General features: G+C 38.1%; 2 protein-coding genes across 3 annotated transcripts; both read right to left on the reverse strand.

Moving 5' to 3' along the window:
- Positions 1-4,347: 4,347 nt before the first annotated feature.
- On the reverse strand, positions 4,348-8,962 carry LOC105856306 (prorelaxin). The gene is made up of 2 exons (XM_012737884.2): positions 8,752-8,962; positions 4,348-4,855 (listed from the first exon to the last, which is right to left on the reverse strand). Exons 1-2 carry the CDS (start codon positions 8,960-8,962, stop codon positions 4,509-4,511), a joined length of 558 nt encoding a protein of 185 aa, XP_012593338.1. The 3' UTR covers positions 4,348-4,508.
- An 18,668-nt stretch (positions 8,963-27,630) lies between these two features.
- PLGRKT (plasminogen receptor with a C-terminal lysine) lies at positions 27,631-59,651 on the reverse strand. 2 transcript variants are annotated; one of them, XM_012737909.2, is made up of 6 exons: positions 59,505-59,651; positions 58,332-58,458; positions 56,356-56,442; positions 31,152-31,282; positions 30,455-30,564; positions 27,631-28,021 (listed from the first exon to the last, which is right to left on the reverse strand). In XM_012737909.2, the coding sequence occupies exons 3-6, from the start codon at positions 56,434-56,436 to the stop codon at positions 27,900-27,902; spliced, it is 444 nt and encodes a 147-aa protein (XP_012593363.1). In that variant the 5' UTR covers positions 56,437-56,442; positions 58,332-58,458; positions 59,505-59,651; the 3' UTR covers positions 27,631-27,899. The 2 variants fall into 2 exon arrangements, with proteins under 2 accessions (XP_012593363.1, XP_012593368.1); XM_012737914.3 differs by lacking the exon at positions 59,505-59,651 and adding an exon at positions 59,352-59,454.
- Between the last annotated feature and the right edge of the window lie 7,096 nt (positions 59,652-66,747).

Raw genomic sequence — 66,747 nt, forward strand, 5'->3', positions numbered from 1 at the left:
TCATGATAACTAATGGGAGGATGGGGCTTAGATGTGCAGCCACGGGGGGTTCTGAATACTTCATCCCAGATCAGACACTCCCCACACAGTTGTAAGCAGAGGGGACAGATGCTTGACACATGTCTTAGGAGCAGGCTGCTTACTGCAGAGATGACAGCAGACCTGAATTCATGTCACTGAGGGCAGACACATCTTTGCAAAGAAGAGAGGCAGCGCTCAAGCAAGCACACTCCATGTGCTTTGGGCAAGCTCACCCATTAGGTGAATCTTCCCTCCTCTCAAGGGGAAGGTCGAGACAGTGCAAGTCCTCACTTGGAAACTTAAGGCCTGGGAAATGAAGGTTCTCCTATCACTTTCTGCCTGGATTTAAATTATAGTTGAAATGAAGCCCGTGTCTCTGTCCTGTACTAACTAATGATGAAAATTAGACAGAAGCACTCCAGATGACAAAGAGAATTCTGCTTTGTGTTTTCCATGTTGCTAGAAATAACCCACGACATGGATAACTCATTTGTTGATTGATTTTGGTAAACCAAGTTTTATTTGGTGAAATGAATCATCCTTTTAAGGAAGAATTTTATTTTAGCTTGCTTGGCTCAATGAAAGATTTTCTCCTTAAAGTTACCTGTTCTGCGGTTTAAAAAATTGGTTCTGGGTTATTGACTGCTAGTAACTGAAGATATGATATCAGTTGCTGTTCCTTACAGATAAAAGTGGAGCTGTTTGGCTAAAGGAGGGCTGGGGGCTCTGAAGCCGTGACTTCCTTATCCCTTAGGGACATCGTTTGAAAAGCTTCCAGTTATGAGAGAATGCTTCTAATTAGCTAAAATTCACTGGCACATTGTTCTCCTGTGTAAAATGTCCTCCACTTCTTATATTTAAAAGAGGAAAAGTATAAATGAAGCTTCAGATATGCTGCCTTTATTAATATTAGACTTCAAGCTGCTTCCACCATCTAAAACATAATCTCCATCTGCAAATAGAAAGGAAAAGCATTTTTATTAAAATGCTTTATTTTATGTATTTTATTCCATAAGGAGCTGGTATAGCTTTTGATTTAGTGTTATGCATAAAATGGAGTTTAGCAGGTTATGAAGATTTTCTATTTCCTCTGGCAGTGTTCAGTTTCTCCTAAGCTACTGCTCTACACTCTTCAAAAGCCATTGATGGCACCCTCTTCTAACTGAATAGGACAATAATCACTGTCACTAAGACTTTTTTTCCCTCCTTTTTCCATCCATTATCTGCAGTCATTCAACTGAGGACAATTGTGAATTTCTACTAAAGGAAATATGAGGCAAATGTATGATTTATGGGAAAGTAAGAATGAAATGAAGGGGACTTTTAAAACATCATTTAATATGTGCCAGTTTTCACTTGTCAATACTGACAAAACCATGCCAGCCTCCTGCCAGCCAGAACAAAACTGGAGCCATCAACACTCCAGACCCTTTTCCTCAGCTTTTGGGCACCTCTCCCAGGACAGCTCCCTCCTTGTGTTCTGGGTCTGTCCCTTTTCCCTCTGAGCTTTAATGTCTGTCCTGGTGTCTCTTTCCCCAAGACAGCTACTGTCAGCTGTCATATATGTGGTGGAACATTCGAGGGGCAGTGAAAGGCTGGAAGACGATTGGTGCAGGGGGAGGCCACTCCACGGTTGGAATAGAGGCACCAGCTTCTACCATGTGCTCTTTCAGAGTTAGGAGAAGAAATGACTTGTACTTAAAATTTGTGATACAAAAAAGTATTCTCTATGTAGACAATTAAGATTTCTTCAGTACAAAAGTAAGCAACCTGTCAAGAACAGTATTTCATATTTAAGTACAATTTATGTATTATGAAAGTACTTGTGATTGGGGTATAAAGAAGTAATAAAATATGTTACCCATGGGAATTAAATATTTAGGAGAAGTGCTTTTTGGGGAAAAGATAATAGCAGTACATCAGCATTTTCTTAATTCAAGTCAGGTTACAATGGAAACTTACATAGTGTTTATTAGTGGTAATATAAAATTATTTCTTTATTATTATTTCTTTATTTTTCACCTAATCTACTGTTGAGTTACTGCTTTTACAAGACCTGGCTAGTAATGCTATAGAAACATTACTTATTTTATAAGGCTGGCCTATAATGTTACTATCACAAATGGTAAGTAAGAAATGGTATGGAAAATAGTCTCTCAAAATATCAGAAAACCTGTTAGTCAAAAATTTGTAAAGGGATTGGATATTATATTATCACCAAAAAGTATTTATTAGGGTTAGTTTACTGTTTTAGGTCCTGTTCTGTGCATTGTGGGGGAGAATATCTTTTATACAAAAAATTTAAATAAGAACCCTTTAGATGGGGACCCTTGCAATATAGTTTGAAATATTTCCACACATTTCTTAATTAAGTGGATAACTAGAACTATAATTAGATGCTTCAAAAAAGTGCTACTAATTTTTGAAAAGAAATCAAAGTTACAATTAAAGAGCTATATTTTGTTTTCCCTGTGTCTATTCCTAGAACATCATGAACCACAGAAACTAAGTTTGAAAACTGACTCTAACCTGTAGTTATTCTTTCTTGTTGTGATAATGTTCTGAAATCTTTGTGTCCATATAAATAAGGGAATGCAAGTCATAATACAGATAGCATAATAGATATTTTATTTATTTATTTATTTTCAGCATATTGTAGGGGTACAAATGTTAAGGTTACGTATATTGCCCTTCCTCCCCTCCCCCCTCTAGTCAGAGCTGCAAGCGTGTCCATCCCTCAGTTGGTGCACATCGCACTCATTATGTATGTATATACCCATCCCCTCCCCCCCACCTGCCCGACACCCGATAAATGTTATTCCTATATGTCCACTTAGGTGTTGATCAGTGAAACCAATTTGCTGGTGAATACATGTGGTGCTTATTTTTCCATTTTGGGGCTACTTCACTTAGTAGAATGGGTTCCAGCTCTATCCAGGAAAACACAAGAGGTGCTATATCACCATTGTTTCTTATAGCTGAAGAGTACTCTATGGCATACATATACATTTTATTAATCCACTCATGTATTCATGAGAACTTGGGTGGTTTCCACATCTTTGCAATTGTGAATTGTGCTGCTATAAACATTTGAATGCAGATGTCTTTTTTATAGAATGTCTTTTGTTCTTTTAGATAGATGCCCAGTAATGGAATTGCTGGATCAAATGGTAGATCTACTTATACCTCTTTAAGGTATTTCCATATTGCTTTCCACAGAGGTTGCACTAGTTTGCAGTCCCACCAGCAGTGTATGAGTGTTCCTATCTCTCCACATCCATGCCAACATTTATTGTTTTGGGATTTTTTGATAAAGGCCATTCTCACTGGAGATAAGTGATATCTCATTGTGGTTTTGATTTGCATTTCTTTGACGATTAGAGATGTTGAGCATTTTTTCATGTTTGCCCACTCTTTGCCCACTTTTTGATAGGATTGTTTGACTTTTTTCAGACAGCATTTTTCCTGGCTCTATCCAAGTGACTTACATTCTCTGAGGATTTGCAATCATTTATGAGGTCTTGATGATGACTTAGTAGGCCCTAAAAGTTTGGTTATGATTAGTGGTATATAGGAATTTGAAATGATGGAATTGCTATCATAATCCCTTAAAATTCTGTTTACAGACATTTGATGGAGAAAAGTTGCCATTTAAATGCATTCTTCTAGTAATATAAATGCTGGTGAAAATGCATGGGTATATAAGTTGAAGACACTAGCTAAATACTAAGTTGATAGATACGTCTGTTTAATTTTTTAACAAGTTTTTACACCATTTCAGTTATTTTTCTTACAGAAATGGTTTGTAAATTCTAAAATAGTGAACATAAAGTATGTTTCCTTACTAAACTAGTTCTATATTCTATGACACTGAATTGTTTGTTTTCTTCTATATAGGTCTACTCAATTTTCTCCTTAAAAACACAATTGATTTTTAGTTTCTTAGAAGCTAGAGGTAAGAGTAGAACACTAGTTTGAAAAATAATGGAGTTTATATGGCTTCAACTAAATTAAATTGATTTAGTTTCCAATCAAATTGTTTGCAATAAGTAGTACAGTATGACATAAAAATCTAAACTCTTTTAGGAAAGTCCAAGTTTTATGGCTTTCTGATATCCTATGCAAGAGTTAATTTAAATAAAAACATTTTGGTTCATTTAATTTAACTGATGTTAGGCATCATATTGTTATTATGTGTGGTTAAAGTGATACATATTTTGCTATAATTTTAAGTTAACAGCATTAAAAAGCAATAATGTATTCATACTGTTAATAAAAAAGACAAAAAGACTTTTCAGCATAAAAAGTGTTATTAAGAGAAACTACAATAATACAGGAATATTTTCTTATCCACCAAATGAAAAATCCAAATATAAATAAAAATTTATCCTATTCAAAGGCTCAGTGGGATCTGACAGAGGCATCAGTAAAAATGTCATAAAGAATACACGTGAACATTAGATGAGATATACACAAGTAGCTTCATTTCAGCATAATCGAGAAAGAGATTTTCCAGTACAACCAATTTGGCAACATTTCTCAAATAGTGACATAGAGGAATCTCTCTTTTTTCGGGAATGAGTATCCAAGGCTAAGTATTTTAATTCTGAAGGACTATCATCATCTGCTTCACTTTCTCTATTATGAATAATTTTCTTAAATTCATCAAAACCAATATTTGAATCCTTTAATGTAGGTAGATATTGTTGTAGCTCTGGTAATGATGGCTGCCTCTCAGAAGGTGTTGCCTTCAGCTCCTGTGGCAAATTAGCAATGAATTCTGACATCATATTTACAGTTCCTGCATCATCGTGGATGAAGAATGGCACAATTTCTGTTAGGTTAAAAAAAAAAAAAGGTGTGAGGGAAACATTCATGTCAAGGAGCATTCAAAAAAACTATAAATGTTTGCAGAGGCAAAAAGGAAAGCATTTTCCCAATATAATTAAACACCAAAACAAAACCAGCAAGTATCTTAATATTTAAACAACTTAGCTTACTTACAGTTGGACAAGTTAAGGTACTGCAATATTATGAAGGTTATGCTTTACTCCATTAGCCCCTCATCATCTCTCTTCTTGATCCCCTTATTGTTTTTATCCTAGTCCTTTTGACTCTCCCCGACATTAATTAATCTCTTGTCTTTCTAAAGTCATGTTGGTCACTGAAACACTCGGTTTGACCACAGATGAATTTTTCTTACCTGACAAATTTTCTTCCATTGCTAAGCAACTTATAAGTTATGATAGTAACCCCCGAAAATGACATTAATTATTTTAAGCTATCAAATTTTTCATAGTGGCAGGTTACTGCTTCAGGATAAAGTTAAAAAAGCAGAATTTCCAATAGCCCTGATCTAATCAGCAGGAAGTACAGGCCTCTGACATCCTTCAAACATCTATTTAAAAAGTTCTCTTCCCTGGAGTATTTACCTCAAAACAATATACCTTTATTAAAGACAGAAATGGCTAAAAGAACACCAACAAAACATCACTAACTTTAAGAAGAGATTAGTATGTGCCATGATGTGTATGTATTGACTAATGTACTCTGTATATCGTTTGTTCCGATGCTGTGGATCACACACTATGCAAGATCTGTGTGTCCCCCAGGAAGAGAACCTGTTCTTACACACAGCAAGCAAGGCTGGTCAAATGTGAAGGTTAGAACTTGGGCTGGGAACCTGCTGAAGCCAGCTGATGTTTTCCTTCTTTACACTCATTCAGTTCAGTTGAACATTCATTAACTGTTTCCATGTTTCTGGCATGGCCACTCAGGAGTTATAAATAAAAACAAAACAAGTTTTCTGCTCTCAAAAAACTTTCAGTCACACAAACTCTCTCCTAACCTTAACTATCCCATTTATACAACTTGAGCATTTTAGCACACACAAAGAAGTTAGAAACATTGATGAATTTTAAATTATAGCGTAAAGCTGGATCAGTCCTTGATACTCTTCTTCGTGGGTAGCAAAACTGTTCTTCAGCTTATTAATAAGGCATTACTCTTGAAATAATGGAAGGAAAGAGGCCAAGAGATATAAATCTAAGTGTGGATGCCTGGTTAACCACCAATACCTACTGATGAGAGAAAATCATGGAGTTCAGTTTCACCCAGGCAGAGGTGGTCCTGGGGCTAATCCACTTCCTGAGAGTTCTGTAGTAAGAATCTCAGTTGTTCTCTTTTTAGCCAACAACAAATATCAACAGTTGGAGTTACACAGAGGTAAAAAGAAAAACTAATACTGTACCATTTTGTCTTTCCTCCCATTGTTCCCCCTCCATTGAGTTCTAAACTGGCAATGACAGATGAGAATTTATATCATTTTTAGGTATGTCAGCAGTTTCGGCATTTTCCTTGGCTAAGACATCCTATGTTTAACTCAACATCCACATAAAAACCTCTCCTTGCTCTAACTTAAACTTTCTTTGGTTGGGGCCTTACTGAATGCTGGGAAAAGCTGATGGTAATTTTCTATACACTAAAAGCCAATTAGTGAATTAGCCAAAACAGTTATAGTTTGTATTAAGTTTATCTGTAGGCTGTGCATTTTGGAGTCTTTTTATTAAAATTAATTTTTTCAAACTTGTTTTGAAATATTTCATGATTCATAACACTTTTAGCTTATGGAGCCTAGGCTCAAGAAAATATTCTAATCTATCTGAATTCATACAAATAACCCTTAATCACTGTATTTTGGACTGAAATTTCACTAACCTAGGCTTCTTCTAGTTAAAAGTATATCTATTTTTAAAAGGGATGCAGTGAGTGTTATTTGGACATACATTGTGAAGTAAAATGTTGCAAATAGCAACTACCTAAGAGTAAGGGTCTAAAAATTCATGCAAATCACAAAATACTAGCATGTATTGCCAAAATGTTTCCTACCTAGTAATGTGAAATCTCCCTTAATCCCCACCTGCAGGCAATATTAGGTCATTAGGTGACTTCTGGCTAAATTATGAACTGTAATGTACGTAGCAGTAAGAAATTTTTTTTCCAAATACTTTAAAAGTATTAGAGTCTCCTCTAAGGAAATAGAAATTTGGCCCAATATCTCTATAAGAATGTTTTCAGCAAACTATTTTCAGGAACAATTTAGAAATAATCAAAATGTTCAGCAAAGAATGTTTAAATATATATGCTAGATTTATGACATCAAATATGATACAGAAATTTTAAATTATGTTTCTGAAGAATAAGAATGTGAGAAACTGCTCACAGTATAATGTTGAGTGAAAATGCAGTAGGTATACATATACTTCTTCCAACAGCATTTCTTCCCAGAAACTTGTCATTTTCTCATTAGATTCACATTTTTTCAAAATCTTTAATATCTTATGAGTGCTTTTCATTTTTCTCTCTGTATTAATCAAAATTTTTTTCTTTAGTATGAGTATTAGTACCTACATATTCAGAAAAGGAGAAATAAAAAGCAAATGCAATGCAGTATGGTCTTTAGTTTGAATCAGTAAACTCCTAGACTCTGTGGTACTGAGTCTGACACAAAATAATATAAAACACATTAATGTGACACAATATAAAAACTGGCATTAAAGTTATCTCTAACAGTGTAGAAAAGTAAAGCAAATCACATGACAATCATAATTTAAATCTCATGAAAGAGAAGTAAATGTATTTAGTGTGCACACTGATTTTATACAAGAGTCATTTATATATAACATATGTATATATGCTATACAATTGAGTTGTCGTTTATCATAAATTGCGTATGTGATATGAAATATAAAACACTTAATTGTTAATAATTGAGCTTGCCTTCTGTGAATTTAATATGGCCCATTACACATCAGAGCAGTCTATAACTCTGTAAGTGCCCACTGCTACTTTAACCTAGCTTCCAATTTATCTTTCCAAAAATATATTTTGTAAAGTATTCCAGATTTGAGCTGTGTAATCAATTCTGAGATCTCCCTTTTAAAGCAAATCCACTGCAGCTTCCAAATGCTTGAAAGCCTCAACAGGGTCTTCAGCTATGAGGGTCAGAAGGGCGATCCTTCCTTGTCTGTGGTTCCCTTCAGTTTCTCTTAACGGCGATCAGTCTTTTCTTTCTCTTCCACCCCCTCCATTACAAACGAACTTCAAGATCCGGCTCCAAGAGATGAGAGGCTAGACTCTCCCCCTTGGAGCAGTGGTTTTTTGTTTGTTTGTTTGTTTCTTAATACGTTTCCGATGGCATAGGCCACAGACAAAGGAGGAGAGTCATAAAATCTAAAGCCCTTCCTGTCTCCCATTCCAGGACCCCGACAGAGGTCTCTGAGGCCCTCCCCTCTCCTCCCAATTCGAGCCGCAGGGTCCAGTCACCGGTCGCCGGATGTCCGTCCCGCCCCGTTTTCCCGCCGCGCCCAGGAGAGCGCCGCCTCCTGAGGGACTCCCGGCAGCGCCTCCTTCTCTGGGGCTTCCCCCTCCTCCCTTTCCTGTCGCCCCAGCTGCCAGGTAGCCACGGCACCAGGTCCTCTAGGTGAGGCTGTTTGCTACTCTCGCAGTTTCCTCTCCCTGTGTTGAGATTCCTGTGAGACCCTTTCAATCAAAGCACGTTACACAGGAAGGGCCCAAACTTCAAGTGCCAGGCACCGCGGAGAAGGGCTGAGCACGGGCAGCCAATGAGATCTCGAGCCGGGCTGGGGCCGCTCCAATTGGTCGGGAGTCCGAGGGCAACCAATGGGGAGCGTGGAAAGGCTAGGGGGCGGGTGTGGCGGGAGCTCTCACCTGCCTTTGATGCAGATCCCGGGGGAGGCTCTTTCTGGCTCAGAGCCATTCTTCTGGAGAGGCTCATGCCGCAAACGGCTATCAGGCGGCGGACTAATTCGCGGCCGCATGATTTAATATTTGGGTCCATCCGCTCGGTCCGGTTTGCCCTGGAAAGTTGGCTGAGTAACAGCCAGACTCCTAGCAGGTGGAACAAGAACAGGCGAGGCATCCTGGACTTAGTCTCTCCAGCTGTGGGCCTTTCAGACTTGCTCTAGGGACTGAGCTGTTGCCTACTGACCTGTGCCTGTGTACCTATCCCGGGCTTTAGGCTGCTTTCCCTACCTGTCTCAACCAGGCTTTTATATCCCTTGAGCTATCACTCAGCTCTTAAGTGGGTGATCCCAGCTCCACCCCTTTCCCACCCGCCTCCACAGAATTTTCTCCCTGGGCCCTTGTTCTTCACCTTTTCTCCATTTGTCCATCCTTCTGTCCTTGGCCCCTTTACAGTTATGTGTCTCTTTTCTTACCCTCAAACCATTTTGTATACTTACATAAAGGTATTTACATATATGAAGGCTTCCCTTTTTTACACAGCAAGCCATGGCCATTACATTAAATGGCATAAACAAAAACAAAGTTGATATCACCCATTTTCTTACAATCCCGTTTGCCAGTGTGAACATTTGCTGCATAGCCTTCTAACCTAAATAAAATTAAGTTAGATTAATTTGTATAGTGTCTAGTATATCAAGCCATAAAAATATAATGGATGAAGGAACAAATTGTTGGTGAGAGAAAACTGATGACTTTTAATCTGAATCCTGCTATAAACATAGAAATTCCCAGTAACATCACTTTAAGCCTGTACAATAATGTCTTAAATGTACAACACACTTTCTCCATTAAACTTTTCTTCCACTTCTCTGGGAGATGGTTTGATTGTAACCAGTTATCTGAATGTTTTAACTCAAAATTATACTCTATATTTCTAGCAAGTGAAGAAAACACACACACAAAGAAAAAAGCAAAAAAGAATAGAGAAAAAAACAGTTGAATCCCACAATCCCAGAAAGAATATTTTGTACCATGTTACAAAAATTATATAAATATACACTTTTTACTGTGTTCTATGATTGCTGTAGGAGGTGATATTCAACATCTTTTAATTTAACTTTGAAAAAATCCAACTTCTAAATGTACAGTAAACTTTTAGGTACAAATAGGTTTATTTTTCAATAATTTGTTTGCTTTTGTTCATTGTCTACTCAGATTAGTTCAGCTCAACCAGGTAAACTGGAGACGTACAGAAAGTTAGGGTAGCTTTGAAGTAAAGTAATAACTCAACAATCTCTTAGTTATAGATAATAGCTATGGAATAAAATAATTCTAGTTTCTAGATCCCTGCTAATTTCAATAGGGTCCACCTCAGTACAGGTCAAATGCTAAGCATTGTGTAATTTTTCAAAAAGATCCTAACTAAAGCTATGAGATCAGAGGCAGCATTATTAAGTGGATTTTCATTAAGATATGAAGCTTGGGAGAGGCTTCTCAAAACTGAGGTTTGAAGGTACTTTTGTGGGTTGACAATCCTTGCAAAAATAACCCATGCTCAAGGCTACCCTGCAATGTAGTTGCTCTATTAAAATTATAAATTTCCAGAGACATTTTAAATTTTTATTTTGCCTAGGTGACTTTATGGAGTCCTCACATCTATGTAGTGAAGTGGCCACTTTCCCATTTTACAGAGAGAAGAAACAAATTGAGAGTGATCATGTGTATTTCCAGTGCAATATGGCCAGCACATGAGCCAGATGTGGGCTTACCCTACTGCTAAGAGTCACAAGCAAATGCAGAATTCACACCCTTTACAGGCACGACTAAAAGGCATTTCATGTCCTTAAAAAAAAGAAAGAAACCATTTTAAAGAGAAAAAATAAGTGTGTCCATGCATATAGCTGACAAGTACTAGAGGCGGGATTCCACCCAATGTCTACTGGATTCCAAAGCCCCCTTTCTTTGGTTCCACTGTATCCCATGTATCCATTCTCAGTTGGAGTTAATCTTAATGGTGAAGGTTAATAAGTAGAGATTACTATCTTTGAAATAGTCATTGCAGGTACAAGAGCAGCAACTCTTGAGGATGTAAGTGCTGGACATGATTTCCCCGTGCCTCTTACAGGTAGCAGTGTCCATGTGACACAGTTTTGGCCAATACAACCTAAAAGCACAAGTGTAGAGGTTTCTGGCAAAGCTTTTGCTTTTCTGGTTCAAGCTTTAAGCTTTCTTGTTTCTCCTTCCTTTCTTGCCTGAACAAACTCTGAGAATGGGAGGTGTGGCAGCCATCTTTGGACCATGAGGTGTGGAGCATAAAGAGAAAGGCCTATGTGTGGGCACAGCTGCCTGGCAGAGCAGCCTGCTGGCATCATTCAGAGGCTAAACAGGGTTGAATGGCTATTCCCTAGGCTCTTATGAGTTACTGTTTATAAGGGTTTTCTGTTGTTTATGGAGGACACAATCCTGAGATGTGTGTGTGTGGTGTGTGTGTATATATAGATATATGTATTTCTCTCTTTCTCTCTCCATATATACATATATACATACATATACATATATACATATGTATGTATACACATACATATATGTATACATATATACATATATGTATATATATGCAGAGTACATTTTTTATTTGAGAAATAAATTAAACTTACAATGATTTATTTCTTATGAGAGCTTTAGGTATACTTTAGTAACACTAGACTTAGATGTTCTGAAGACTGAAGAAATTATTTAAGTGTTTATACTAGATGGTTTACCACAGAAAATCTTTGTGCCACTGAAAAACCAGTTATATAATAAGAAGTTGGAACCAGAAGCCCTGCCTTCAAGGATTTTGTGCAGGAGAGGATGAGGGATATGGGCCAAGGCAGGTCTGGAGAGCTGCTTTCTGTGTTTGGTGGTGCCTTCTTGTCCTGTCCGAGTTATAAGTTTCCTGAGAGTTACCCTCATTCTGCTGGTTGGAACCTCCATGTCATACAGTAGCCTTCCTGGCTTTGTCCCAGATGGCAGATGGCCTCTGAGGTTGTGCAGCCCTTTATTGAATACCGTTGCTCATGGCCTTCTACCTACACCACCTTCCAGCCTCCACTGCGCCCAGAAGGGGTTGCCTAGCCATTCTACGAGAAACTCACTTTTCTAAAGATATGAAACTCTGCTTCTTTATGTTTCAACACTAATCTCTTTCCCTAGCTTTATATTTTCTACCAAATTCTCATTGTTTTCTCTCATCTGTCAACAACAGGTGATCCTTACCTGATCCCAATGACAATCAGTGCCGTGTTGGATCTCTTTTTGTGCTTATATTTTCCATTATTTCACTGGAATTTGGGGAAGCAGGAGAGGTAAACACTTGTATTTTTTTCAAGCATCCTGAGTCAGAAATCAGTGCTGAGTCTCTATCTGATAGGTCCCTTTGGAACCAATCCAGGTTCTTGTGTTTTCCCCTTCAGATTATTGTGCTGTTTTATCCAGAAAAATCAAACAAAAAACAAAGGGAAATTGTGATCTTCAAAAAGTCTGCTTGTCAGCAAACCATTGGAAATCTCTTGGTTAAGAGATAAGGAAAGATAAATAACCTCATTGGTTTTTTTTCTCACTTTCTAATTCTACTCAAATAATAGGATATGTGCTGAGGAAAAGTTCAGAAAGAATCACCTCCAGCCAAACCCAGTAGCCCCAGTAATCCTCCTACGAAGAAATACGATGTCACTGTTTGCCTTTCTTGTGGTTTGTGGCTTTACCGTTGTGCTGGGCATTGGCTCTCATGTGTGACCCCCAGTTTCTGACTACACAATCCAGCTATTTCCACAACCGCACTTGGAATACCACGAGGCCCCCGTGTGGTCACTGAGCCTGGCTCCCACATCTAAATTTAGGTTTAAATTGATGTCAAGGAATCAAGTGATCACACACAAATTACTTCAATCTTAGAATAATGGAACATGTGAAATATTAGTACAAAGATGTTCAGTCATGAACAGAGTTCCCAAACAATCATATTTTATATCCTCCTACTTGACTTTCAACATGTACCTTTTATTTTGTAAAGACAATGAGTGTTGAGTGCTTACTATCTGCCAAATGATTTGTATGTATTGTCTCATTATCATCCCTCTCAGCATTTCTCTGAGCTAAGTGCTATTCATATCACCAAGCTAACCACATGTGTGGTGATGGAGGAACACAAATGTCGGTTACATGTTCAGGGTTGGTAAGTGGTGAACTGAGGGTTCAATCCAAGTCTGCCTGTGTGCAGAGCTCAGGCTCTGAACACTTGTACATCGACCACAGTTTCTTGAGAAATTTTACAAACATCATTTCATTTTGCCCAGACAGCTATCGTGTAAGACAGGTGTTTATCCCATTGTACAGGTAAGGTTCTGAGTTGACTTGCCAGAGATCATGCAGGGTCTGTAGGGGGAGCAAAGACTTCAGCCATCAAGTTCAGCCCTTTTTCTACCACACTGAAGTTTTGACTCCCTTAGTGCCTACTAAAAGCCAACGCTAAGCAATAACACATTGATTTGATTTTTTACATTAGCTGTAGTTTGGGTTTTTTAAAATAGATTTTATTTTTTAGAGCAGTTTAGGTTCACAACAAAATTGAGCAAAAGATACAGGGATTTCCCATTACCCCCTGCCCTCAAAGATGCATAACCTCCTTCATCATCAACATTTCCCAGCGTAGTGAACCCTTCGTTGAAATCAATAAACAGACATTGCCACATCTGTATCCCCAGAGGTCAAGGTTTACATTAGGGTTCACTCTTGTTGGTGCATATTTTATGGGTTTGGACAAGTGTATAATGACATGTATCCCCCACTATTGTACCATGCAGAGTATTTTCATTGCCCTATAAACCCTCTGTGCTCCATCTATTCATCCCCTCCCTCACAACCCCTGGAAAACACTGACCTTTTTACTGTCTTTATAGTTTTGCCTTTCTAGAATGTCATGTAGTTGTAATCACATGTTATGTAGCCTTTTCAAACTGGCTTCTTTCACTTAGTAATATGTATTTACATATTTAGTAATATGTATTTTCTTCATATCTTCTCATGGCTTGATAGGGACTTTCCTCCTAGTGCTGAATACTATTCCATTGTCTGGATGCACCACAGTTTTTGTATCCATCCACCTATTGAAGGACATCTTGGTTGCTTCCAAGTTTTGGCAATAAGGACTCTCTTTTGGATAGTCCATTGTTAATGAGCAGAAATGCTGCTGATTTTCATACGTTGATGTTGTTTCTTGAAACTCTAATTCATTTGTTTCTCAGCTCCAACAGTTTTTAGGTGGATTATTTAGGATTTTATACATATAATATCATATCACCTACAATCAGAGACAAATTAACTTCTTTCTTTCCAATTTGTGTACTTTTTATTTCTTTCTCTTGTCTAATTACTTTGGCTAGGACTTCCAGTACTATGTTGAAAAGAAGTGGTGGAAGTGGGCATCCTTGAGTTGTTCCTGATCTTAGAGGAAAAAGTTTCTGCTTTTCACCATTGTGTAGGATGTTAGCTATGGGATTGTCATGCATGGCCTTTATTGTATCAAACTACATTCCTTTCATTTGTTAAGAGTTTTTATCATGAAAATATGTTGAATTTTGTTGAATGTTTTTCTTGCATCTACGGAGATGATCATATGGTTTTTGTCTTATATTCTGTTAATGTATGTATCATGTTTATTGATTGGCATGCATTGAATGATCCCAGGGATAAAACCCACTTGATCATGATGAATTATCCTTTTAATGTGCTGTTGAATTTGGTTTGCTAGTATTTTATTGAGGATTTTTGTATATATGTTCATCAAGGATATTGGTCTGTAATTTTTTTTTTCTAGTGTCCTTGTCTGGCTTTGGGATCAGGGGAATACTTTATAAAATTAATTTTAAAATGTTCCATCCTCTTTAATTTTTTGGAAGAGAAGGATTCTCAATCCTTTGAGAAGGATTGACATTAGTTCTTCTTTAAATGTTAGCTATTATAGAAGTCAACAGTGAAGCCATCTAGAGCTTTTCTTTGATGAGAGATTTCTTTATTTTTGCTACTGATTCAATCTTATTATTCATTATTGGTCTGTTCAGATATTCTATTTCTTCATGATTAAGTCTTGGTATGGTTGTAATGTACCTTGCTATTTTCCCATTTCTTCTAGGTTATACAGTTTGTTCACATATAATTGTTCATAGTAGTCTCTTATGATCCTTTGTATTTCTGTGCTATTAGTTGTAATGTCTCCTCTTTAATTTTAATTTTATTTATTTGTGTCTTCTTCTTTTATTCTTGCTGTAGCTAAAAGTTTGTCAGTTTTGTTTATCTTTTCAAAAAACCAACTCTCAGTTTCTTTGATCTTTTCTATTGTTTTATAGTCTCTATTTCATTTATTTTTGCTCTTATCTTTATTATTTTACTCCTGCTGCTCACTTTTGGCTTAGTTTGTTCTTTTTTTTCTAGTTCCTTGTGATGTAAAGTTAGGTTGTTTATTTGAGATCTTCTTTTTCAATGTAGACATTTAATGTTATAAATTTTATTCTTAGGACTTCTTTTTCTGCATCTCATAAGTTTTGGTATGTTGTGTTTCTATTTTTGTTTGTCTCAAGATATTTTTAAATTTTCTTTTTAACTTCTTTGACCCATTGGTTGTTTAGTAACAGGGTGCCTAATTTCCACACATTTGTGAATTGTTTGCAGTTTCTTCTATTATTGATTTCTAGTTTCATGCCATTGTGGTATGAAAATATACTTGATATGATTTCAATTTTCTTAAATTTGCTAAGATGTGTTTTGTGTTCTAACACATGACGTATCCTGAAAAATGTTTCATGTGTGTTTGAAAAGGATGTGCATTTTGTTGCTCTCAGAATATTCTGTATATACCTGTTAGATTCATTTGGTCTAAAGTGCAGTTCAAGTCCAACATTTCTGTATTGATTTTTTGTCTAGATGATTTTTGCATTGCTGAATATGGGGTATTGAAGTTCCTTGCTATTATTGTGTTGCAGTTTTATCTCTCTCTTCTGATCTGTTAATATTTGACTTATATATAGATACTCTGATGGTGAGTGAATATATATTTACAATTATTATATTCTCTTGATAAATTGACCCCTTTGTCATTATATAATGACCTTGTCTCATTTTATAGCTTTTGACTCAATGTCTATTTTATCTGATTTAAGTATGGCTACCCCTGCTTGCTTTTCATTTCCCTTTGCATGAAGTATTTTTCCATCATTTCACTTTCGATCTATGTGTGTTCTTAAAGGTGAAGTGAGTCTTTTGTAGGCAGCATAGAGTTGGTTCTTATTTTTTAATACATTCAGCCACTCAATGTGTTTTTAAAATTTTTTTATTTTATCTAATTGACAAATAATTATTGTATATATTTATGGGGTACAATGCAATGTTTCGAAACATGTACATATTGTGCAATGATCAAATCTGGCTGATTAACATATTCATCATCTAGTGTATTTATCATTTCTTTTTCATGAGAACTTTTAATATCCACTATTTTATCACATCAGCAAGGTGGCCCACTAGAGGCTCCTAAAGCTTGCTGCTCACTCCCCACAAAGACAGCCAAACAACAAACAAACAACTACATTTTGATGAAAATAACTAAAGGAGAGTGCTGGAATTCATCAAATGAGTATCAGAAACCCTGTAGAGCACAGAAACAAAGGATGGCCACATAGACAACAAAAGGAAACACCTTGCCTCTGCCACACTATCCCCCAGCTGGGATCAACTGAAACCAGGAGGGGATTCTCCCTGCAAGGAAAAGGTAAGCAAGATTACAGCAACCTCCATCACCACCTTGGATACCTACAGTTCTCACCACTGGGGACCCTGCAGTCCTCAGAGGCACTAAGCCCAGCTGAGGGAGCTTCCTAGAATCCACACTGTTATACTCCCCTCATAGAAGGAGCCAATACTGTGCCCCACCTTCAGTGACCCATGTTGCTACTGTGCTGTTCCATTTAGAACTGGAACCACTGCTGGATTTTCTTCTGCTCCACGGGCAAGTAGCCACAGCAGTCTTACATTCCTCCAGTTTTGCTGCTGATAAACTACCTCTGCTTAGTGGCTCAACGTCCCTGAATTGAGCTACTGCTATACCCTGTTCTATGGGGCCAAGCTGCAACGTAACAGCTCCATCCATCCAGTCCTCCCAGTTGCTGTTGTCCCTGACCCTTGGAGCCTAAACTTAAGTGGTTTCCTGCCTCTTGGGGAATTAGTGCCTTGGCTGCTCAGAGCAGTCACATATCCCTGTTTCTGAGATGAATCAGCACCTTGCCTCTCAGGAATCATTCCTATGGCTGAGCTGAGCAGCTGCACATCCCAGGTACTCCACATCCCAGAGAGACGGCATTGGCTGAGCTGAGACATCCCACCCTACAGGCCAAACAATGGCCATACCCTGCTTCCTTGGAACTAGAGTAGCTCCTTAGAGTCTGAGCTTCTGAGATAACTCCCTCCCCAAGGAAAGATCATTGCTATACTACACTCTTCCTCCCCAGGGCCCAAGTGAAAGCTGTGTTCTGCCATGCTGGAGTCCTTGCTGCTACTGCACCTGGCCTCACAGAATCTGTGATACTACCATGTTCTACTATCCCAGGGTCCAGAGTCTTCACTATTTAGTGTCTCATCCCCTGGGGCTTGACTTATGACCGTGTCTTATTGGCTCTGGTCCCCAAATTACACCTGTACCCTCTCCCTGAACCCTAACTTTCAGAGCACCCCTCTTCATCCTTCTTCCCTGAAGCTGGGCCAATGCTATGCCCTGCCTTCCAGAGTCAGACTCACAGCTAAACTTGACCCCTAGGCCCAAGCTGCTGTGGCTGCCTTAGAGTCACAGACACTGGCTTTGTGAGAAATCTTCATCCAACCCTTCCTTTCCAAGTGAACCTGCACCCAAAGATCCAGGTGCCACAATATGTTTGCAAGACTCTGAGCCCACGACCCTGACTCCAACCTATTCTCAGCACATGCACCCTAGAACCCAGAACCACTACAGCTGCTTATGGGTGTATCTGACCTGACACCAAGAGGGATTCCTGAGCTAAGACTCCTGTTTGTGGGAAAAATGAGAACAGAAGGACCCCAAAAAGTCCTTGGTACCAAGAACCCTAACAACCTGTGCTGCTGCTGCCAAAAGTTCCTATAGTCTAGGTGACTGAGGCAGCCACAATCATTGCTGACAGTGATCAAAGCTGAATAAGCCACATGGAGGTCTCACCACTTTATGTACTTGTAATCAAAGCCACCATACCCTTCCCAACTGGCACACTAAAACCCACTTGCAGTGAAAGTCTTTCCTTACTAAATCCACTCTGAAGTTTGCAAGAGGTGATTATTCCACTGGATGCACAGATAAGGCAGGGACACAAGAAACATGAAAAGGCAAGAATTATGGCATGTGTAAAAGGAACACAATACTTCTATGGTAACTGACTTCAAAGATATGAAAATTTATGAATTCCCTGAAAAGAAATGAAAAATAATGATCCTAAGCAAACTCAGTAAGATACAAGATAATACGAAGAGACAAGTCAACAAAATCAAGAAAACAATTTATGGTCTGAATGAGAAATTCAACAAAGATATAGGTATCATAAAAAGGAACCAAACAAAAATCTTGGAGCTGAAGAATTCAATGAATAAATTAAAAATACAATAGAAAGTTTCAACAGTGGACTAGATCAAACACAAGAAATATCTCTAAACTTGAAGATAGGTCTTTTGAAATTGCCCAGTCAAAAAAAAAAAAAAAATGAAAAATGTATGAAGAAAGCCTGTGGGACTTTATGAGACACCATTGGGTGAACACACTTTTGAGTCATGGGAGTTCTAAAGAAAGAAGAGACAAATATAGGGACAGAAAGCTTACTTAATGAAATGATTGCTGAAAACTTCCCAAGTTTTTGAAGAGATATGAACATACAGATCCAAAAAACTCAAAAGTCCCCAAACAGATTCAACCCAAAGAGGTCCTCTCTGAGACATGTTATAATTAAACTGTAAAAGCAAAAGACAAAGAAAGAATTTCAAAAGTAGCAAAAATGTCAAGTCACATATAAATAAATTACCATTAGATTGTTAGTGGATTTCTCTGCAGAAACCTTGCAGACCTGTAGAAAATGAGATAATATGCTCAAAGTGCTAAAAACATAATTACTAGCCAAGAATACTATATTAAGCAAAGATTTTCTTCAGAAATGAAGGAGAAATGGTCTTTCCTAGACAAGCTGAAGTTAAGGAAATTCATCACCACTAAACCTGCCTTATAAGAAATGCTTAAGGGAGTTCTTCCAACAGAAATGAAAGCATGCTAGTTACTAAGATAAAAAGATAAGAAAATATAAAATTCACTGGTAATGGTAAATATATAGTCAAATACAGAATACTCCAACACTGGTATAGTGCTCTGTAAATCATATATATCTCTAGTATGAAGGTTAAAAGTCAAAAAAGTCAAAAATAATGACAGCTAATAGAAAAAGATGTAAATTGTAACATTAAAAATATAAATGTGAGGGGTTTAAAGTCTAAAGTTATTGTATGTGACTGAAATTAAGTTGTTATCAGCATTAAAAAGTCTCTTATAACTGTAAGATGTTTTATGTAAGCCTCATGGTAACCAGAAAACAAAAAACTACAGCAGATACATAAATGATAAAGTGAAAAAAAATAAAAACTTAGCACTACAGAAAGTCACCAGATCACAAAGATAAGCAACAAAGGATCTACAAAGCAACCAGAAAACAATGAACAAAATGGTAGTAGTAAGTTGTTATTTATCAATGATTATTTTGAATATAAATGGACCAACTTCTTTAATCAAAAGATGTAGAGTGGCTGAATGGGTGAAAAACCAAGATCCAACTATATGCTGCCTTCAAAAGAACCACTTTAGCCTTAAGAATAGACATAACCTGATAGAGAAGGGATGGAAGAAGATATTTTATGCAATTGGTAACTAAAAGAGAGCAGAAGTAGTTATACTTAGATGAAATAGACTTTAAATCAAAAATTGTGAAACAAGACAAAGTAGTCATTATATAATGACAAAGGGCTCAATTCATCAAGGAGGCATAAAAATTATAAATATATAATAAGCACCCAACACTGGAATACCTATATATGAGAATATAAAGTAAATATTAATGAACATGAAAGGAGAAATAGAAGGTAGCAATACAATAATAGTAGGGAACTTCAATATTCCACTTTCAATAATGTACAAATCAACCAAACAGAAAATTAGTGAGGTCATACTTTAGTCCTAAACTGCACTTTGGACAAAATGAACCTAAGATATATACAGAACTTTGCATCCAACGGAAGCAGGAGACACATTCTTCTCTGCTGCACATTCTCTAGAATAGACTATATGGTAGGCCACAAAATAAGCCTTAGCAAATTTAAGAAGATAGAAATCACATCTAGTGTTGTTTGCAACCACAATAGTATAAAACTAGAAATCAATAGCAGGATGAATTTTTGAAAATTTATAAATATGCGAAACTTAACAATCCTGAACAACAAACAGGTCAAAGAAGAAATCAAAAAGGAAATTACAAAATATCTTAAGAAAAATTACATTGGAAACATAACTTACCAAAATCTATAGGATGCAGCAAAAGAAGTTTTAAAAAGGAAGTTCATAACAATAAATGACTACATTAAAAAGGAAGAAAGGTACCAAAAAATAGCCTAATGTTATGCCTCAAGGAATTATTAATAGAAAAAGAAGAAGAAATGAAACCCAAAGCAATAAGAACTAAAGAAATAATAGTGATCAGAACAGAAATGAACCAAATAGACAATACAAAAACCATGGGAAAAAATCAATAAAACTAAGAGTTGGTTTTATTTTTTAAAAAAGCAAAATTGACAAAGTTTGCTAGACTAATTGCAGAAAAAAATAGAAGACTCAAATATATATATTAATAGATTGGAAGAATTAATATTAATTAATATTGTTAAAATGTCCATGCTACCTAATAGAAAGATTTGATGTAATCCTATCAAAATCTCAATAGCATTCTTCATAGAAATAGAAGAAAATATCCTAAAATTTGTATGAAATCACAAAAGACCCCAAATTGTCAAAGAAATTCTAATAAAGAAAAAAGTTTAATTTAAACTTATATTACAAAACTATAGTAATTGAAACAGTATGGGACTGGCATAAAATCAGACACAGACCAGTGGAAAAGAATAGAGTCTGGAAATAAATCCAAATATATATGGTAAACTAATTTTTGATAAGGGCACCAAAAGACACTATGGAAAAAGGATTGTTTCTTCAATAAATGGTTCTGGGAAAATTGGATTTCTACATACAAAAGAATGAAATTGGATTTTTATCTTAACACATATACAAAACTCAACTCATAATGGATAAAAGACCTAAATGTAAGACCTGAAGCCACACAACTCCTAGAAGAAAACAGGAAAAGCTCCTTGACATTGGCTTTGGCAATAATTTTTTGGGTATCACACCAAAAGCTCAGGCAACAAAAGCAAAAACAAACAAATAGGACTATATCAAACTAAAAAGCTTCTGCATAGCAAAGGAAACAATCAACAAAATGAAAAGGCAGTCTACAGATTGGGAAAAAATATTTGCAAACCATATGTCAGATAAGAGGTTAATATCCAAGATTTATAAAGAACTCACACAACTCAATAGCAGGAGAACATAAAATCTGATTATAAAATGGTCAAAGACATTTTAGAATTAAATAGACATTTCTCCAAAGATGACATAAAAATGGCCAACAGATAAATGAAAAGGTGCTCAACGTCACTAATCACCAAAGAAATGCAAACCTAAATCACTATGAGATACTATACCTCACACCTTTTAGGATAGCTCTTATCAAAAAGACAAGAGATAACAAATTTCAGTGAGGGTATGGAGAAAGGGGAACCTTTATACACTGTAGATGAGAATGCAGATTGGTGCAACCATTGTGGAAAACAGTATGGATGTTCCTAAAGAAATCCAAAATAGAACTACCATGTGACCTAGCAACCTCTCTTCTGGGTATATACCCGAGGGAAATGAAATCATCCTGTTGTTAAGATATTTACACCCCATATTCACTGTAGCATTTTTCACAATAGCCAAAATATGGAAATGACCTGTGTGTTCATAAATGGATGAATGGATAAAGAAACTGTGGTTGGTATGTATGCAAATGGAATATTATTCTGTCTTGTAAAAGGAGATTCTGACATGTGCTACAGCATGAATGGATCTGAAGAAACTGTACTAAGTGAAATAAGCCAGACACAGAAAAAATAATGCATAATCCCACTTATATGTGAAATCTTAAAAAGAAGGAGGAGGATGAGAAAGAGGAGGAGGTGAAAGAGAAGGAGGAAGAGAAGAGGAGGAGGTCAAATATATAAAGAATAAACCAGGGGCTACTGGCATCTGGTGAAGGATAGAAAATGGGAAGATGTAGGTCAAAGGATACAAAGTACCAAATTATATAGGGTGGACAAGCCAAAAGATCTAATGCACAACATGAGAACTATAGCTATATTATAAATATATATAGTTATATAGAACTATATAGTTAATAATAGTATATTTTATTCAGGATCTTTGCTAAATGAAATTATTGTGTTCTCTTGGTGGTGATATCTCTTTGGGTTTTTTAAGTTTCTTGTTGTATTTCATCAATGTTGCAATTTGGTGGAGCAGTCACCTCTTTCAGATATTATGGGCCAGATTTAGTGTGGACAGACCTTTCCAAACAGAGCGGAGTGAGGGTGCTGGCTGGATAAAATGGAGCTCAGTGTCTCCATGCAGCTCTGTCAGCTGAGTTAGTGTTGATGAAGATTGCAGGACCCTCAGCAGCCAGTGCTCTGTATGTTCACAGTGGTGGCAAATGTTGTTGAGTTCTTCAGCGACAACGGCTGCTAAGGTCTTCCCATTCTCTTTTTCTTTCACCAGGGAAGCTGTGGCTGAGGAGATCCCTCTTGGCACTGGGTCTGGCTTCCAGACCCTTTTGCAGTGATGGTGGCACTGGCATCTGATGAGTGCCACCCATGGAGCAGCCATGGAGCTTAATCTTGAAGCATGGGCACATATGCAGGGATTACAGCTCTGGGGGCTGGGGCAGTAATGACACTGGTGACCAGGGGACAGGCATGGTGGGAAGAGAAGGAAAAACAGTCACCTGTATTTCTCAAAGCCTGACCATATGATTCTGACATTATCCTGACAGCTTTTCATGGGCCTCCCTTATCATATTTCAATAACAATCGGTATCTCTAACCCACTGACTTTCACATACATTCAACAGCTATTCATTTCCTTATCATTTTTTTAAAACTTCACCAAGCTACATTCTTAGAATTCCAAGCCTTCTTAAAACATGACACACCCTAAACTCTGTCCTCCTCGCACCAAATGACCTGTCGAAACCCACTTGGGGTCAAGGCCGACCTCTCCCTCATGTGCAGTCAGAGAAGAAAACACCCATGGAATGTGCTGACCACAGGTGAAGTCCTTCAAGAAAAAAATAGATTAATCTAGGCTAGCTCTCCATCCTTCAACTCCAGGACACTTGTGGGTGAGAAATTGTGAATCAGAAATGTCATCCAAACCGCAGACTCAGTGATGCCATTGAGTTCTTATCAGTGGGATATAGGTTTCCAGTTGGTTTTATTCAGTGGTCATGAATTTGTGCTGCCCCAGCCACACTTCTGTCATTTGAGTAACCAGAGGAACAAGTTAACACAGCAAAATAAACTGGGGCCTGTGAGAGAATCCCATTGGTGACTATGGTCCTTGGAGTGGGTTAAGGGGGTTCATGTTCCCCAACCAAGCCGGTAAGTGAACCCTGACAGCCATTCTTGGCGTGTCTACTGTTAGAGCCATTTCAGTCAGCTCCATCCCTTCATGGAAACTATTTCTTGCCCCCCTTGTTGTTTTCTAGACCTTTCCCTCCCTTCCTCCCCCATCTAGTCTGAGCTTCTTGGTATATCTGCAGCCCAGATACTTCTCCAGTCTTCATAGACCCCAGGACTGACCCAAAGTTACAGTAGAGAAATCAGTGGAGATGCTAAACGGTCAGCCCTGAAGAAAATACTAGTAATTGCTTCCTGCAAACTGGACAGTTGGTAGTATCCATGACATTCCTGAAGTCTCCTGTGGTCATCCACAAGGCCAAACCCAGGGGAGCATTTCCAATCCTCTCACAGAACAGACTCCAAGGTCAAGAGATACCACAATGCCTGAATAATGGGCTTATTAATGATAATATATTCTCGGTAATTTATTTCTTTCCCAGAATGGTGGAAAAAATATCTAGGTTATGGCTGGTATTTTTAGAATATCACATTTGAACATTCATATAATTAAATTTTTGAAGTCTATAAAATATGTTATCAATTTCAGATAGCTCATATTTAGATCATATTGGCCATAGATTATTTTTGCAATCTGAGTCTGTTTTATTCCTTCCCAATTCTCTTCTAATCCATGCCCTTCTAACCCCACCCTAAGCCACTTCCTGAGGCTGGACATATGTGATAGTTTTTGAAATTACATTTGATTTTGGCTTTGACATTATTCTGTTCTTTCAGAGTCAGGCAGCATGTTGCATTGAATAGATTCCTGTCAGGGATACCAAATACCAAGATTTCAGTGCAACTACCATTATCAGATGTAGAATTTTAAGTCAATCACAAAGGTGCCTCCAGTTTTTTCAAGTGTAAAATGGGGGCTTAGAATAGACTGTTTCTAAAGTTCTTCCTTCCCTCTTTAACATTCTTGACTATAATTTCAGCATTTGTAATTAAAACTGCTTTAAGTAGCTTACGGACACTGCTATAGTCTTTACAAAGTGAAAGAAGTACCATGCCATAAAGGAACATTCAACATTACCCTGAAACACAAATTGAGAATGGTGGAACACTGTATAAACTTGATTTGTTTGTAATTTTAAACCCGGATATATTATTTTTGTTTTAACTGGAACAGTTCCGTCATTTAAATGTGAATTTGAAACATTCAAAACAATTAGGTACTGCAATGTCATAAACTGCATTTTTACTATAATCTTATAAAGTGATTTTCAAGAGGGGACTTCCTGCTGCAGAGAATTTCTAGATCCATATTTGTATCCTTTAGCCATGACTTAGACTCCACATAGATCTAGGGGAGTCTGTGCATTGTTTGGCTGGGTAAGCATTGTTTTGGGAAGAAAACAGCCACATGGAGTGAGAATAAGATTTTCCACTCAACTTTGTTCCTAATCACTGACAAAGACATTGTGTGAGGTTACCATTGTTTTAATTTCTAAATATTTGTTCATAATGAAATCTTAGTTTCTTATCATTCTCCTACTATGCTTTCTCATATTTGTTCACTCATTCTTCTTGCAATATTGCAAAAATTTTGTTATTATAAGTTAGCTGAACAAAGACTACATAAGGTTCAGTATTTGGAAATGGCAGATGTCTAGTCAGTATTTAGGGCTTAAATACTTAAATAAATGTAAGCAAGCATCTAATTGGCATAAATGACTGAGAAACAGCTTAAGAGCATCACAACAGAAATGTTCTGTTGTTATGGTGTTTGTTCTTATGGTGTTTGTTCTTATGGTGATATAGCACCTTTTGTATTTTCCAGGATAGAACTGGAACCCCATTCTACTAAGTAAAGTATCTCAAGAATGGAAAAACAAGCACCATGTGTACTCACCAGCAAATTGGATCAACACCTAAGTGGACGTATAGGAATAACATTTATCGGGTGTCGGGTGGGTGGGAGGGGGGAGGAGGGGATGGGTATATACAAACATAATGAGTGAGATGTGCAACGTTTGGGGGATGGTCACACTTGAAGATCTGACTCGTATATTGCATGGGCAATATACGTAACCTTAACATCCCATAATATGCTGAAATAATAAAAAAAATGTTTGTTCTTTCAATAAAAGGACACTGTCATAATAAGAGAGTGAAAGCTTTAAGTAATCAGCAATTATCACATAAAAAATGTTATAGTTGATGTGGAGAAAATGACAGACTAGGAGCAGACTGCACATACCACTGTCAAAGAGATGATCAAAAGTTGCAGGCAGATGCCTCTGACAGGCTTGGAGTCCAGTGAGAAGGGTAGGGGGAGCGTTTTGTTTCTCTGTCTCTCACATCTCTGTCAGTTGATAAGTTCCCGAGCTGCTGGAGAAACTTTCTGCCCACATGAGCCAGGGGCTGCTGTTGCCAGCAGGCAGGGAACTTCTTGTGGACAGGGTACCAGGCTCCCAGTCCCCCTGGGGCACTTCCCACCCCCTTATCCAGAGGAGGGCAAGTGGCAATATCTTAACCCACTTTACATGGGTTTCCTGTATCAATTCCAGGATGGATGCAATTTGTATTCTAGGTGTAGGGCTTTGTTTGCTCGCTGGGTTACCTCTGCTACAAAGGATGATAAGCTAATACAAGTTTACAAATCCATTTGATTGCAGGTTCCATAAGTCCCCTGCTAAGCTTCTATAGAACAGAGCAGGAGAGCCCTTTTAAACCCACGAGGCAACACAGTCCCAGGATCCTGCCATTTAAACGTAACTGAGTACCATTCAAGTTCCTCAGCTGCTTACCTGCACTGCCTCACTGCTGCCTGGCCCCTCCTCCACTGCCCCCTGTATGGCGGGGTGTGACTGGTGCTGTAGTTGGGACTACAGAAAGGGGAAGGGGCCCCCCACCAGACTGCTTCTCACCACACAGGTTGGCACCAATCATATCTCCACTGTCAATTTTTCCCAGGGCTCTTGTGGGGATATGTGGAAGCAGGGGGGTCTGGCCCCTTCCTTCGCCACCATCTGAGTCCTGGACTTAAAAAACAATTTCTCTCCTAAGGGCTTCTTGCTACCTGGAGGCTTTTGTAACTTCTGGGCAATGGTCCTTATTCTTTACAAAAAGTCAGTCTGGGGTAGCTTTTTTACCCATTCCTTTTGATTTTCTCAAAACAAACAAACAAAAAACCAAACAGAAGAAGAAGACTGGCTCATTCATCAATCACCATTCAGGTCTCAGCTCAAATGTCATCTCTGCAGAGAAGCAGTCCCAGACTTAAAATAGCCCCACCTCATCCTCCCATTTTCTTATCATCCTGTTTCATTTCCACTGAAGCATGTGTCCCCATTAGAAATCATCTTTTATCTCTGTGTTGATTTGTTGCCCTCCTAATTCTCCCACCCGTCACTAGAACACAGTCTTCTGCCCAGGATGCAAGGTCTTGTCTACTTATTCACTAATGTAGCTCTACTGCCTACAACAGTGCCTGGTACATACCAAATATCAATAACTATCTTTGGAATGGGTGTATTATATGTAGGGTTTACATCTGGAGGAATAGGTATACATAGCAGTATTTTATGAATAGATGTCCCAGTGAGTCTAAATATTAATAAAAAGGTGGGCATCCTAATCAATCTCCTTTTCCTTCTCAACTCTCTAGCAACTATGCCCTGAGTCATTATTTGGATGTTGTTATCTTTTCTCTTTTATAGCTGTTCTGTGCATGAGTTTAGGGCTAACCTTGTCAAGGTCTTTTAGGGCACAGACACTGGAGCCCAATTATCTAGGTTCAAATCCATGCCCTGGCCAAGTTTGTCACAGTGCCAGTTATAGTAAGTGCAATACACATGTTAGTCATTAATATTGTTTTCTGTCATGTGGGGATAGGACACCATTGACAAATCCAAACAATAGGAGAATCTGTAGAAATAGAATGTGATACAGAAAGTATGTGCAACAGAGAAGTGAAAGCAGCTTGAAATTTGCTTCCAGGAATTCAAAACAATAGAATTTATTAATTTTTACCCTCAGATATTTATAATGCACGCATACATAGGAAATGTGAAAGTTATTTCGAGTACCTCCATGATTTTGTGTTACATGTTATAAATTGTATTTTAAAGGATCTCAACAAAACTCATCTTGCATTTTAATATTTTAAAATAAAATCCATTATATCAAAATTTTGAGCAATTAAAAAATTGTAAAAACCATGATTCAAGCCAATAATTTTGTGCTTAGAGATCTGGTGGGTAAACATGATTTCATTTTTCTATGAAGAATTTGCTCTGTTCTCTTCTGGCTTTTTCAAGGCTTTCAAAAGTGATCATTCCTTTTGGCAGCTGCAACTTACTCTTTTCTGTTTCTAGTATGTCCTCAGCTTCACCTTAAATAAAGTATAGAAATACACAAGGTGACAAAGGCATCATCAATATTTTGCGATTCTTGCTTTCCGATTGCTATATTCCTATGACAAGCTGTAACACTGTATGAGCTATGTCCCCAAATCTCACAGTTAAACTTTTCACCCATTTTCCTCAGGAGAAGTAATACACTTCCCAAAAGAAACACAGGAATTAATTCTGAAAACTCATAGACAAATAAGATGCTAGATATTTTTATTTTTTGACAAAAGACGGTATTTTGAAATATAAAAGAGAAAGAACAGTAAGACAAGTATTTTTTTTCCTTCAACCAGAATCAGGATAATTAGTATTAATTGTGTTTGGAGGGTCTTGGGATGGAGAAATCACATATAATCTTTTCTATTGCCCTTTAATATATAAGTGGCAAGAGAAAAAATAAACTTTACTTAAAAATTCTTTTTTCAGAAAAGCTATCTTTGACCTGACGTCACTTATAAATACCTGAAATAATATTGTTCTTTAGTCTGTATACATACATAACACACATATACACATTTTTATAAATAATCCCTCTCTCAAACAACAGCTACACACTGCAGTAATTTCTTGGGCCCACTGACATTTGCCAGTTTTTATTGTTGAAGACTAACTAAAAAATCTTTTTAAATTGTATTAAAATATACATTATTTACATTTCATAAACCTGCTTTTGCAATGAAGGGCAATACTTTCTGTAAGTACTCCTCTTTTAACACACTATTCATTGTACTCCAAATCCAACAAAGCAGACCACAATTTTCAAGTTATACGAGCATTTATTTCATCATCTGCAAACATCTTCCTTTGCCTTATTCTTAAATGGCAAGTAAAAATAATTATAAAATTATATACAATTAGGTTGGCAATTAATGACAGACTAGATGTTTTCCTTGTGAGAGTGGTTTCCAGATGGTAAGTTCTCAGTACGAGTTTACAGAATGGCTGATGATACATTCAGTCAAATAGGGATTATATATTTGGGGTTATCACTATTAATAGGCAAAACCCAATAACCTAAACTTTCTAATGTGGTCAGTTTTCTGATGGATTCTAGGTTTGGGGAGTTTTGTTTGTTTGTGTTTACAGGAAATCCCCACAGAAATAACTTCTGTGGCAATAACGCCATATTCTAGGGCAACAAATACCAGGATTCTATGAGAGCAGTGGTATGCTAGTGAATATTTAACAACCAGCTCTCTGGAAAAAAATGTATATAAGATTATTATGCATATAAGTTTATTATAAATTTTAATTAAATATATATCATAATAAAATGTACAATGCTCTTAATCACAAATTCCATATAGCAAATTGATTCTCACAGAAAGCTTTCATTGATTTTTGCAGAACTCTTGAAACCAGAGTCAATCCATGTTACAGTTGATGAGAAAGTATAATTCCAACATGGATAGTGGTTGGTGTTTTCATTTACATTCACAAGTAGGACAAAATGAAATAATGATGACATATGTTGGAACTTTACTCATTTGAAAATGATGTGAACAACTTCTTTGCTGAATCATATAATAGCTCTTAAATATTGGAAGAATATTTCCTCAATTTGTTATGCTATTCACAATATAATGGCTATAGACAAAACATATTTTTAAGCTTAATTTGCATTATTGTACCTTCTTCATCAATTTTTTAAGTCAAGATCATAGGTTGGCAAACTTTCTTAAAGGGCCAGACAATAAATATTATAGCTTGTGTACTCACATGTTTCTGTTTCAATGACTCAGCTCTGTCATGGTAATGGGAAAGCAGCCACAGACAATACATAAATGTATTGGCATGGATATATTTAAATAAAAATTTGTTTTCTAAAACAGGTGGCCTGTCTATAGGTCATTGTTTGCCAACCCCTGGTCTAGACAATCAACAAAACAAGAAGTCAAGCCCTGATTTGGCAGTCGTAGATTTCCAGTGTATATATACTTCGATCATGACCACCTTCAGGCCACCAATGGGGTGTCACTGAAGTCAGAGTGTAGCTGTATTTTCTTGTGTCTGTATATTATATCTGCATTTCTATTATACAGACAAAACTGATAAATGATCTAAGAGTAAGAATAATAGCAAATAATTAGAAACAGATGAGTTCTGAGTATTTATTATCTTTGGTTTTAACAGAATTTAATATTATTTACTTACTATAACTTATTTAATTACAAGTTTATATAATTTTAAGTTTTAATAAATTAAATGACTGTGTTTAACAACCAGTTTACATAATCTCTGAAAATGTAACAATTGGTTCTTGTGAGCTGGTATGACTGGTCCTAGCATACCACTGTGAGAGGGCAGAAATGTTGGTCATTGGAGATTCAGTGAGAGGGCCTGGTCCTAAGGAGGAGATCCTTGAACCAGAAAACAAATCAGGAAATAGAAACTCTGGTTTATCAAAGCCTTACCTTTCATTCTTTGTAGAAGGGTTCCATACCCCAAGTCATACTGGTAGGCGAGAACAAAGCTTAATGGAACAATAGGGAACAGGAAGCCTGGCTTTTTACTTTTTATCGCTCTGTTTCAAGGGGGGGAAAAAAAAACCCAACATCAAGAAATAACCTGTAAACACATATCTCTATATTTTCAGAAAAAAAAAGTTTACCTGCTTTTTTTGAAGAATCTCCTTGATTTCAGAAGTTCTATAATTCATTTGATTCTTCTATGGAAATAAGATTCCCTTACCTAATATCCCTCACCAGATTCTGCAGTTTTCAAGGGCAAAGTCTATGACTTGCTCAACTTTATTTGACTTTGAAGTTCAGAGCCCTTGTGTTTAAAATGAGTAAGGACTAGTGTCTACCACTTAGGGATTGTGGAGATAAACTTGTAGAGGCCTCTGTCTTGGTGTCAAGTCAGTCCTCTAACTTATGAAGTAGAGAAAAAGGCAGAAGAAATCTAAGAAAGTAAAGGCAGAATTCACTTCTACTACCCTGGTTCTGCAGAGTTATTACCCCCAAGGACTAAAGCAACAAGAGGCTACTTTTCCAAATATATTATTTAGACCAAAGTCCTACCTTGGCCAACTTAATAATATTATGGCAATAGAAAAGATAAACAGAAGTAAATTATTTAAGAAAAGTTTAAAGTAAACAGCAAACATACCCAGCTGTTAAAGAGATGGCTGTAATGCCAAAAAATGTTCCAAAATATTTCATGAATTCCCGAGACCAAGCAATCTGCATGGCCATTTGTCTTTCCCTCATTTCATTCTGCATCGTTAGCTGCCTTTCCAGCTGAGGACAAAAAAAAAAGACAAAGTATGGTTACTCATCTTTTGAATTTGAACAAAGAGTTAACAATCTGTTCTTTCAGTGGCTTTTTATTCTTCAATTCTTGAATTCATCTTTTTTGTTAAAAAAAAAATCTTTATAGATTTTGACTAAAGTCCCCTTCGACAGCTATTGCTAAGTGTCACCTCGGCAGTGAAATCTCCCTAGAATACATACAGAATAGATACCAATATTTTATTTCTACATCCTGAGGTCTTGACTACATGTGGTCTGGAGCTGTAGCCAAGCCCCAAAGATATGCCCAGCTTTTTCTATTACATGTGAAGAAAGATCTATGAGTCTTTACATGCAGATGTATCATATCAGCCTTTATTACTACCACTTGCATGGAAATCTGCCTTTCAAATCTATCCCATTCCAAATTGAAATTTATGTGGAGTATCAGGTCCATATCACACCATGATATGCATAGGAGAAGGGGGTTATTTCAAGACATCAATAAATATTTTTATTTGTCACATTTTTCTTTTTGCTTCAAGTCCTTCACCATTTTGGTAAGTGCCTTTCACTGCTTTGGAACTGAAGGCAGAACACAGCCCAGAATGCAAGAGGAGACTGAATTTCTGAATGGATTTGTAGAAAGTACACAGGAGAAGCAATAGTCTGAAGCGCCAAGCCATTATTTGAAGAGAGTCAGATTCTTAATAGAGAAAAGAAGGCTTTTTTTAAATTCTAAAATCTTAGCACTACATATCATTAGCAAAGCTAGATGCAAACCTTAAGGTGGAGGAAAATGTAATAATGTGACTGAGTTTTTGCTCCATGTCCTCTTTCTACTGGGGGAGCCAGCCTGGAACATGGTCAAATACCCACAGAGCAAGTCGCCTAGCACTGCCCGGGCTGATCAAACAAAAACAACAGCAGACAAGCCTCCTCCAGCCAGATGAGGTCTTCCCTAATGCCAATGCCACTTGAGATCACCTGGACCCAACCTAGATTATTCCAGGGAGAAAATGAACAGAGAAAGGGAGGGAGAAAGCTGAATTGAACCATTTACTCCCAAAGAAATGAGTTTTAAATTAGAAGAAATAATTAAGTAACTTTGACCTGTCAAAATCAAATTTGCTACCACCAGTAGAAATTGAGGTTCATTTTGAATTCAGTTAGAGAGTAAAAACTAAATTGTGTTCTGCATACATGATTATTTAATGTGTGAAATTTATCCTTTTCATCCTTGCTACATTAATTATTCACAAATTTATATGATAATTAATAATATCTCCCCCAAGGTGATGTAAATGCAGCAATTAATCACTTGTGTTTTAATCAAAAGTCAGCTGGATCCAAACAAGAAAGAGAGCAGCCCAGGATCAGTGGTTCTAAACCTTTGCTGCACACTGTGAGCATCTGGGGACCTTCTCAAAGTCCCAGTACCCAGACCCACATCCCAAACTGATTAAACCAGGTGGGACCAATTAAATCAGGAGCTGGAATTAGGATCAGGCATCAGTATTTTTTAGTTTCCCAGGTAGTTCCAGTGTGCCGCTGCGACTTAGAACCACTGCCTGAGATGAAAGAACTCACAATCTAGCTTTCTTCGGACCAAAGATTAAGCTGAGGCATTAGTCTGAAAGGGATCCCCTGCGAACTCTCAAAATATCGTGAGCAGAGGGGATTTAAGGGTGGTGGAACTAATCTGTCTGGTATTGTTGTGGTGGATATATGACAATTGGCATTTGTCAAACCCACAGCATTTTACAGCACAGAGTGAATCTTAATCTATACAAACTTCATAAATCAGCCAAGAGGAGAGGGGATGCACAAGATGGAATGGGGACTGTGACAAAATAATCTGATTGTGTTACAAATGTATGACACCTCACTGAGTGGGAGGGGAAAGGAGCTAACCTAACTAACTTTGGAAAGTAGTATTTTGACTGAAAACTGCAAAGGTAAAGACAGAAAGAACCATACATAAATACTGTACTCTAGTTGATAAAGATACTTCTCACAAGGTATGGATTAACAATTCTGAACTTCCTTTATATGTCCACTGGAGATGAACAAACAAGTAAATTGGTGCCAGATGGTGAGATCAGGGTTCTTACCATTAGAGAGGGAAATTAGAAAGAAGCAAGGGGAAAAGACTAGAATGAACCCTGTCATACTGGAAGAGAGCCAGCGATATCAGTATGAACTCATGTTTAGCTTAATAGAGATACAGATGGACAAAGATAAAATATAGACATGCACATATGTACATACCTCTATGCGTGCATGCATGGGTTAGTGTAAGTACACATATTTCCTAGCTCTTTCCACTGAGAGGGTGTAGAGACAATGACAACCTCTTGCAAAGAAGCACAGTCAACACCCAGACCGTGGTTTCTACTCTCCAATAAAAGAAAACAGGGCTCCTTGGACTGACCTAGCACTGGGGCAATAAATATACCAGATGGGCCTAGAGCATCTTGTAGTGCCAGAAAGTCAACAAATGCTAAAAAAAAAAAAATGGAGTATGTCAAAGGGACACAGGAGCCAACACAAAAGAGCTCCCAATGGCTAAAGGTGGAAAAATTTGATCAGCAAAATAAATAATATAGTATTGGATTATAACCGAAGTTCAAAATGAATATCCATGAGTCCACATTAAGATAAATCGAGACGAGACAAATATCCTATACAGAAATGTCCAAATCATTTATGTAGATGCTCCTCCTCTCCCTTCAAAGAGGTGGAGGTTAACTCCCTCCCCTTAATCTTGGACTTTGCTTGTTCGCTTGCTTCCACTCAGTAGAGTATGGAAGGGCAGGGGAGAGGAGGTAAGCTAAAGAGACAAGAAGACTAAATGTAATGTGTCCTCCTGGGTGGGATTCTGGGACAGAAATAGAACATTAGAGACAAACTAATGAAAGCTAAACATAAAATTTATTTAATTGTAATGGACCAAAGTTAGTTTCTTAGTTGTGACAAATGTACCATAGTAATAACATATAAGATATTAACAGTAGAGTACCCTAAGTATAGGGTATTTGGGAACTCTATGCCTTTTCTGTAAATCTAAAACTACTTGCAAATTTAAACTTATTTTAAACACTAGTTATGAAAAGATCTTATATTCTGGATCTCTGCTCTCCTACTGATAACAATAAAGGCAATTATAAATATGTATAAATACATCACAGATAAGTTGTGAACATCAGCAAGATTGTATATCCACAATAAACTCTGAACCTAGAGTTAAAAAAAATCCATGCAGACCCTTTCCATGAGCAAAAAATCCTGATGAAGAATATCATTGATTTATAATGTTAATTATGAATGAAAATTGCATTGATTACCCCATATTTCATAAGATTATGTTTAAAGTCACAGGTCTACAAATCCATATACATTTTTAAAATCAAGTTAACAAATTTGACCACCAAACTTTTCAATAGCCATAAAAGGATAATTCTACTAATGCAATTATTAAGTTACTGATAATTGGTGTCCTTTAATTACATATACATTTGTTTTCAACCTTCTTTCCCAAATACTGACACTAATAACAAATAAAAGCAAAATAGAACATTCATAGTAAGTTCTCTCAACAATTTTTAAACCAAATCCTAAATACAAAATTCTTTATCCTTTTTAAAAATAATTTTAGGCATTTTTATAATAATAATTTCCTTATCTTTGTTTCTTTTGATACTGCCTTAGAGAATAATTTGAAATTAAAATGTTCTTGATTAAAACTTCATACTCTGAGGAACTTTCAGGCTTATCTGATGCTGGTTTAACAATTAGAGAACCACAGTTCACTTTAAAGAGAGCATAATAAAAGGGAACTAGCTTACTAGAAGCAATTGTACATAGCTGGAGTAATCACATTCTAACCACTTTCATGAAACTGTTACAGCTACTTTTTCCTGTGTATTTTCATTTCTCAATTTCTTTGTTTAAAAAATATTAAACCACAAAAAATAAAAATATTAAGCCACAAAATAACTGACCTCAGTTATTTGTCAATCTCTTGAGTTTCCAAAGGGACAATTATGTAAAGTTCACTGACCATTTAATATAATTTGCCCCTTAATACAATACTAAAATGAATAAATTTCATTTGGACACATAAAACATTTGCATAGAACAAAGTCAGTGACACTGTCCTATGAATTATCCTTATTGTAGTTTTAATCTCATTTTAATAGGAGCCTTCCCTAGTTTTGTGAAACAATTAGGCTAACCCTGAGAAAAATATCAGTTTTAGTTTCAAATGGTCTTTTGAGTTATGCATAATATAGTCACATGTGATAAAAAAAGTTTTGTTTTTATTTGCTTAATTGAACAATGCCAAAAATTACTCTACATGTCCTGCCACAAAAGAGGTTTTATCAGAAAAGAGAATGTTTTATATGTATCTATGCTTTTGTTAAATTAATAGAGACATTATTAATACCTTCTAAACCAAAAGCAAAATTCAATGGCTCAGGTAAAAACAAAATGTAAACTAACAGCAGCTGTAATGAAAGTTGTGGCAAGTGGCATTTAACTTTAACTTGTTCTACAGATATTTTAAATATTCAATATCTATTAAGTAGTTTTAGAAGACTCTGGATGAGGAAATGAGTAGTAAATTGAAGCTTTTTCTTTTAAAAGGCCATTTTTTAATCAATGACTTATAAAAATAATCAAATATGAACAAAATTGCAGTATTATTCAGAGGTGCAAAAGCTTTGATGACAGCATCTTGTTACATATCTTCCAATAAAGATTACAACATAATTTTATCCATTCTTACTCTCAGATGTAAACATCTTATTATAAACAATAAGTTTGCCATAAGCAAAAATGAGATTTTCAGTTTGGCAAAAACCCTGTATATTAAGTTATAGGTTTCAAAATATTTAGACTTTTCCCAAAAAGATCAAAAGTTGCTAACAAATTGAGCAGCCTGGGAAAGAAACAACAAAAGATCATGAGCTTCTCAACTATTATCTAAAATTTCTTAAAGCCAAGGCTCCTAACAGTCTCTGATACATTATTAACACTGTTAACTGAAGTTGAAGACAATTCCAAAACTTAAGTAAAAACAATAAGAGTACTTTTTTATTTATCCTGGATTTCCTCATTTTAAACTGTACAGATTTCTTAATTTGCTAGTTAATGTTTCTCTATGTCAATCTCAACAGTGTACAAAGTTAAGACTTCTATTCTGTAATACACCTAAGAATCTTGCAACCAAGATATGCTTCACAAAACTAAAATCAGAAAATTCTTAAGAAATTGCAGGATGTTTGTTTTTACTTTAATATGGCCCCTGATACACTAATAAAAATAATAATGTGGCTTACCATGTGCTAACTACTATGCTAATTACATTGACTTTCCTGCCAAATCCTATGAGGTTAGTCTATGAGTTGCAGACAATGGAATCCACTCTAACAGTAGTTTAAACAGAACAAGATTTATTGCAGAATATTCGGCAGTTTAAGAATTTCTCGGGGAGCCATGGAAGCAAGCTTGTTTTCTACACTATCAAGAGCAACATAGCCATGAGAAATGCTCAGCCAGGATATGGCACTCTCCTAGAGGAACCCAGAGCTACTGCCTCCTACCATAGATGCTCAGGACCAAATACTGAAACTCCACCTCCACCACTCTCAAAATACCAGTCATCTCCACTGCAGTGTTTACAGGAAGATCTACTGTCTTCCTGAAGCTTTATGCTGCCTACTCCCACTTCCCAAGTCTCCTTCAGGGATGCCTGCTTGGCAGAACCAGGTCAGATGTGAAATCCAGCTGCAAGGGAGTCTAGCAAATTTGTCTTTGGCTTTCTAGCCCCTGTATAGGCAGGCATGCTATATGGGAGTTGGAGTAGAGTGGAAGTTGAGCAATCTAATCAGTATTACCTGCCAAGAAAGGTATCATCTCAGTGATTTTTCCCTGTGGTAACAGTTATTAAATAGGATCTAATAACTGGGATTCAGATCTGGGATTCAAATCCAGGCCTGCCTGCTCCAAAGGCCAACCTTTCAGTCTACATTGAGTAAACTTGCAATAATCAAGTCGATATGGAAAATACTGGTAGAGTAGACAGGGTTTGTGATTGCCATCTCAAAATTTTTAGCTTTATATATAATTAATGCAAAAATTCTAGAAAGGCACCCCGAATTAGCTCTAAATTGACCTGGTGTATAGGCTGACCTGCATTATTCTGTTTAAATCTTTTTGAATAAGCCTGTATACTCACTGCCTCCAATTTCTCACTAGCATTTCATGCCCCCATCCCTTGTAGTGTGATTTCTGTGACCACTACTCTCTGAAACTAAGCCTCCCAAAACCCTTGTGACCTCCTCTTCCTTGCAATATCTAAGTCCTCAGAGAACCTACTGGGAACAACCACCATATCCAAATAATGATCATGTTCTTCAGACTCCACTTTTTCAACATTTCTTAAGGGGTGGCCTTCCCTACCCTCCTGCTCAAGTGTGAGTTTGGGGCCCTCGAGAGACCAGGCCCAGCTTTTGGCTCTATGAGAAAATTGGTGTCTATGCTCAAGGCAAGACAAGAGCAAAGAAGCTAGAGAAGTTCTTCTAAAAGGTCCAGTCTTACTCTACTCCCATAACTAGAACAGAAAGAGAAAAGGCAATTCCTAAGAATAGCTGAGCACTGGAACTTTTTCCAGAGAGGGTTCCTCTTCAAATCCTGTATTTGCTCACTGTCCCCCAGAATTTCCTTCTCAAACATCTTCCCCTTTAGGTTTTCTCAGTTCCTGGAAATATAATCACACACCAGCCTCCAACTACCATCTCTTGCTGATGACTTCTAAATCTAAGTCTACATCTCAAAACTCTTTTTAATGATAGACTCATATTTCCAACAGCCTTATTGAGTATCTCCACTGGGAAATGGATAGCAACCACCACCAAAACATATCTGCATGTCTCTTGAACCTAGTCTCCTACCTTTGGCTCCTGCTCCAGTACAGATCATCATTACCCATCAATAGGACCACTGCAATTATTGTTAATTATCTTCTCTATTCTTGGCTTCTTCTTCCTCTAATCCACTTTTTATACTACTCCAGATTCCTCTCAAAATTGATCCTGCTTAAAATCATTGGTTCTTTAACTCCTAGACAGGACATGGCCTTTAAAAATCCTATCCCAATTTACCTCTCTAGCTTCATGTAGTGCCAATCTTCCCCTGCCCCCCAGCCTCCAATCCTCACCAAGACTACATGCTCACATTTCCACACCTTTTTGCTTATGAATGAGCTCAGATTTTGGAGTCACATCAACTTGGGTTAAATTCTAGTTCTGTCATGTGATTGCGGGCAAAGCCCTCAAACTTTTTGTGCTTAGGACTCATGGAGCAGGTTTCTCCCTCCAATACTAAATAATTTTAGGCATGTCTTTAAGTTAGAAATTTCCAATATAAACCTAATTTTAATATAAAAGTGGACTGTGGAAAGAATTCATTCTTTACTTATCCATTTCTGGAAAATAATACTTCTAACATTCATGTTCCCATATGATCTCAAATATAATATATCATTTTATGATATATTGATCTCAAATATATATGATCTCAAATATATCATTTTATGATTATAACAAAATAACCATTAATTCCTGAAATGGAAACAAATGATTATTTTTCCATGCTGTCATGCTCTGATTTGTATGGATCTAAGAGTTCTAAGATGGCATTCTCCTTAGTTACCAGACCAGCTCCTAGGGGTACACTTTTCTTTCTCTGTATATATAAAATGTCATGTGCTTTGAGTGGGTAATTAAACGACTTTGGAAAGACTTTTAGTTTCCTCTGGTACCATCTGGGTAATAAGTCATCAGAGAGAACTTGGGGAGGTGGGCAGAGAAGGGAAACTGATCTAGGAAGACCCTGATTGCTTAGCCCTAGACATGCCATCATCTCTGCTTTGCAGATGATTCACTCTCTGGAAGCTCTCAGAAGGAGCTGGAAATTTCATAGGTGACCCAATACGAGCCCAGGAAAGAAACAGAAAGAGATAGGAGTTGTTGGCTCACACTCCATGATAAGATGGCATCCTCCCTAGTGACCAGAGGCCATATAAAGACAAAGTAGAGAAAAGGGTTTTTGTTTGTTTGTTTGTTTTTGCACTATTAGGTTTCTTTAACCTAAATATCAAAGCAGGGGTTGCTAAGAAAAATGATGATCCCTAACCAGAAAAGTATTTGAATTGATGTTGGCCACAAAAGACTTTAAAAACTTGACTCAAATGGTTAAATGTTTGTGTGTACTTAAAGCATCATTAACTTTATCAAAAATCATCGATTTGAGGCAACTTTGTATGATGCAATATGGTTCTGATTTATGCTAAATCAAAATAAGATTACTCATCTTTGAAGCAATTGTAATTTACAGCATTTGGTTTCTCGGGGTGGAATAGAAAAAAGCCAACATTTCCAAAAACATTGCCTGAGAGATAAAAGCTAAGATAAGAGAAAGAAGTCACAAACTGCTGCAATACTAATCTCATCTAGATTATCAAAATATTTCTCCCAAGGGTAGCACACTTTGGTTTCATATCATAAAATTCTACGAAACTCGTTTGTCACATGTAACGGGCCATAACATATTAGCCATTTCTTAGAGTCTTTGTGCAGAAGCGGTGATAAACTGGTGTAGATCCAGCTCTGTTTTTTCCACATCACCCTGTGATGAGTGGCACACATTTTCGGAGATCGTCCTCCAGAGAAAAAGGCAGGGTTTGTGGCCTTGAAGCAGAAGTCAGGCTAGCCCTTTGCTGTGGATGAACCAAGAAACAAAGCAGCCAGCCCCAGAGACGTCCTGATATTGTCAATCATACTCATGCTTTATCTAGCTCAGCTGTTCTTAAACTTTTAGCAAGTTTGCTGACACCCTGAAGCTGGTGACATAAGTTCTCTGTAGAATCTGGGGAAAGGGTGTTTGTTGGAAGCCCCACAGGTAATTTGGACGTACCTCCCCTCCCTCATGGCTGCCATGCAGGAGGGGCAGGGGCGTGTCCCTCTCAGCTGGACAATCTGAGGCTGTTCTCCTTAGCTGCCAGGGTGCACAGAGGCGAGGAGTTGGCCTGCCCAGGCAGCATGAGTCTCCCCTCTTACAGCACTGACATTTGTACTATGAAACCTAGAGGGGAAAGTGTGAGGTGGCAAATCTCTTAGAACAACAACGCTGGGGAATTCATGTTTAATCAAAACAAGACTTACTCACACTGAACACTTTGAGACAAATCTCTTGATTTTTCTGTGCCTTTGGGTTTTTTCCACTTAAATGTTAGACATTGTAATAACAGTTACATCATCTGGTCTCCTCAGTACTCCAGAGAGGTACTCTTGGGATAAATTAAGTGACACTTGTCCAATTGTTATAGATGCTCACAGTAAATATACTATCGTAGTTCTGATTAATTGCTGAAGGTTAATATACTCATATAAATGAATTGCCATTGACAGTCAATCCCCAGAGGGATATATTTCCTATTTTCACAGCTTATCCTAAATTTCATCTCAAAGCTCCTACTCACACTTCCTAATCACTATATATTAGTGTGCAATTATAATATTGTTACTCATAAGGCAAATTGTTTATTGTTAAGTCATATTCTTATAATAGAATGTCTCAGCTTTTGTATATGTTTTATGAATACATATTTGAAGCAGAAAGAAACAATTGTTTAAATTCTGTAGTCAGACTCCCTGGTTTGAATCTGGGTTCCACCTACATATTAGCTGTGTGACTTAAGGAAGCTACTTAACCTCTTTGGGCTTCAGTTATCTCATTGGTAAAGTGGAAATAATAATTTGATCTCCTTACTAGGTTATCATGAAATGAAATAAGAGAATACACAAAATGCTCAGACTAGTGACTGACATTTAATAAGCACTTCGTAAAAATGAGCTGTTATTTAATATTATTGGCATGTCCTTTAGTAAAACAACTTCTGGATTTTAAAAACTATTTGTAGGCCGGGCGCGGTGGCTCACGCCTGTAATCCTAGCACTCTGGGAGGCCGAGGCGGGCGGATTGCTCAAGGTCGGGAGTTCGAAACCAGCCTGAGCGAGACCCCGTCTCTACTAAAAATAGAAAGAAATTAATTGACCAACTAAAAGTATATATACAAAAAATTAGCCGGGCATGGTGGTACATGCCTGTAGTCCCAGCTACTCGGGAGGCTGAGGCAGGAGGATCGCTTGAGCCCAGGAGTTTGAGGTTGCTGTGAGCCGGGCTGACGCCATGGCACTCACTCTAGCCTGGGCAACAAAAGTGAGACTCTGTCTCAAAAAAAAAAAAAAAAACTATTTGTAATATTATAACAATGTCACCCCACAATTTTCATTTTCTCCCTCAGTGAGTGGAGTGGGGATGAACAACATCCTTTTTTTCCTCTTCCTACCATTTACACAAGAAATAGTGGTTTGAACAGTGGACATCTCATAGAACAGTATGAAATAAATTTAAAAGGTTTCTTTGTATTGCTTATTCCTCTTGTTGATTTTTAGTATATCTAGTGTGAAAGATGTGAGTTTTAAAAAAATAGGTCTAGCAGTTAAACAATGTTGCTATAAAAATCCCAATAAGGTAAGTGTAAATAATTCTAACATTACATCTTATTATCATACCTCTCAAAAGTTTCTTCTATAATTTTATAAGAACTCTCAATATTAATCTGACTTTTTACTTAGCAACAGATGATATGTGCTTCAAAGGAAATCATATAGTAATAGAATTAACAATCTTAATTTTTTCTTCTCTATTATTTTCTTTTGGATTCAAAGATTACTAGCTTGTAGTTTGTGTTGAGGTTTCTATTTCTTTAATAATCTGGTAATAAGGATAAGTAAACTTAAGGGATTAAGTAATTTCCTTCTAACAATATTTAACAATTTGCTGATTTAACATAAAATTAGTTGTTCTTGTTTTTGTTTTTCCTGAGTAGGTTTCAAAGAGAATACAGATTTCTATTTTAAAGATTTCTAAGATTAATAATAACTAAAAGGTCAATCAAACACAAGTCTATGCCTTCACGGAAATGAACAGTAAAAACTGAATTATAATAACCATATTCAAATGCTTGATGATTTGGGAAGAAAAGACTCTTACAGGCCAGCCACAGTGGCTCATACCTACAATCCCAGCACTTTGGGAGGCCAAGGCAGGAGGATTGCTTGAGGCCAGGAGTTTGAAACCAGCTTAGGCAACATAGTGAGACTCTGTCTCTACAAAAAATTAAAAAAAAAATTAGTCAGGCATTGTGGTATGCATCTGTAGTCCCAGCTACTCGGGATACTGAGGTAGGAGAATCTTGATTGAGTCCAGGAGTTCAAGACCACCCTGGGCAGCATAGTGAGACCCCCACCTCTAAAAACATCTAGAATATATAAACAACTCAAACAAACCATCAAGAAAAAAAAATAAACAGCCTCATTAAAAAGTGGGCAAAAGACATGAACAGAAATTTATCAAAAGAACTTAAGACACAAATGGCCAATAAACATATGAAAAAACGTTCAACATCACTAATCATCAGGGAAATGCAAATTAAAATCATATCACCTTATCCCAGTTAGAATGGCTTTTATTAAAAAGTTCAAAAACAGAAAATTGACGCTGGAATGAATGCAGAGAGAAAGAAGTGCTTATACACTGTTTTGGGACTGCAAATTAGTACAACCTCTATGGAAAACAGTATGGAAATACCTCCAAGAACTGAAAGTAGACCTACCATTTGATCCAGCAATCCCACTACTGGGTATTTACCCAAAGGAAAAAAAGTCATCTTATCAAAAAGATACCTGCACTTGAATGTTTATTGCAGCACGATGCACAATTGCCTAGATGTAGAATCAACCCAAGTGCTCATCAATTCATGAGCGGAATCACAAAATGTGATATATGTATACCATGGAATACTACCCAGCCATAAAAAGGATGACTTAATGCCTTTTGCAACAATTTGAATGGAACTGAAGACCATTATCCTAAGTGCAGTATCTAAAGAATGGAAAAAGAAACACCATGTCCTTGCTATTAAACAGGAACTAACCAATGAACATACACATGCACAGAGGGAAGTAAAACTCAGTGGAAATCAGCAGGAGGGAGTGGAGATAGATGAAGACCTACCTACCTAACAGGCACAATAAACACTATCTGGCTGATGGGCACACTGATAGACCTGACTTACACATTGCAAAAGCTATTCCATGTAATCAAAAACATTTGTACCCCTGTAATATTTTGAAATTTAAAAAAAAGTTCAAAAAGAAAGATATCAGTGGATGGATGGATGGACAGCAAAATGGGAGCAGACAATTTAAATAAGGTCCCTTACGAGTGTGAGGTTCTCTATGTGACTCTGGGCAAGCTGATATGGCAGCAGCTGCATCCTCACCCATCCCCTAAATCCACTCCCTAAAGGAGAGACACCAAGGCAGATTATCCTCCAGCAATGCTCTGCTGCCCAGAATCAGGAAGAATGAGAAACCTACTGCCCATGTCAGCATGACAGGGACCCTCCAGAAGTGATATGCTTGTTATCATAGAAGATATGTATTAATAGATACTAATTATCCAAAAACAGTGTCAAGTGATCCAACAAAAAATGTTAATTCTGTTAAGCCAAGCAAGTGGCACAAGGTTTTGTCTGGGGAAGGAAAACTGAGAGAAGTGAGCAATAATCTTCCCTCTTTGTAGCAAGTGCTTTGAGTCCCTTTGGTGAAGGAAGTCCACAGGCAACAATTTGATTTCTTTTTTTTTTTTTTTTTTTTGTATATATATCAGTTGGCCAATTAATTTTCTTTCTATTTATAGTAGAGACGGAGTCTTGCTCTTGCTCAGGCTGGTTTTGAACTCCTGACCTTGAGCAATCCGCCCGCCTCGGCCTCCCAAGAGCTAGGATTACAGGCGTGAGCCACAGCGCCTGGCCAACAATTTGATTTCTAAGTTAATAATAATTAGATGCTGTAAGTTTTCAATTTGTTAAAGCTTTGAACCTGTTGCCATTCCTTCCCCCACGGCATCCTAACCCACGACAGAACATGAGGGGTGTAACATGAATACATGTGCCTTTGGGATCCTCTAACTGGAGAGGTCCACGTCTGAAATACTTTCTTCTATCACAAACCTTTTGGGAAATTACATAATACTTAAGTATGTTTTTAAAAGAAAGCACTATATGGTGACATGATATTGGGTGGCATTTTACCACTATGTTGTTTTTCCCTGAATAAAATACATGAAGAGGACAAAACCACTGCCGCCATCATTTTACTTGACTTCCCTTGCTTCTGAAGATTATTTTTTCTTCCTTTTATATGTCACAATAGGCATATTTTTCCCTTTTCTTCATACTGTGTTATGTTTTGGATATCTAATTCTTGCAAATGATAGTTATCAATTATAAAAGTTCTAACTGGCATATTATTAAAAGGGCATAGCAACAAAATATTACTTAAAAATGGATTAGTATTGAAATTTTTTTTTTAATAATCTAACCTAATGAAATTTCCTTTGCTGTTAAGTGTCCTAAAACTTTAAATACATAAATATAAAAAACTATAAATATGAACAAATATTGAAGTAAAATATACATTTACAATCAGTTCTTATGGTGGTATGAAATCTTTATTATACCATGTACAAAAACATTTACCAAAAGATTGTAGGCAACTTATTAGTTGCTAATATTAAGGTATAAGGTCTACAGTTACAGCTTTCACTGTACTTTTTGTTTGTGTATATTGTGAGATAAAATATAATTACAAAATTTTTCTAGATATGAAAATAACCCATAACCCCCCACTCCAATATGGCTTTTAAAACTTTGAGGTCTTCGTGTTCAAAATTTCCTCAAAACAAATATGGCTTCAAAACAATATTTTTGTTTTGGAATACACAACTGAAAATAATTATACTATAATTTGGCATCCAAATATATACAATGATTGAAAAAAAATCAAATGAATGTGCCCACATATAACAAAAATTAGATGCTGACATAATTACCTTACCATAATAAATAAATCCCTAAACTAATAACCCCCATATTTCTAACCTATTTTTAGTAAATATACTTGAAATAGACCTAACTATAACCTTAAAACTAACATCACTAACTTTCCTAATAGATACAAAGAGAACACAACATTTTTGTTTACTGAACATATTTCAAATATTTCTTCTTCCAAGAAAAGTACAATGTGAAATAATTTGAAACATTTCATAATATATAAATATTATAAAACTTATCGACCTTGTCTTTTTATCTTTTTATGCTTATTAACTAGCACAGGGCCTGGCATACTGTCAGTGCTTAAAAAATGTCAAATAAATCAGTATTAGAATATTCTCTTTGGGGTTTTCTCATTAACATAAACATTAAGAGAAGAAGTCAATGAAAATACTAACATGTTTGATTGTACTTCTAGACAGCATTAAAATCAAATTATTACATATATTTTTTTAAAGTTCTGAGGCATTGCTTTACAAATCCACACCTAAATTTAAGTACAAGAGTAGAAGAAGTGGTGTATTTGGAGACTTTACTCTCAAAAATCCTAGGAACCAATTTAGATGTGATCTTAAAATAATTGGCGTAAAAATAATAAAATTTGACTTTAAAACTATAATTTTAAAAGGAAAGGAAAATGATATTGCTGCTCTTAACTGCATCTGTTAAATTATGTGTGTAACTGATATTAGTATTTAAAGCTGTCATTTTCAAGTACTATAAAAGTTTAGCATTTCATTACCTAACCTGTACAATAGATATCTCTGTAAGCCCAAGTCATGAAATTTAACAGGAGTCCACCAAAAACAGGTGGAAATCATAACTGAGGGAATAACAAGTTTAAATGTAGGAAGGGGTAGCAAAACCTTGTTTTAGATCATACTTTAATATTTTAATATATACCTATATGAATTTGTTCACAATGAATTTGTCTAACATTATTGTCTTTGCATGATATTGGAATAAGGCATAAACACAGTAAATCAAATAAGAAAGTCCAATTAGGTGACAGAATTAGTAATTAAGATGGTTCACTTCTACCACAAGTCTATGTCTATACCCCAGAGAAAGATTAGAAATGGTTCCAGTATACTAAGAAACTTCACAAAAGAACAAGAAAATTTTGTCTCCACTTTTTTAAGTAGAGCCTTTTACCTTGAGACCAATATGCACCACTCATGAATGAACTAAATCAGCATTATTTACTTTGGTTTGATGTGACAATTGTTATATGCCTGAAGAAAATGGGTATTTGGAAGAGAGAATCTATCTAGTTTAGCTTATTCTCTAGGTATGTGCATAAGTTGTAGTTCTATAACTTTTCTGTGGTTCCAATACCTATATCTGGAAGGGGACATCAATTGTATTAAAGAATTAGCTGCTCTGTTGTAAATTCCAGGTAACATGCTTGAGTTCTAGGTCTTTTGTTGGGTGAGCATACCCATGTCTCATTTCATTTCATGTACATAGCCAAAGGGGGAATGTTTTAAAGAAATGGCCAACTATCTTAGATCACTGAGTACTGACTTATAGCAAAGGCTTTAGCATTCATCTCATGTAGTTTTGGGGATTACAAAATAAATCTACAAATCGCCAGAAGCCTGGTTACAATTTAATGCACACACTAAAAACTACCTTTTTAGAGTTCACGATAAATGCAGATACATTTTATATTTTAGATAGTGTTTAAAAGGAAACATACACATACCCATTATTTTCTTTCAATGAGGAGTCAACAGGAAGGGGAGAGCACGCTCCAAAAAGAGTTTAACTGAGAACAATTTAATGAGGAGACTTTGCACTGTCTGTGGGCAGGGTTTAAGTTATTCAACACAAAATAGTGAGGTATCTAGAGGTTGACAACAGCAGGAAGTCCTTAATACTCCTACGCCAAAATGGGGAAGGCAGAGGATACAATGTTAGCCAGACTCAGTGAGGGCTGGAGCTACTGGAAGAGGCAACACCTGAAAATATCTGTGGCTTAGGAATCCACTGCCATTGCCAGAACACAACCTAACCTCACTGTCTCCCTACCCTCAGACCCCTGCTGATGCCTCCCACTAGCTGAGCCCAACCAGAAGCCAGAGGGCAAGGGAGCCCAGGAAATGCAGTGCTGAGGACCAGACTCCCTGGGCTCAGGGGAAAGAATGCACCTGGGTGGGGGTAGGGGTCGGGGTAGGAAAGTGTCATAGAATGACGAACAGTCACTTGATTTATATAAAATACTGATTAGGCCAGGCGCAGTGGCTCACGCCTGTAATCCTAACACTTTGGGAGGCCAAGGTGGGAGGATTGCTTGAGCTCAGGAGTTAGAGACCAGCCTGAGCAAGAGCGGGACCCCATCGCTACTATAAATAGAAAAAAATTAGCCAAAACAACTAAAAATAGAAAAAATTAGCTGCGTGTGGTGACACGTGCCTGTAGTCCCAGCTACTCGGGAGGCTAAGGCAAGAGGATCCCTTGAGCCCAGGAGTTTGAGGTTGCTGTGAGTTAGGCTGATGCCACGGACTAGCTATCACAGGCCACAGAGACTCTGTCTCCGCCCCCCCCCCCAAAAATAGAAATACTGATTAGAGCTAGCATGAGAGAGTATTTTCAAAGTTCTTGTTTAGAGTCAAAAGTCTTAGAAAATATTAAAGGTGAGCAATTTTTAAAAATTGTTAACCTTTTTTATTTTAGCAAGAAATTACAGTTATATACAAATCTGAATTAGTTGTAAAGTAAATACTGAGTATTGGAAAGATGCCAAATCTCTTGAGAGTAAAAAGAAATCGGACACAGGAAATATCCAAATGGCACTCCAAATATTAAAGTACGTTTAAGAACAAACCTAGGATAATATAGTTTTGCCTTCCTGGAAATCTCTGCTCAAATAGTACATAAGCATTATTTTATTGCATCTATATCATCACTCTTCTCAATGTGCAGATGGAAGCCAACTATGGAGTTGTCTACAGTGACAATTATCGCAACAATTTAGCCCATCAAAAACAGCCACTTTGTTTTTAGAGTCAGTAGAAGGAACACAGAATGATTCTCATTCCTAAAGTCACAAATTAGAAGTAATTCATATTTCACAATAAGAATAAAGGCAAAAAAGATTTTTCTTCTGACAAATACTCATCAAAAGTACTTATCATGAAAACTAAGGAAAGAATGAGGAACTGTCACAGATGGGAGGACAATAAGGAGACTCAACAATTAAATGCAGTGTGAGATCTTGGATTGGATCCTGGAACAGAAAAGGAACATTAGGAGAAAAACTGGTGATATTTCAAAACAAAAAAATCAGTAGTTTAATTAACAGTATTGTACCAATGTTAATTTCCTTGTTTTGATCATTGTACAATGATTTTGTAAATTGTTAATATTAGAAGAAGCTGGATAAAAGGTATACATAAACCCTCCATGCTACTTTTGCAGTTTTTCTGTTTTATTTCAAAATAAAAGATTTTTAAAAAATATGTATTCACTTTCATTCTTCATGTAGTCAATTTATTCAACTTTAATGATACCTCGGATTGTTCCCTTTAATCCTAAAATTAAGGATGTGTATAGGGGCTTTTCTTTTCTCTCTAGAAATCCTCCCCTGTTGCCCTAAATTCTTGCTGTGTTTCCCAAAATTAAGACCTACCCATAAAATAAGCCCTACCAGGATTTCTAAGCATTTGCGCAATATAAGCCCTACCCCGAAAATAAGCCCTAGTGATGGGCGTGGCTACGCAGTGTATCTGCACAACCCATGCATTTCCTGGCGAAGCACTAAAGAAGAGGAGCAGCCCTTCTCATCTGCCCCATCGTGACAGCTACTATCCCAGAGGTGACCGGGAAGGTGCGGGCAGCCCCACCAACAAGACCGGCTCCCCCTGTCAGGTCCCGGCCATCCTGTGTGTGCTGCAAGCTGAGGCTTTGACGGGAGAGTCAAAACTTTCCTGTTATGACTACATTCAGAACATATTTTATCTTTTATCTGCATTGTTAGATTTCACCAAAAACTAAGGAAGTCTATACATTCTGCCTTCATTTTTTCATTACATACACTCAGAACATTACAGACTGGTTTCTCCTCTCATATTCTACCGGAACGGTTCTTCCAGACACTAATGTTTTCTAAATGCCTTTTCACATCCTTTCTTCTCCTTTGACTTCTTTGTATTATAGTATTTGACACAGTTGAGGAACACCTTCTTTATTCTTGAAACACACTATGAATAATTATACTGCCAGGCCCCATGTATCTCAGCTACAGGTTGTTAAGAAATTCAAATGGGAACATTCAACATAGATTTATTTTAATATATATGTGAATGTATTATCTCTCATATACATTGTATCCATTTTCTATACTGCTATATAGGCAAATGACCACAAATCTAGTAGCTTACAAGGCCATCAGAAGTCCAACACAATCTCAGTGCGCTAAAGTCAAGGTGTCTACAAAGTAATGATCCTTTCTGGAGGGTGTAGAGGGAAATCTATTTTCTAGTATTTTCCAGATTCTAGAGACCACTTACATGTCTTGGTTCATGGGACCCTGCCTCCATTTCTTAAGCCAGCAATGTCACATCTCTCTGACCCTTCTTCTCTCTTAAGATCTCTACTTTAAGAACTCATGTGTTTAGATTGAGCTCAAATGGGCAATCCAGGATAATTTTCCCATCACAAGATCTGTTCCCTTAATCACATATGCAAAGAAGCCCCTTTTTGCCATATAAAGTAATATAGTTATATATTCCAGGAATGAAGGCATAGATATCTTTAAGGGGCCAATATTCTGCCTTGTACACACGCATGCGCGCGCGCGCGCACACACACACACACACACACACACAGAGACCCATCTGGTTATTTGCAGCATATCTCGCTCTTTTCCCATAAAACTAGACAGGAAGTTTTTTCAATATAGAGCTCATGCCTTATCCATTTCTGAATCCTGCTTAGCATGTAGCCCACTATTTTGTACATATTAAATAAGTGTATTTTGGGGTTTATAGCTATGCCTCATTTTCTTAACACAAAACTCCTAACAATAGATATACAGGCCAAAGTCTGGTTCTCATGTATTTTTTAAAAATCTTCAATTTGTTGTATAAATATAATAAACAATAAACAAGCATTTGTTCACTGCCCAATTAATCTTTATATTGACCACACTGCTTTACCTACATAGAACTGTAGCATAGCATGGACCTATGGAATCTGTTCTTCTTTCATTCTCTCTACTTTCACTGCCAGTTTCTATCATACTTAAGTCAAGTTTTCCAGCCACTTAGGTGATATAAAATTAGTTCAAGTGTGCCATCTACTGGCATTTTAAGAAAGTATTCATCTTTATATGAGTGATATTCACTATATCGAGTGTAACCATCCATCCATCCTTCTCAGTAATACAAGCTAGAAAAGGCAGTGGGAAATTAAAGTTTGCTGATGATCTGAAAAATATCATTATAACTGGTAGTGTGAATCCCTTCCATCACAATTTGAACCAAAGGTGTTAATAAAAAAGATTTTTATTTAAGGCCTTTTATAAATTTTATTAACCAGACTCTAGTGACTGGTTTAATTTCATTTTATGATTAAATTACTATTAATTGAAAACTTACATGGTTTCCATCTCCAATATAGATTATGTTAAGTCGTTGCCAATCATCAATTGTGATTCTGTAGCATCACAGACAAAGAAGGAAAGGACAAAGTTTCTTAACCCAGGATATTCATTGTAGTTCCTGGAGAACTTAAAATAATAATGTCTACACCCAGCCATGAAGGGATCCCAGTGGTCTGGGGTAGGATCCAGACATCTAAACCTCCCTGGATGAATCAAATGTTCAGCCAGGATGGAGAACGTGGTATAAGAGATGTGGTTGAATCAATAATTTTGGCCTTTTTCTCCCAAATAATAAACAATAATAAGGAATCATTGCCAGGCATATTGGCTCATGCCTGTAATCCCACACTTTGGGAGGCCAAGGCAGGAGGATCACTTGAGGAGTTCAAGAGCAGGCTGGGCAACATAGTGAGCTCCACCTCCAAAAAAAATTTTTTTTTTAATTAGCCAGGTGTGGTTTCATGCACCTATAGTCCCAGCTAGTTGGGAGGCCAAAGTGGGAGGATTGTTTGAGCCTAGGAGTTTGAGGCTGTCATGAGCTATGATGCTGCTGCTGCACTGTAGCCTGTGCAACAGAGAAAGATTCTGTCTCAAAAGAAAATGATTGAGTTGTGATTTATCTTTTACTATGGAAAAAATATAGAAAAATACTCCACTGGGCATTCCCATTGTTAGACTTTTCTCTAATAAATGTTTTGCTTTATTTCTTCTATTTACCCTTTTCATTGAGGCGCTATTGAATAGGAAAATTGTCAGAAGACTAAATCATAGTCTAAAGATATCATTTAGACATGGCATTTCAATTTGGATTTTTTTGAACTTCACCTCTGAAGACCTTTCAAGGGCATGCCATCTCCCACCTCAGTGGCCCCTTCCATTTCCATGTGCAGGGTCCTTCTCAGTCCTAGGCACTTCTGGGACATGAGGTCAATTCCAGCCCAGCCTTCGGTGTTTAGATTCACTTAAGATGTAGGGAAGAACCCACAGGTAGCTTTTGACAACATAAATCTTGAGTTTAGTGGTGGGTTCATGGTGTTCACTTAATTACACTTCATAACTTATATTCAATATAAATATATTCTGTATATATCAAATATTTCACACTCTAAAAAAAGAACAGCTCTAAACCCTAAGAATGATGCCTTTAATTCCTTTAAATAGGAAACATTCCAGGACCAACTCAATCTTCCAAAACTGCTATAGATGAGAATGTTTCTCCCTAAGATGCTCCAGTTAGGATCAGAACTCAAGTTGCTCTAGGGTTAGAAGGCTGGTTCAATGGTGCTGATCTGTATTCTCCTAGTCATATTTCCTTGAAATTAAAAGATAAATAATAAAGTATACCTTAATCAACAAGAAACAATTAGTCATCTGAAGTGGCACATGTATTGGGAGAATCAATCTACCATGGGCACTGAGTCTTCCTGCACAATTTTGCTGGGTAGGCCAAGGATGCAGGCCTTGACAGCTCTTTGCCTAGTCCATTTCCCAGAGTTGTGTTTGCAGGAGGCTCCTTTGAGGGATGAAGTAACATCTCCCCACAAAGTGTAGGCTTGCTCACCACTTACGATAGAAATGATAGATTCCATAAGCTCAATGTTCCTCAGCTGTACCACAAACCCAGTGCACTCATCTCAACACCCAACCAAGCTCACCTACATCCCATCCATGGGACCTGGAGTGCATAGAAGACTGTTGCCAACAGTGTGCACATACTGCTTGCTGTGCTATGAGTAATTAAGTCTTCTGCCAGCATCCATGAAACAGTAACAGGCTAATTTGTTACAGTAGTTCCCCCCACTAGTTATCTGTGGTGTTGCTCTCCACCATTTCAGTTACCCACGGTCAACCTTGGTCTGAAAATACTGAATGGAAAATTCCAGAAAAAACAACAATTCATAAGTTTCAAATTGCATGCCCATTCTGAGTAGCATGATGAAATCTTGTGCCATCACGACTGGGATGTGAATCAGCCCTTTGTCCAGCACATTCATGCTGTCAATGTTTCCTGACCATTAGTCACTTAGTAGCCATCTCAGTTATCAGATCAGCTGTCGCAGTATCACGGTGCTTGTGTTCAAGTCACCCTTAGTTTACTTAATAATGGCCCCAAAGTACAAGGGAAGTGATGCCAACAATTCAGACTTGCCAAAGAGAAGGCATAACGTACTTCTTTTAAGTAAAAAGTTTAAAGTTCTTGACTTATTAAGGAAAGGGGGAAAAAGCATATGCAGAGGTTGCTAAGATCTATAGTACAACAAGACATTTTTAGAGACAGTAAAAGAGAGACCACATTCGCATAACTTTTATTATACTATATTGTTGTAATTATTCTATTATATTATTAGTTGTTGTTAATCTCTTACTATGGCTAATTTATAAATTACAATTTAATTAATTAAAGTTAAATATCATAGGTATGCATGTAAGGGGAAAAACATAGTATTACCTACAGTTCAGTACTACCTGTGATTTCAGGCATCCACTGAGGGTCTTGGACTGCATCCCCTACAGATTAGGGGGACTACTATAGTTCACAAGTAGGATAAAATCCCAGATGCTTCACAGGGCCTTATAGTTTCAGTGACAAGGATGAGATGCTGATAGAGAGAGATGACTTTCTAGGGGAGAAAGGACAAGGGCCCTTGTTGGTTGGGTTAGAGGATGTGAAAAGACTCCCTAAGATCTGGTAGTAAATGCTCTCACCTAGGTGGTAATGAAGGTGGGAGAATGGAATAAAAGATCCTCATTGTCCAGTACATTAAGTGAGGCTGAGCAACAAAAGACAAGAGTTAAAATAAGCTGTCCAAATGGTGCTTTGGCTGTGGCATGCTCCCCTCCAGGGTGGGAGAAGGGAAGGATGTTATAATGGTGGGGCAGAAAGCCCCACACTCCAGCCCAAATACAAGGCAATGTGGCTATGGCTGCTGAGTCAAGGGGTCCCCAAAGCTGAAACCCATGGTGTCAGCATTGAGGATAGAGAACTTTGGGTAGACTAAAAGCATTAGAAATTTGTTTGTTAAGCTCAGTGGCAGGAGAAGGTAAATACAAAACCTTGCTTATAGGCACTGAGCTGCTCTCTCCCTCCACACCCCATCCCTTCTTCTACCTCTCTCCCAACTTCAGCTGCTTTAGGGAAGAAAGCTGGTTATGCTGGGGAACTTCAGGGAAGGGAAGGACTCCAACGTTTATAGTCCTGGATATAGGAGTCAAAGTCTGCTTGCTCCCATGAAAGGAAAGTGTACTAAGTGCTGGGGTGGAGTTGGATGTAGGAATCAAAGTCTGCTTGCTCCCATGGAAAGAAAGTGTACTAAGCGCTGGGGTGGAGTTGGATGTAGGAATCAAAGTCTGCTTGCTCCCATGGAAAGAAAGTGTACTAAGTGATGGGGTGGCCTGAAGTGCCAAGGACTGCAGGGCAGCACTGTGGCACCAATGCAGGCTAAAAGAACAATGCCCCTGAATGGCAGTGCTCTCCAGAGGCTGCGGTACCCAGGGGAGGAAGCAGCACCCAAAAGATAAAAAGCCCTCCCTGCCCTTCTGCACTCCCAGTTGATCTCCCCCAGCTGGAAGACAGCACAATCTGAAATTAGTATAACCTCTGAAGCACCCACATTAAACGCTTGGTTTGTGTTCTGATGGGGGTGGGCAGCACCTGAATTCAACTGATAAGGTTTGAGCAAAGTTCACAGTGAAGATGGGAAATTAGAGGGGCCTTGAGCCAATTCAAGATACTGTGATGTGTGTCCACACTCCCCCTGTCCCCGCATATAAATGTATGATGAGATGCTTGTATTGTAAGACTCAGTGACCCTCCCATTCAGGGATTTAAAGACCCCTTGCAGGTGGTCTAATAGAAACATAGAGTCCTAGAGAGAAAAGGGGAAAATCAGTCAACCTCCAGAAGAGCCATTGCTCAGTACAGCAGTGCCACCTGTCAGAAACAGGTATCGAATATGCCCTGTATTAGTTTGCTAGGGCTGCCGTAACAAAGGACCACAAACTGGATAGCTTAAGCAACAGAAATTTATTGTCTCAGCTCTAGAGGCTAGAAATCTAAAATCAGAGTGGCTGCAGGGTTGGCTCTTTGCTAAGGCAGTGAGGGAAGTGTCTGTTCCAGGCCTTTTTCCTTAGCTTGTGGATAGCCGTCTTCACAACTGCACAAGACGCTTGTCAGTCTTTAATTGCTATTAATAGCAGTAATAATAACAGCAGCAACAATCAATACTTATAGAGTGAGAGGCATTTTTCTAAAGACTTGAGGTATTGTTCTATATACTACATATTCTCTTTACTCCTTAAAACATCCATCTGAGGGGGATATTATTACCCTTATTGTACAGATCAGGATACTGAGGCACAAGTTGTACAGTTAGTTGGGGCGGGAACTGGGACTCAAACCCAGGCCATCTGGCTTTATTACCCACTTTTAACCACGGTCTATACTGCCTCACAGTGGGAACTTCTACTCCCAGGGCTACAGTGGACCACAGAGGTCTAGAGATCTTTGTCTGAAATTTAAAAGAAATAATTCAGGTTAAACTTTTAACTCTTCCTTTTGACTTACAACAAGCATTTTTACAAGCAATGCTTGTAAAAAGTTGCTTGCATTTTACAAGCAACTTACAAAAAGCATTTTAAAATGCTTTTTGACAATGTATAGTAGACAATTAGACAATCTTCTGTGGTGTGTTGATCCTTTCTATCCAGTCATTGTATAAATCCAGTGCCAAGTTTTCACACTCTGTATTACTTTCCTCTTGGTGTTGTAACACATTATCATGAACTGATTGGCTTAAAACAACACAAATCTATTATCTTACAGTTCTGAGGTTAGAAGTTTCAAATGGACTGGAAAGATTGCATCTTTCTGGAAGCTCTAGGGGAGAATCTCTTTTCTTGCCTTTTCCAGCTTCTAGAGGCTCCCTGAATTCCTTGACTCATGACTCATACTCCCTCTTCAAAACCAGCAGTGTAGTACCTTCAAATCTCTCTCCCTTTCACTCTCACTTTCCTGCTTCCCTCTTTCCCTTATTAAGAACACTGTGATTGCAATGGATCCATCTGGATAATCCAGAAGAGTCTCATCATTTCAAACTTCTTAAATAATCTCATTGAAAAGTCCTTTTTGCCATATAAAGTAACATATGCACAGGTCCTGGGGATTAGGACATGGATGTCTTTAGGGACCACTATTCAGTCAACCATACACTCCAAGCAGTTATCTATTCCTGCACTACGGAAATTTTTACATGACTATCTTGATTTAAGATTTAAACAAGCTTATTCACCAGATAACTAGTAATCTATTTCATCTGTTTTAAGGATAGAGCCCTCAAGAGCATTTTATCTTTCGGAGTCAAAGAAAACACACTGCTGGAACACATGTGGTAGAAATTTTAACTATTGTTAACAACATAATAGCTTAATTATTTTAAAACGTACCTGAAGTCGAGCATTCATAAGCATGAACTCTTGTTGATTTTGTGCGTTTTCCTTCATAGACTTTGAAAATATAAACCCCATCTTGACCTAAAGTGTAAAAAAGCAAGGAGATTTAACATACTACATGCATCTTTGTATGCTCTGTTTTGGGCTAATATGAGCTTATCACAAAGTAAAAAAAAAGATAACATTTCTGACCTAGGAACATAGTGTGGATTCTAGTCGTGGCTCCCAACTACCTGCTTGACCTTGGCCATATTTAACCAGCCTAAATGATGGTTGACCATATTTAACCAACCATCATTTACTCATCTAAGACCAGCTGATTGAACTAGATGATTTCCAAAATCTTTCCCCGCTCTATAAGTATATCGCTCTATGTTTCCTGATTTTTCTTCCCAACATAAATTTTAGAGAACTAAATACTTGAAAACAACAACAACAACAACAACAACAACTCTATTTCTGGTGAGGAGCAAAGGGAATATCCTCTAACCTCTTACTTTCTGTATGATTGGACAACAGAACTTTTGTATGCAAGGAGGGGTGATTCAGAAGATACCTTGTGCATCTTGAGAACAGATTTCTCTGTGCTCCTTGCATTTGTGTTTTAAGCAGATTTAGGTGTTTCCAGGTCCACATATTGATATTCTTCCTGCAGTCTCATCATGATCCCTGCCCTCTTTACATGCCCCTTATTTCCATCCACCCACTGCTGCCATCCATCAGCCATCCTCCTCTAGCTTCACCTTTCTTCTCTCCAAGCTAGTGTGCACTGAAGTTCTCAAAAGAGGAAAAACATAGGGATATTCACATGTCCTGGGAAAAGCACTTTTTAAACGAATACACAAGATTATCTATCTTGTTTATCTTACATAAGAAGTTCTTAAGTAGGCTGCCAACTCTGGGTGGGCCTGAATTCCAGTCTTTGCTCTTAAACCAATTGGGGAGGTTCAGAAGACCTTCACTTAGTTACTGATTGCACTTTGAGAAGACTGCAAAACTCAGGGGAAAGTTATAACTTCTCTACCCTCCTCAACAAAGTTGCCAATACCTTTTCTATTTAATAGGCTGTTGAGTATGGTTGTGGAATCTTAGATCAGGGAGGCCAGTCTCAATGCTTTACAGCCAGGATTCATAAGTATTCTGTAGGAAGCCCAACCAGAGATCCTATTTTCCATGTCCTCATCAGGAAATCCTGGGTTCTAGATAACTTAGAAGGTGGTGGGGGTGGGGGGAGTATTTCAGGTCAAGTGGGATGGGTTAGCCCCGCTAATGGGACTCCAGGTGAGTGGGAGCTGCAAGCCAGACTTAAATGACTTCCTGGAACTCTGGCCAAGGATATACCCTGGAGTTACAGGTGCTCTGAGCCAGAGTCAGCTTCAAAGCTGGGCACAGGAGGCCAAACCACTTACTGGGGAGAAGAGGTACAGCCATGAACAGGCCTGGGAGGTCATGAGGTTTCCCTTCCCCTCTGCCACTATCCAACTCCAGCACCCTGTGACAGGAGCTAGAGGGCACCTGCTGAGAGTGGGAAGACCCAGAAGTTCTTTCCTTTCTCCAAATTTTGACAGCTCCCATGTGAATTGTCTCTAATAGCAGACCAGAGCTTGCCTGAAAGCAGGAGCAATATATTATCCATCTTGACAGTCTCCATGGTATCTACTTCCCAAAAATGTTTGTACAAAGCATGAATGATACAAGAAAAACTGTGGCTCAGGCCATTAGCCATTCTTTATTTTTCTTCTGCACATAGGAGGGGATGGTTGAATTTTTACATCTGCTGCAAACATTTATAAAGAAAACAACTATCCTCTAGTACCATTTCTCCATGCACCTACTCCCTACGTCACAGAGCTGCATCCCTTAGAGTGCTTCTATTTATAAGGAGGTGGATCTCCCCCAAAGAAAGGTACGGTCTTATGTCAATAATCTGGAGAAGAAGAAGTATCTGGGAAGTTAGGATTTAGTCTTACCTCTTTCTGAGCCTTGCTCTCTCGGGGTCTGGACTTGTAGTTTGAATGTGTTACAGGACACTCCTAGAAGGATAAGTCAAAGGTAGAAACCAAGCAGGAAATAGAGCTTCCCTCTGGGAAACCACACCTGAAAATAAACATACCACACCCTGTCAAGTTCACCCTGGAGTTCAGTACTTTCAACCTCCTCTCCTTCCCCATCCCTCACATCCCTCACAAAGCCATTTTCCAAAGTCTGGGGGTATTCCTTAGGGTGTCTAGAATACTCTCGGCTTTTTCTCTCCCACTCACAAAATATATACCAGAAAATAAGCAAGATGACCTTGCGACAGGGAAAACTTTGACTTCACTCATTTGCACAAGTCTTTGAAAAATTCTAATGCTTTATCTTGGGTAACAAATTTCTTGCTACTGAATACAACTTAAGACACCAGTGTTTCTCGAAGGGCTTGAGAATGCCGATTTGAATCCCTTCTGCCTTCATTTTTCCTTTAATTACTCCTGAGACTTTTTAAGGAGTCTTTAATGCTCCAGCCCTGCCTCAGCTGTGCTACTGACTACTGTGGGAAGGTGTATTTCTGGGGAGCAGCATTGGGGCTGCAAGGTCCAGGCAGACTTTCTCCGGTCACTTGTGAGAACATGGATTTGATTTTACTTTCCGGAAAAAAAAAAAAAAAGATAATTCCATGAATCTGTCATCCACATTTCTGTGCTGACTTATCTCCTGATCAAATGACACATTACTTTTAAACTCATCGTGTAATCACAATCATTTTCAACAAATATCTGGGTTCCATTCGCGCTAGGTCACTTCCCCCTGCAAATACCAGGAAGCTTCCTGCCGATTTTCTGTAATGAACTCCACCCTCGCTCCCTGGAGCCAATGACTGTAATTTAGGTACTCCCCGCAATGGTATGCGGGTGTCTGGTGATAGAGTCCCCGACTCTATTATAACGATACGGAGAGGTCAGGAGCCCAGGCGACGAGAACGGACTCTGAAGAAACGAGGTTGGCAATACCTATCAGACCATGGGGACAGCCAGGGGCGGGCGCCCACGTGGAGAGGGCGCCCCGCACGGCCTGGCACGCCGGGCCCGGGAGCTCGCGCCAACTGACGCAGCCGTGCGGACCCTTCCTACCCACCCGCCCGCCTGAGGCCGGCGCTCACTCACTGGGCAGCGGGCGCGGGGACAAACGGATCGCCGCGGAGGCCTCCGGGCCCGGATTCCTTTAGTCCGCGGCAGGGACCGGGCCTTGCCCCGGAGAGCCTCGGGATTGGCTGGCCATGACAGTAGAGTCCGAGCCTCAGCCAATCAGCGCGGCCCTCGGCTTGCTGAGAGGGCCCGCACTCCCGACAGAAGCCTGGTGTGTGCTTCCGGGCCAGGCACTCGGGGACCGGAGGTGGGAGAGGCAGGTCAAAGCGGCAAATTCAAAACCGCTGCTACTCAGCTGTCAGATTTTGAAGCAGAGGCTGGGGAAGCAGAGTGGAAATCTCAATGAGAGGCCTCAGTATCCTTATCTGTAAAACTGCCACCACTAAAGTGGCAAAAGGTAAGCCAGGAAACGAAAAAGAACAGACTGGACCGAAACGACTAAATCTTCCCTTTTGGACAGAGCCATCTTTCCTCCCTGTTGCTCAGGGAGATGTCCGTCTCTTCTCACCCCCACCAGCAATTTCTTTCTTGAGTAAGCCAAGTCTCTCTCCCAGCCTTATTGAGAGAACACTTGAATTGTTGGCACTCTGTCCTTTACTACCAAATGGCTTGGGAGAAGAGCATACATTTTGCCAGTCACTGGCCTTGAAGAAGGTCCATGAGGAAGGTGCCTGCCTTAGCCCTGGCTAAGTACCACATCGCAGAGAAGGCGCCTAACCTCCTCCAGGCTCAGCATGTGAGTGAACAGCGCATTGACCTCCTGGGCTTTTCTGGGTGCTGTCAACAGCGGCCCTCAGTATTCTGCAACTTGGGTCTCACATTCCAGATACTATTGGTTGAATGGCTGGATGGGGAATTGCAACAGCACCCTCTTTTCCAGTTGCGGGAGTGCGTGGGTTACTAGGAGCGAAGCCATGTGGAGCTTTGGCACTCTTGGAGGGTGGTTAACAACTGAAACAAGAAGTAGGGAATAGTGTTTGGGTGCACAGACTCTAATATAAACACACCTACTTTCAATTTCCAGCTCTGTCACTGTCACTCTATGACTTTATCTCCTTTATGATAAGACTAAAGCCATCTAACTTATTGATGAGTTGTGAGGACTAAATGAGATTATTGAGGTACTTAACACAGCGTCTGGCAACTAGTTAGCCTTTAATAAACAGTAGTAATAAACCAGCAACAGTAGGGAGCTGTTACTAACTCTAGGCCTGAAGGGACAGAGGGAAGGGAGCAGTTACTAAAACCAGCAGGAGCTGTAGCTGTGGCCGTAGGAAAGGGTACACAACAGGAGCTATGTTATCCAGTAGAGGAAAGAAATCAATGCCAACCTTCAGCTGAGCAGGGTGGGACCCTATAATTGTAGCCAATGCTCGGACCTAAGCCCAAAGCAGGGACAGGGTAGAGAAGAAAGACCTACCTCTCTGTCCTTGCAGCTCTAATATCCGGCTGGAGTCTTCCATTGGCTGGGTCCACCAAGAAGCCAGAAGACAAGGGAGCTGGGCTGATGCAGTCTGTAGAGGTCAGCCTCCCAAGCACAATGCCTGCAAGATTTCCTTGCATCAACCCAGCTCCCTTGTCTTCTGGCTTCTTGGTGGCTGATGGGGCTTGTTAAAGAAAACCAGAGTTGGACAATAGTTAAAGTAGTAAAATTGAATTGTATTCAGGAATTATTGGGAATAATAGGGGAAAAGAGACTTAAATATAGAATTGAACTCAATTTCAAATATGGCAAGGATAACTGGGAATTTATAGCCAAGGAGCAGGTTGAGGGGTTTGGAATGCAGTGGGGGGGAGGTCAGTGCATAGAAAATTACTAAGAGGAGATATCAAGGGTAGAGGGAATTCTTGTTAAACTGACCTAATAGGATTCTTGTTGAAGGCAGGCAAGAATGATCAGATATCACCTGGAGGTTGGCGGGGGATGAGGAATTTTATCATATATTGAGGATGATCAAATAGGCAGGGTGGGGGATTCTGTCTAAACTGACTTAGCAGGATTCTTCCTAAAACTAATTCTGCAAAGACAGACACTGATGCCCAAGGTCAAGCCCTAGTCAAGGAGAGGGCTTAGAAGAACTGGACTAAACTTTGGTCAAGGAGAACATCTTTGCTGGGCATGGTGGCTCACACTTGTAATCCCAGTACTTTGGAAGGCCGGGGCAGGAGGATCACTTAAGGCCAGCAATTTGAAACCAGCCTGGCAACATAGCATGACTCTGTCTCTACAAAATATCTTTTTTTAAAAAAAGAATATTTTGATATTTTGTCAAACTCAATGATTCCCATGTGTAGGGGATGAGCTTCTCTGCATCTGAACAAAGGGCAAGAATAAATGCTGGGTGTCAAAACAAGCAGGCTTTTGGGTTTTGTGTTTCCCTTTCCTCATATCCATTCCCCACCCTTTCCTGCCCTGTTCCCTATACCAGAAGCTGACATCATTGGGAAGCATCACCTGGGCTGTCTTCAGTTGGTTTCCATTTGCGTTTGGACAGTGGAAGACATTTAGGCATATGGAAAGCAAAAGGAAAAAGACAACAGGATATGTATTCTTCATTCTTTCTCTGTTTTTGGCTGAAGATCTGGTGGTGGCTGTGTTTAGATGTGTCAATCGCATCTCTGGACAAGTGATCCTTCCTCCATGGCTGCAGCTCACTGAGCTCTGGAAACACTTTCCTCCCTTGCTTTATAGCCTAGAGATGACACAGACTTCCTGCTGTTGTGGGATTCTGGGTGCTTCAACTGGATGGTTTCCTTAACCTAGGCCATACCCCTTTAAATAGTGTCTTCATTAATATATCCTTAGTCAAACCTAGTAAAATTCTGATGGATGCACCTTAAACTGTATACACACATTCTAAATGTTCTTATATATATGATATTGTTCATAATTTTAAAATATAAGTGAAAAATGTGACCATAAGAATATATGCCCAGGGAATTGTGAAAAATCTTGATATAGATATTGGACACATTTTATGGAAAGTGGGGTATGAGGATTAAAAGAAATTTATTTCAATATCAAGTGCCATAAACTTTAATTGGCATGTGAATTATTTCTAATTGTATGAATTTATGAATATATGTGTTCTTAATTTTACACAAATATTTGCTTTTTATCATTTTGCATTACAGCATACAGATTTTCATGTTGTTACATATTTACCATTTTTAACAGCTAAATGATTTTCAACAAGCGTGTATGCAATAACTTTCATTGTTGTAAATTTCAGATTTTTTGCTATTGCCAATAACATCATGATGACAACATTCATATATATACATGTATATAGCTTTTTAATATTTGTATTAGAAATACTTGGTTAAATAGTATAACTATTTTAGAGAAATTAATGTAAAATTCTCAACTCATTGGAAGCTCCCTACCCCAGGACAGTAAAATTGCTCAATATTTTCCTATACCTACATAAAGTAGTAGCTTTTAAAAACATAAAATTTTTGGAAGCTCAAGATGTGCCTAGAGACATTTCCTTTTAATAGAGATGCTTTCACAAGGATGTGAATATCCCTGTTCATTTGGGAACAAGGTTTAGCCAAGAACTTCAGTCCATGAAGGACTGCAAGCATGTAGCTAAGCCTAGAAGCTGCTCTTTACTATTAAACCATTCTGGGGTGGTGTTCCCCAGTGTCTGAATTTTAACATTTCACTCCAATCCTGGGGCATGCCTGTGCCCTGGGCACAATCTTCAGCTGTTAACAGAACATCCCTGGAGCTTTGTACAAGACTTCTTTAGACTTTTTCCATCCTCAACAGTGACACCATATAGCAGTGCAATACAATGGCAGCAGTGGACTCAGACCCTGTCTTCTCCCTACCTAGAGATTTTTAAAATTGAAATACAATTCACATACCACAACATTCATCACCTTAAAGTATACAATTAAGTGGCTTTTAATGTACTCAAAAAAGTTGAACAATTTTCACCACTATCTAATTCCATAACATTTTTGTCAACAACAAAGAAATGCCGGCCGGGCGCGGTGGCTCACGCCTGTAATCCTAGCTCTCTGGGAGGCTGAGGCGGGCGGATTGCTTGAGGTCGGGAGTTCGAAACCAGCCTGAGCAAGAGCGAGACCCCGTCTCTACTATAAATAGAAAGAAACTAATTGGCCAACTAATATATATAGAAAAAAAATTAGCCGGGCATGGTGGCTCATGCCTGTAGTCCCAGCTTCTTGGGAGGCTGAGGCAGAAGGATCACTTGAGCCCAGGAGTCTGAGGTTGCTGTGAGCTAGGCTGACGCCACGGCACTCACTCTAGCCTAGGCAACAAAGCGAGACTCTGTCTCAAAAAAAAAAAAAAAAAAAGAAATGTCATATTCATTAGCAGTCACTCACTATACTCCTCTCTTCCCCAGCCCCTAGAGACCCTTTCTGGTTTTGTAGATTTTCCTATTCTGGACATTTCATATAAATGGAACCTATAATAATGTATGGCCTTTTGTGTCTGGCTTCTTTTATTTAGTATAATGTTTTCAAGGTTCATCCAAGTTGTAGCATGTATCAGTACTTCATTCCTTTTTATGGCAAAGGCAATATATATAACCTAAACATTTGTAGCCATATAATATTCTGAAATAAAAAAAAAAATTCCAGTGCATGGATATACCACATTTTGTTTATTCATTCAAAATTGATGGAAATTTGAATTTTCCCATTTTACTATTATAAATAATGCTGTGAAGTTTTAATGTGAACATATGTTTTCAATTCTCTTAGGTATATATGTAGCAGTGAAATTGCTCCATCATATGGTAACTCTGTGTCTAACTTTTGAGGGTTGAACAAATACACAATGCCACCAGCAGAGAATACGAATAATAGTTTCACTGCACATTTGTGTTGTAGTTAAGAGCTTAGACACTGGAGACAGAATCCCTCAGTTTGAATCTTAGCTGTGCCATCTCCTAGCTGTGTAAGCTTAGACAAGTTACTTAAGCTCCATGCCTCAGTATTCACACATCTAAAGTAGAGGCAATAATAGTACCTTCCTCATAGGATTGTTATAAGATTTAAATGAGCTAATATATATATAGATCAACAAGACAGTGTCGACATTTTTTAAGTGCTATATGTTTTACTATTACTGCTATTTTAATCTTTATTATAACTATTGCATTTTGTTAATTGGATAGTTTTAAAAAGTGATGACATAGTTTAAATGTAAGGGGGCAGCAATGTCAAGGGAAGTTTTTTTGAGTAGGGAGCAATTATACTTCAGAGTGTAACCTGAATAAAAGTGAGGCTTCACATGGTTCCGTCCAAGCATGTAATAGCATTCTAAGAAAACAAACTGACTGCTGAAGCAGTGAAGAATAATGAGGGTCTTCCCATTAAGCTTTCTTAAGGAGTCTCTGCAAGACTCTGTACACAGTGTATTGAACAGGAAACTCCTAAAACCCACTCTAGATATTTTTCTCTTTACAATTTTTTCCACTCATAGTAGCTGCTTTAATCTGTCTTTCTCAACTGTAAAGTCACCATACCACTAAACTAAATAACCTGTTAACTTCATTTCCTGGAGCCTACACAATTCACATGACCCTGTTCTCAACCTGTGAACCTCTGCTTCCTGCAACTCTGAGAAATTCAGCGTGGTCTCCTACCCTGAATGACTGTAAAAATAACAGAGAAGAGTCCCTGAACTCTGATGAGTAAAATGATCTACCTTATTATGTGTGATATTACATCATAATAAAAAATATACAATTGGTCTCTGTCCCCATTGTCTGGCACACAGCTCCTAAAACCCTTGTAGTTTTTCTAGCAATATGTGTGCTAGGTACATCTTTTGTTCTATGTGATCTTTGAACCCAATTCCTGACACAGCACTGCTAATCCTTTGGGATTTCCTGGATTTTTGTTCTAATGAAGTGACTCTTGGTAGGCTCTTGAAAAGAGGCCAGAAATACCAAGCCATAATTAGAAGCTCAGAATTTTCAGCCGCACCCTGATCCTCCAAAATGGGGAGAGGGGCTGAACACTGAGTTAACAATTGCTAAAGTGTACATGAAGAAGTCTCCATAAAAATCCTTGATTTTTGGAGAGCTTCTTGGTTGCTGAACACGCTGAGGTGCTTGGATGGTAGCATACTCAGAGAGGACATGGGAGCCCCTCACCCCCATACCTTGCCCTATGTACTTCTTCATCTGGCTGTTTATCTGTATCCTTCATGATGTCCTTTATAATAAACTGGTTAATGTGGGCAAACTGTTTTCCTGAATTCTGTGAACCACTCTAGCAAATTAATGAAATCCAATGAGGGGGTCATGGGAACCCTCAATTAATAGCAAGTTGATTAAAAGTTCCAGAGTGTTCTGAGACTCAACCCTTAACCTGTAGGATCTGACTTTAACTTCCCATAGATAGTGTTAGAATTAAATTGAATCATAGGACACTCAGTTGGTGTCCACTGGGGAATTGCTTGGTGTGCAGGAAAAACCCCATGCACATTTTGGTGATCATAAGTGTTCTGTGCTGTGTCGAGTACAACAGTAGAAAAACACCTTATTTAGTTGTTCCTATTTCATGTATATGATATGGTCCCCCTTCTTTGCAATTTTTCACAAGATGGATACAGTATCCCTTTGTGCCACCCAGGGATACCCAAAAAACCATACCTGGACCTTGGTCCTCTTTCTCTACCTCCTTCTATGGTAAGCATCCCTGGAAGTGCTGCTTAGCTTGGCCTAGCAGTGCCCATCAAAGTTCTTCCAAGCAAACCTGGGAACAAGTGTTGTCAACGTCAAAATTTATTCCTCCCCATGCCAACTATCCATCTTCCTCTTCCCTTCCAAGAACACACGGAAAAGGATAAGTTAACTGTGTTAAAATGTTTGTAGTCACAGCAGGCATTAACTATCCCCTTGACTAAAACCAAGCAAATGAGGGTTATTGCCAAAACTATTGGGGTCTGAAAACACAGTGTGATGGATACCCCATAATTTTGCTTTAGAACAACCTTTTTCCATCAGAAGTAAAATAGGGCTACCTTTTCTAATCCAAACCTAAACTAGCCCTTTCTGGGTTTGGAAAAACTGCTTATTTCCTCCCGCTGGGGCCTTGCCTTGAGAGAGTTGGACTTCATGGGGGTAAACTATGTTTACATTGTTTCTGACTTTCCAGTAATGTCATTATTCTATCTTACTCTGAAAATGCTGCCATGGTCCCCTTTGCCTTGTCAATTCTGATTAGCACAAAATTAGCAAGAATTTCTGGGTTGGTGACCTTCACTTGGGGT

The sequence above is a fragment of the Microcebus murinus genome, chromosome 12 (assembly GCF_040939455.1).
Source record: "Microcebus murinus isolate Inina chromosome 12, M.murinus_Inina_mat1.0, whole genome shotgun sequence".
In the NCBI taxonomy this organism is placed as follows: domain Eukaryota; kingdom Metazoa; phylum Chordata; class Mammalia; order Primates; family Cheirogaleidae; genus Microcebus; species Microcebus murinus.

Bases quoted from the DNA above. Each gene is read 5' to 3' on its own strand.
- PLGRKT (XM_012737909.2), bottom strand. From the start codon at position 56,436: ATGGGGTTTATATTTTCAAAGTCTATGAAGGAAAACGCACAAAATCAA. The intron at 31,283-56,355 runs GTACGTTTTAAA...TTTTGTCCTCAG, and splicing joins TTATGAATGCTCGACTTCAG to CTGGAAAGGCAGCTAACGAT. The intron at 30,565-31,151 runs GTATGTTTGCTG...CCCTTGAAACAG, and splicing joins GCCATCTCTTTAACAGCTGG to AGCGATAAAAAGTAAAAAGC.
- LOC105856306 (XM_012737884.2), bottom strand. From the start codon at position 8,962: ATGCCTCGCCTGTTCTTGTTCCACCTGCTAGGAGTCTGGCTGTTACTC. The intron at 4,856-8,751 runs GTGAGAGCTCCC...TTAACCTAACAG, and splicing joins GGGATCTGCATCAAAGGCAG to AAATTGTGCCATTCTTCATC.